The sequence below is a fragment of the Neoarius graeffei genome, chromosome 17 (genome assembly GCF_027579695.1).
Source record: "Neoarius graeffei isolate fNeoGra1 chromosome 17, fNeoGra1.pri, whole genome shotgun sequence".
Lineage (NCBI taxonomy): Eukaryota > Metazoa > Chordata > Actinopteri > Siluriformes > Ariidae > Neoarius > Neoarius graeffei.
This window is the reverse complement of record NC_083585.1, coordinates 65,251,362-65,323,450: the sequence shown is the minus strand read 5'-3', so window position 1 is coordinate 65,323,450 and position 72,089 is coordinate 65,251,362. Positions and strand designations below refer to the sequence as shown.

Here is a 72,089-nt window from a genome sequence, read left to right as displayed (position 1 = left end):
TGGCAGCATTATCTGTGATTACAGCCTGAACCTTGGCAGTTATGCCCCATTCATCACTGATTCTTTTTAATTCGAGGCAAATGTTGTCAGCACTGTGTTTTCCTGAAAAACTACTGGTTTCTAGGACATACGCTTGCATTTGCCAGTTCTCATCAATGATATGGCATGAGACAGTTAAATAAGGCTCTGTGGCTCTTGATGTCCACATATCTGTTGTGAGTACAGGACTGTTTGCAACATCCAGAGATTTTTTCACTTTTGAGCGACACTCTTCATACAGTGCTGGTATCCCCCCCCCCCCCCCCCCCCCATTAAATCTTTCTGACTTGGAATCTTGTAGCAAGGATCAAGTCTCTTTGCAAAACTTCTAAAACCCTCATCTTCTACCACAGATAGAGGTTGTAGGTCCTTTACAACCATTTCAGCAAGGCTCCTTATTACAACTGTAGCTCTTGGGGAATCACCTAGGAGAAAGAACAAAATAATTAAATCTATAACTTATCTGCATGTAGCCTAAATATAGGAACACTAATGTTCCTTTGACAGTTACCACAAAAGGGTTATTATATTCAGCCATATTCATATTTCAGGTTTGAGATATGTATCTTTTTATATGTGTGTGTGTGTGTGTGTGTGTGTGTGTGTGTGTGTGTATAATAATTCATTTAGATTTATTTCAACTGGCTGAATATATTATGACTGTCTAAATAGTATATATTTAATCAGTCTGCTAAAATTACAACTATGATTACCAATTACACTTTGAAAAATAACACTAATGCTGAAGATGACTAAATCTTACTTTCACTTCTATAAATCAGCTACCTAGATATTGTTGGCCATGCTGCAAGGCATCTACCAGTGACTTCTGTCTGGGTCCTGGGGGTCTGCCTGTGGTTGGGGGATTCCCCTCCTCCACTCTCCGTTTGCTTTGGAGCTTGGAGTTCTCATGTGGGTGGGTTTTAAGATGTTTGTACAAATTTGTGGTGTTGCCACAGTAGTCAAGTTTATTTGTATAGCGCTTTTAACAATAAACATTGTCGCAAAGCAGCTTTACAGAATTTGAACAACTTAAAACATGAGCTAATTTTATCCCTAATCTGTCCCCAATGAGCAAGCCTGTGGCGACGGTGGCAAGGAAAAACTCCCTCAGACGACATGAGGAAGAAACCTCGAGAGGAACCAGACTCAAAAGGGAACCCATCCTCATTTGGGCAACAACAGACAGCCTGACTATAATATTAACAGTTTTAACATGAGGAAAGTTTCGTTGATGTTATAACTCTTCATTGATGGAAACTTGAGTGCAAAATTGATTCATGATAACTGCAGTCCTAAAGTTAGCAAGACAACTGTAGTCCTCAGCCATAAAAGCATTACTGTAAGAGTCAAGAGCATCCTCCAGGTATAACCCTCAACTATCCTCATGGGGCCGTCCTTCACAGGAGCGATGCGATAAAACTCCGACCAGACACAGGGCATCATGATGGATCAAGCAGGTCCGAGGCCAGAAGAGGCCAGCATCTCAATCCCAGGACCAACATGTAACTCAGAGGGACAGATTGGGGGGGAAGAGAGAGAGAAAGAAAACACATGTTGTTAGGTATGCCCTAAAAATGACAAGTATTAAATCTGTGTGGTAGGCTCGCAGAGACGAGAGTCTTGACATCAGGCATAACACACAACAATGGCATGTTAATATGGTAAAAAATATATCATGACCTGCTCTGGCTGGATGCTTGATTGGGTGATGGGAGCACACTCCTCAGCAATGATGAGATGCAGATGGGACCCTTAGGGCTGGCCAAGACAATTCAGTTACATTTCACCGGGTCTGGGACATGCAACAGAAGTCTGATGGCCGATTCCCTGCAGGCTATGATAGCCAGTCGAGGTCTCCACCCTCTCCACCAAAAGATTTCCTGTTGACTCCATGTAACTCAGAGGGACAGATTTGGGGTGGGGGAGGGAAAGAAAACCCAGGTTGTTAGATATGCCCAATGTCACCTGAATAAGTAGGAGCAGTATACATATTGCACCGAGTACAAGCAGGGACTCCGGCAACTAACTAAGACAGCATAACTAAAAGGAGAGAGCCAGAAGGTAACACAGGCATGAGGGAGCCCCGGGACATAAAGCAGCCAGCCACTACACTGTCAACAAACTCGAGTGAGCAAGTGAGTGGGGACTGACAGCATCCATACATCCCAGTTTACCAAAACACTCTGTCTGAGGACCCTCTAGATCTACACGTTTACCTCATAAACACCATTAACAAAAGGCTTGACTAAACAGATGTTTTCAGCCTAGACTTAAATGCTGAGACTGTGTCTGATTACCGAACATTACTTGGAAGGCTGTTCTATAACTGTGGGGCTTTGTAAGAAAAGGCTCTGCCCCCTGATGTAGCCTTCACTATACGAGGTACCAGCAGATAGCCTGCACCTTTTGATCTACCTGTAAGTAGGCGTGGCGGGTCATAGAGGAGCAGAAGTTCACTCAGGTACTGTGGTGTGAGACCATTTAGTGCTTTAAAGGTCAATAGTAGTATTTTATAATCAATACGAAATTTGATTGGGAGCCAATGCAGTGTGGATAAGACAGGCGTGATGTGGTCATATTTTCTAGTTCTAGTAAGGACTCTTGCTGCTGCATTTTGAACTAACTGGAGCTTATTTATGCACTTATTGGAACATCCAGACAGTAAGGCATTACAATAATCCAACCTAGAGGTAACGAAAACATGGACTAGTTTTTCTGCGTCATGCAATTACATTAAATTTCTTATCTTTGCAATATTTCTGAGATGAAAGAAAGCTATCCGGGTGATGTTATCAATGTGAGTTTCGAATGAAAGACTGGGGTCAATAATCTCTCCGAGGTCTTTTACTGGTGCACGTGAAGAAACAGAAAGGCCATCCAGTGTCACTGTGTAATCAGAAAACTTACTTCTAGCTGTATGTGGTCCTAGCACATGTACTTCAGTCTTGTCAGAGTTAAGCAGAAGGAAATTAATAAGCATCCAGTGTCTAATGTCCTTAACACATTCCTCAATTCTATTAAGCTGGTGTCTCTCATCAGGTTTTGCAGAGACATACAACTGTGTGTCATCAGTAGAGGTCGACCGATCTATCAGCCGGCCGATTTAATCGGCCGATTTTTGCCATTTTTTAATGAATCGGCATCGGCCGATTTTCTTATTTGGTCGCACCGATTTAAAGTCAGGCACGACAGCTATGTAGAACGCGGCGTGCAAAAGACCCAAGCCAACAAACGTTTCAGGAGTCAGCAGAAATAGCCTACAGGTAAGGCTTCAATTCTTACATTTCAATGTCCTAGTTGCTGAAATTCGTTTGTGTCTGAGAGCCTGAGGCACCTGTTGTTTATTTTGAACGAACCCTAAGGACACGGAAGCGGATTCGGAGCTGTAATTTCCACACAAATCGCATTCTTAACAAGAGTGTTTCTGGCGGCGCGAAGGTCTGGATATTGTACTGTACAAACTGCCATTTTTAATATGCGGGCTGCCTGAGGGGGAGAGAGCGCGAGTGCGGTGTGGTGTTGTCGCGAGGGAATGCACGCGCTGCGAGAATGAGCGAGAGTGCACACACGCATGCGCTCAGCAGACTGTATGTATGTATAGTGATCCAGGGTGGGTTTGTTTTTATTTTACATAAGCAGAGACTGCAGTGCGGGGGTCAGGAGGAATCCTGGCGTGTCTCAGACACAATTCGGGATTTCTTTCTGAAATAATGGAGGTAATGTAGTTTTTGAGACAGCTCGCGAGGACGTCTGGCTCAAGCATGTGCTTGCCATGAACCTTGATTGATGATGAGAAAATGATTCCCCTGGCATTACTATTACCCTGCACGACTTTTCTTCCTCCTCCTCCTGTATGTAGACTATATTTCTTAAAATTGCACCACAGGGATCACAAAGCTATTGCTTTTCTCCTGCATAGTAACATGGACTCTTGCATCCATCCCATAATTCATCTCATTCAGACATGGATCACATCACACCCAGTGTTGTGCGTCCTCTTACTAGTATGATATTTTAGCATGCCAATTAAGGACAATACGATAGCATATCGGCCCTAAAAATCGGCCCAAAAAAAAAATCGGCAGCTCATATCGGCCATTGGCTGACTCTGACCTCTAAATATTGGTATCAGCTTTAGAAAAACCCTTATCGGTCGACCTCTAGTCATCAGCATAACAGTGGAAACTAATACAATGTTTACGAATAATATCGCCCAGAGGTAACATATATAGAGAAAAAAGCAGTGGACCCAAGACAGAACCTTGTGGAACACCAAACTTTACCTTGGTACATCTAGAAATATCACCATTTATATCAACATACTGATAACGATCAGTTAGATAAGACCTGAGCCAGGAGAGGGCCAGTCCCTTAACTCCCACAACATTTTCTAGTCTATCCAGAAGAATGGAATGATCAATGGTATCAAATGCTGCACTAAGGTCAAGCAACACAAGTAGCTAGACACAGCCCTGATCAGACGCCAACAGTAGGTCGTTTACTACTTTAACCAGTGCTGTCTCTGTGCTATGATGAGGTCTAAATCCTGACTGATACATTTCATGGATGTTATTCCTATGTAAATATGAGCATAACTGCTGTGCCACAGCTTTTTCAAGGATCTTGGAGATAAAGGGGAGGTTTGATATTGGCCGATAATTGGACAGCTGACAGGGATCAAGGTCAGGTTTTTTAATCAGGGGTTTGATAACTGCTAGTTTAAAGGATTTGGGTACATAGCCAATCATAAGAGAAGAATTTATTATTTTTAGAAGCGGTTCAATTACTCCAGGCATTATCTGTTTGAATAGATGTGTAGGTAAGGGATCTAGTACGCAAGTTGAGGCTTTGATGTAGAGATTAATGAAAGTAATTCAGTTTCTTTTAGGGGAGTAAAACATTCTAACTGATGATCCGATACAGTTATATAGTTAACTACAAGGTCACTTTCATTGTCTGACCTTAAATTAGTAGTTTGAATTTTTTGTCGGATATTCTCAATTTTGTCATTAAAAAATTTCATGAAGTCGTTGCTACTACATACTGCAGGTGTGCATGTGTCGATAGTGGACTTATTCCTGGTTAATTTTGCTACAGTATTAAATGGGAATCTAGGATTATTTTTGTTATCTTCTATTAGGGAGGAGAGATGTTGATCTCGCAGCACTAAGAGCTTTTCTATACTTCAGTAAGCTCTCCCTCCAAGCTAATTTGAACACTACCAATTTTGTTTGACGCCATTTACATTCCAATTTTCGAGTGGTCGGTTTTAATGTGTGAGTGTCATCATTATACCAGGGTGCTAATTTTTTGTCTCTGACCATTTTCCTTTTTAGAGGAGCTACATTATCTAAAGTATGGTGGAAGGTTGACTCTAAGCATTCAGTTGCCTGATCAAGTTCTGCAGGGGCTGACAGTGACCCAATCAAAGTTGACAGCTCTGGGAGATCATTTATAAAGCTCTGTGCAGTAGTTGACGTGAAAGTACGTTTAAGACAGTAGCGTGGTGAGGTGCATATATTATTACTCAGACATAGTTTGAATGAGATGAGATAATGATCTGAGATAACTTCAGACTGTGGAAGTATGACTATATTGTCTACGTTTAATCTGAATGTTAGTATTAGATCAAGGGTGTGACCACCATTATGGGTCGGTCCTATGACATTCTGCTTAATCCCGACTGAATCTAAGATGGACACAAATGCTGTTTTTAAAGGGTCTTCTGGGTTATCGAAGTGAATATTAAAATCTCCGACAACTAAAGCTTTGTCTAAGGAAATAACCAGATCTGAGATAAAATCTGCAAATTCAGAAAGAAACTCAGAATATGGCCCCGGGGGCCTGTAAATAATAAGCAATGGAATTAACTGGGTAGACTTATTTTTCGAGGCTACATACATTATATGAGTATGAAGAACTTCAAATGTATTAAATTTATAACCAGGTTTTTGTGTTACACCTAGATAATCATTATAAATAACCGCGACGCCTCCTCCTCTGCCAGTTAGACGAGGCTGGTGTATATAACTGTATCCAGGAGGACTCGCTTCATTTAATGCTATATATTCGTTTGGCTTAATCCATGTTTCAGTTAAACAAAGTACATTAAACTCTTGATCAGTAATGAGTTCATTAACCATTAGCGCTTTAGATGTAAGAGATCTAATATTTAGATCAAAGGTGCTGGCAGCAACGGTACAGTCAGTATGATCTAATTTTATATTGATTAGGTTACTGGAACAAACTCTCTGAAAATTTCTACCTTTTTGTTTAGCTCAGGGAACAGACACAGTCTCGATGTAATGGACCCTGAGTGACGACTCTATGCAGCTAGCAGACAGTCGGTTTAGCCTGTTCGTCTGCTCCCTGGCCTTGGCTCTGGATTGTCAGAAATTAACTAGGCCTGTTCTGAGACTATGACCTATGCTGCAGGAAATGAGAGCAGCACCTTCCCAAGTGGGATGGATACTGTCCCGCCCTAACAGGCCAGCAGTGCCCTCAAAATTAGCCCAATTATCTATAAAGCCCACACTGTTTTCAGAGCACCACCTGGACAGCCAGCAGTTCAGCGACCATAACCTGCTGTAAGCTACCGGTACATCGCCACGCCGCATTGGGATGGGGTCAGAGCATACTACAGCATCGGACATCGCCTTCGCTAATTTAAACACCTCTACAAAGTTACTCTTAGTAACCTCAGATTGACGAAGGCGTATATCATTAGCTCCTGCATGGATAACTATCTTTGAGAACCTGTGCTTGCCTAGGACCCTAAGATTACCTGCTATGTCCGGCACCCTGGCTCCCGGTATACACCTGACTAAAGCTGCTGGTGCCCCTAAAGGCTGAGCTAATTTCATGTGCCATATGATAGAGTCCCCTATAACCAGAGCTCTTTCAGGTTTCTCAGTGGGTGCATCACTAAGGAGAGCAAATCTGTTTGGCACGTGACGCAGAGAGGAGTGGTGCTCCCGTGGGCGAGCCTCAGCGGTAGCTTTGGCTCTACGCTTATGCCGCCGAGTTGTCACCCATTCGCGCCGCTGTAAGGGCTCTAATGCCGGAGTTGGGGGATTACTAACTCCACCTAGGGCATCCAGACTTTCCCCTACAGAAACTACACTGTTCTCACGCTCACTAACCTGCTCTAAAGCCTGGACACGCGCTTCTAGCACTGTAATCTTCTCCGTCAGAGAGCTAACTAATCTGCACTTATCACAAATAAAGCTAATAAAGCTATCGCTAGTGACGGAGGAAGAATGACTAAACATCCTGCACTCAGCACACTGAACAAGCTGAAGGTGTGCCATGATGAAAAGATTCACGTACCTTAAACGAAGATCTGTTGATATTAAAGCAGATCAGATGTGGATGGCCTCCGCTTGTGGTCTTTACACAGGAGGAGAGAAAAAGAAAGCTTCCGGTCTCGGCGTTCTTCCAAAAAAAGAAAGAGAAAAACCGGAAAAAGGAAAGTGAAAGTGAAAAGTACAAAAATGAAAGCGACAGTACAATAAAAATGAAGATGATACTGGAAATTTATTTGTAGAAAAAAAAGTTAAAAAAGGATTAGTAATTAATGCCGGCACTCGCGGGAAAAAAGGACTCAAAAACAGTACCTGTTTTCTTTTCTGCAAACATCGCAGGTTGCAGTATTTTGGTCTGAAACTGTAAAGTAAGACCAAACGGCGCGCCTCTTTTTCTCTGCCATGTTATAATGCCAAGCAGCGCGCTGCTGAGTGACGTGCCTGCAGCCGGCAACACTCACAGTATAGCGGGGGGGGACAGAGCAAGCATGAGCGAAGTGAGTGAGAGGAGCGGTGTTTGCACGTGCACAACCACTTTGATGTAACAGGAGTTGTATACTGAACGGAGAGAAGAGAACCTGAAACGTACATATCAATCTCATCACGCAAATATCGATCAATACCGATACCAACGTTGGTATTGATATATTGATATTTTAGATCGATTCGCCCACCACTACCTGTGTGAGAGACAGAGAGAAGACGAGCTTGTGGCGACCAGAGCAGAGAAAGTTAAAGTATTTAAAAGGAAAGTAAAGGTTAAACATAAGAATGTATTTACAAGCAAACTAGTGAAAGCAGAAGATAACTGAGGTGTGTAGAGGTGACCTGGAGTTTGGAAAGTCCCGTTTTCCCTCCATCTCTCTCGGTAAGTTAGCAATATGATGCTAATTGTGTGTGTGGTTCTGTCCGACCCGCATGCAGTGTTGGGCAAGCTACTTGTAAAATGTAGTGAGCTAAGCTATCAGTTACTCAACAATAAATTAAGCTTCACGACACAAAAGCTACCACCCATAGAAATATAGCAAGCTAAGTTACACAAATATGGCAAAAGTAGCTTAACTACATCAGAAGCTACTTCACGTTGTCCCAACCTCATGCCAGATCAGTGCAAAATGACAGTCAGACAGATGCACTGGTTAAAACACTTATTGAAGAAAAGCCCATGATCTAACACAGTGTATTGCTTTATGTGAAGCATTGAGACATAAATAAAAGCTACAGTGCTTACTGCTGGGAATAAAACAAAAAAAGTTATTGGCCTACTATTAGATAAACCAGTACTCTAGGAAACAAACTATTTAGTACCAAATTAAAGCTACTGTGTAGTGTTCTATGGGCAAGACATGGCTATAGGTTTAAATTGACCAATTTAAGATTTCTAGGGAAATCAAAACCATATTAATGGGCACCTTATCTCCTCAGGGCCTCCCTTAACGAGAGAACTTCTTCAGACCCCAATTAAGTCTATTCAAGTTACAAATGAACTTTGTGTTTAAGAACCGTGCTAAACTGTGTTTAAGGAAACCATAATATCTAACACCATGATTATAAAGCATGGCTCAGAGAGTGATCACTGGGACAATAGCAAATGAACTGGTCCAAGCTGAAGTGAGAATCAAAGTCCTCAAATACATGTTTTAGTGCTGGGGGAGGGGAGGGGAGTTATGTCGCATGGCTGGGCCCTTATTGTTCTAACAAGGTGTTTGTTTACACAGCACAAGAGAAGCTTTTCAAAAGTGGCTTCAGAACGGCGGTTTCTCTTTGGTCTGAAAATATCTTTTCCTACGCTAAACAGTCTTTCACATGCTGCACTTGCTGGGACTCCTGTGTTGTATTTAAGAAAGACCTTTTTCATCAGTGGCAGGTTTTGGAATGCATTTACAAGTTTGTTTTCAGATGACTGCAAGTAGGAGTCCACTTCATTCAGCTCTGTGGCTGATCTCAGGGATGGGAAGTACCCTGTTACCTCATCACCATCATCAGTCGCGTTGTCCTCATCTGTTTGCATATGACCTGAAGACTGGGTTTGAAGCAGGTGTACTTCTACTTTCAGGTCTGACAAAACTTGAGCCTTCTTGTCACTGGGGATGTAGGTCAGTCTGAACATTTGGTGAGCTGCAGTGGCATCTTGAAAAATGTAGTCAAACCTTTTCTTAATCCCACTGATGATGGCATCTACCAGGGGGTTACAATGATGAAGTCGGCTCTCCCGCTTCATCTGTTCCATCTTCTCAAATAGAATTGAAATGGTTGGCACCAACACTCCCGAGAAACCCATTCGGTCAGACTGTAACACGTCAACAGCCTTGGCCAAAGGCATCATAACCTTGGAGTACAGACAAATAAAAATATTAATGCCACATCACATATTGTTCAATTATTTAACTCATACAATTAAGTTATTATTAATATTATTATTACATACTTTATTTATCCGGCGGCACGGTGGTGTAGTGGTTAGCGCTGTCGCCTCACAGCAAGAAGATCTGGGTTTGATCCCCGTGGCCGGTGAAGGCCGTTCTGTGTGGAGTTTGCATGTTCTCCCCGTGTCCGCGTGGGTTTCCTCCGGGTGCTCCGGTTTCTCCCACAGTCCAAAGACATGCAGGTTAGGTTAACTGGTGACTAAATTGACCATAGGTATGAGTGTGAATGGTTGTCTGTGTCAGCCCTGTGATGACCTGGCGACTTGTCCAGGGTGTACCCCGCCTTTCGCCCGTAGTCAGCTGGGATAGGCTCCAGCTTGCCTGTGACCCTGTAGAACAGGATCAAGCAGCTAGAGATGAATGAAACTTTATTTATGCCATATGAAATTCAGGCTATTATTATTATTATTATTATTATAGTGGGGGCAGCACGGTGTTGTAGTGGTTAGCGCTGTTGCCTCACAGCAAGAAGGTCCGGGTTCGAGCCCCGTGGCCGGCGAGGGCCTTTCTGTGCGGAGTTTGCATGTTCTCCCCGTGTCCGCGTGGGTTTCCTCCGGGTGCTCCGGTTTCCCCCACAGTCCAAAGACATGCAGGTTAGGTTAACTGGTGACTCTAAATTGACCGTAGGTGTGAGTGTGAATGGTTGTCTGTGTCAGCCCTGTGATGACCTGGCGACTTGTCCAGGGTGTACCCCGCCTCTCGCCCGTAGTCAGCTGGGATAGGCTCCAGCTTGCCTGCGACCCTGTAGAACAGGATCAAGCAGCTAGAGATAATGAGATGAGATTATTATAGTGGTTGTCATGTTGACATAAACTGTACTATTTGCACACATCATATTTACCTTCACATACTCCTGTATGAACATAAATTCTGTTGACTTTGAACCGTGCCACCTGCAGCTTCTCACAGACTTCATAGAATTCTTGTTCTTTTGTTAGGATACACATATTCAAGTGTTCCATGGCATGGTAAGTGGAGTTCCATCTGGTTAAAATGGGCACTATCAGTTGACAGCCTAGCTTTTCTTGAATAGTATCAGAGGCTTGAGTGCTCCTGTGTTGCTTGTTCCAAAAAGCCTGACATTTGGCAAGTGTTGATCTCGATACTCTCTTAAATGGCTCTGACTGGGTCAACACGTGCTCAATATCTCGGGTGGCAACAAGATTGAGGGTGTGGCAGGCACACCACTGATGAGGAGGGAGGCTGTAATCTTCCTGTGTTTCATCTAGGATGTCTGTGAGATTGATGAAGACGGGATGATCCTCCTCCTCTCTGTAGTCCTGGATACTTCTCTGAACTTCTGCGAACATACTAAATGCCTTTATGAAGTTGGAACCATTATCTGTAGTTGTCAGAGTCACCTTGTCCTTTATGTTGAATTCTCTGTGAACATCTTCAAGCATCTCGGCTAAAACATCAAAAGTGTGCCTCCGTACAATTCTGCGACAGGCTGTTGCCTCAGAGCAGATGTTCAAGGAGTCTTCAGCTATCCATCGGATACTAACACCAAGGAAGCTCCTATTATTTGATGACCAGGCATCTGTGGTGGTACATATGTGACTCTGTTTGGACAATACATCAGCCAAAGCACTCTTCATGGAAGAGTATTCCTTGTCAAGCAGCTGCCCCAATGTCCGCCTTGACCTCAAATGCCTTGAGGGCAGAATTTCACTAAATAATTGTTGATATTCAGGTCTGTCCACAGTGTGGAGTGGATGCATTCCTTGAACTATGAAGTTAAGAATGAGTTTATCGAAACGTTCCTGAGATATGATGTGTGCCCCCCCCCCTGAAAAATTGTGACACACTGGTTTGTAAAGTATGATCTTCATCATCCAGAGGTAGACATCTCCTCTTGACCCGTTCGCGCTCCTTGTCCATGCATGCCATTTTATTTGGGTGGACCCTCCTAGAGAAGAAATGAATGATTTGATTTTTTTTTTTTTTTGTGTGTGTGTGTGTGTGATTGTGGTAAGGACTAGGGTTATATTTCCCTTGGTAGGCTAAGTTAATCAGGCCTACCCCAAAAAAAACTAAACTGAGTAGGCCTAGGTCAAGGGTCTCCAACAGGTAGCTGGGTCACCAACTGCTTAAAAGTAGCTCTCCAAAGGGTCAAATGAAATGTAAATAATAACAGATTTGTGTAAACTTTGTCTGGTAGCTATAAAATGATGATAATATCCCAGTTCTACTGCTCTCTGATGAGAGTTGATGTTAGTAGTGCTCATCAGATTTGACTACTATGGAAAAAGGGACCAAAAAAGTTTAGATGACACTTTAGATGAGTACTGCAAGTGAGTATGATAAAGGATGTAACATCTACAGTATCTCTAAGACTATCAATAGGCCAACAGATAAATGCTGTAAAGTAGTTGGAGAGTAGCATTGGCCACATTGATTTTGTCAAAGTAGCTCTCAGAGAGAAAAAGGTTGGAGACTCCTGGCCTAGGACCTTGAACATCACTCTGAATAGCTGGAGCCTATTGATAAAAACACCGATGTATATGCTAATCTCATTTCACAATGAAAAAACTACATGTAGCCTAAGCTTTAAAAAACACTTTGACCAGAGATGGTGGATAAACTATCTTAGACAGGCTAGTAGTGCCACTTTTGTAGGCTAGTTTCCCCCCCTGCTAGTCAGCATGCGTTAACATGACATTATTCCCTCATTTTCGCTCAATTCTGAGTCAAACTGTAGGGTATTATTTTACACACACACATTTCATTATAGCCTACTGCAGTAGGGAAATTAATTCACCTGAATGTGGGTTCTGAGGTTGGTCTTAGACGTTGACAACAGTTTGGTTATGGGATTGCAAAGCACACATTTAAACACGTATTTTTTCACTGACGATTTGACAAGTGTCATATATTTTTGCAGATAAGGCCACAGCGTGATGTCAGTGGACGGCTCTTCTCGCTCTCCTCCTGTCTCTTCTTCCATCCTCTTGTGCTGTGCGTAGAGCTGGGCGATATTCACAAAAAAATCTGATTTTCAATTTTAATCGGTTCCCCCCACTAAAAATCAAACTACAGATGACAAAGAAATGTTTCAAAACAAGTTTTACCTTTATTTTGTTTTCACTTAAATTTCCCCTTTGGGGTTAAAGTGCAACCAGAAACCAAAAAGAAGCCAAAAAACAAGCTTGTAGATGAGATGGCAGACCATGCCATTGTAAACAGTGAGAACATGCAGTAACTTTTAGAAAGCTTTCTCCAACATAGCTTAGTTTCAAACTGGCACTGACGCAATGCACCCTCAAACTTAAAAAAATAAATGCCCCCTCAAAAAATAAAAAATAAAATAAATAAAATTATCCTTTTCGATAAAACTGACAAAATAGGAAAAAAATCCCGACTTTTCCACCATATGTAGGTGTTGGGAGGGTTACTTTTAAAATGTATTTTGTTACAAATTACAGAATACATGCCCCAAAATGTAGTTTGTAACGTATTCCGTTACATTACTCAATTTGAGTAACTTATTCTGAATACTTTGGATTACTTAATATATTGTCATGCTTTTTACAACTACATGAATGTAGCAATCACATCATGCAAATTCTTGTTTGTTTTTCTCTACAAATTGGCTGTTCAGCCCCAGTCTCCAGTACATTTGCTGTAGAGGAGAAAATATTAGGGTTTGTTAACATAAGATGTTTTATCTGCTTAAAGATAATAAAGCCCAGGCTTTACTTAACCATTTCTTTATTCACAAAGGTGAAAAGTGGAAGAGTGTTAAACAAACATAAAATATGTCACTGAAAAGTACTTACTGTTATGATCAGCAACATTTTCCATAACTAAGTTAAAATAAAAAGTAGCCTTGCACGAGGAAAAAAAAAATCAGCATTTCCAATTACTCTTTTCCTGATTAGGACAACAGAAAGACATGAAATAGGTTTTATAAAACAATAAAAAAAAAAACCTTGATTTTGTTTTGTTTGCATTTACTTACAGTATTTTTCCACCAATAATTTCAAATTATTAAAGATCCTTCAATTCAAATAAAAATATTCAGACTTGATTTGACAATGACAAAATGCTATTTAAACCTTGCCATCAGATATCATTTATAATAAACACAAGATGATGTTACAAGTGAAAATGCATTATCTGTGAACAAGACCAAGATATTTTCAGCAACCTTCCTATATCTGTCCCGCTTATTCTACAGTCCAGTAAAGACAGTTGTAACGCAGCAAGAGCACCTGTTCAAAGTGCTTGTCTGTCATACGGTTACGGTGTGGGGTGAAAATAAGTCCTCCCTGGCTAAAGAGACGTTCCACATGACTCTGTTGTGCTTGCTCCGGGTCCACTGTCTAACTGACGACACCGTTAGGAGGACGTTTACATTAGAAGCTCTTATTGCGCATTGTTTGGATTTCTGGCAATGCGTGGAATTACCGAAATTAGAGAGGGGATAGCTAAACACGTTAAACTGGAAAATACCGCCGTGTAATCCATTTATTTTTACAAAGTAACTGTATTTTAATTACCACCCATTTAAATGGTAACTGTAACGGAATACAGTTACTCATAATTTGTATTCTGAATAGGGCTGTGCTCACAGCTCGCGATACTCAATCATGCATGATTTTCGGGGCTACGATACGATATCATTTACTCACTTGAAAATCGAAAATCCCATATATGACATATTTCATATCTCCCGGTTCTGTAGCAAGTTGTCATCAATTTTCACTTGATTTAAAGCATGTTTCATGCCAGAAATCGACGGAAATTCATGCTTGCAACCTGTTCCAACCAAAAATGTTTTTATTTACAAATGGTGCTTCCAGTTACTCAGGGTATGCGCACTAGAAATTAGGCCAGGCCTGGATGCATTCCCAGTCGGTTCGTTTCACAGTATCATGATTTGGTATTTTAGTAGAATGCTTTTAAAGCATCCCAATGTGTCCTTGACCCTTCTCTGGAATTATATTTGGCGTCTTTTAACATTCAAATAGTTAAAATAAATTGATTATAAATAGATTGGCTGGTGTATAAGCCAGCCAATCAGAATCAGTGTCTTAAGGCAGCAGCATGCCGTAATGGCTGTTTGTTGTCTAATTAGTATCCAATATCTGTCATTTGTGCCTTTATTGTCCGACTTTTGTTATTGAAACACAACAAATGACGAAGTAGATAACATCTGGAAGTGGCTCAATCGATATGTTATCAGTAGATTGTTAAGTTTCAATGCGCTCTGCTACAGACGCTGCAAGCCGCTAATTACATCCCCCATGGCCTCGTCTCGAGACTCATTGATTGAATAATTTTGGCGCCAAACGTGTTCGCGCCCTCTGCTTACAATACATTAAAGACATCGTTTAACTCGATATATCGCGATATATATGGTACGACATCGTGAGCAACTGATGGCAAACGAGCACAGCCCTAATTCTGAATACGTAACGCCGGTACATGTATTCCGTTACTCCCCAGCACTGTGTATGGGCACCATGTCTTTTGCAATAAACATCGCGACAGCATCTGTGATTGCTTCCACCGCACCCCATTCTGATCATCAGGCGCACAGCTGGAAAATGTGTCCGGGACGGCTGCTTGCTTTGCTGTGGATGGTGCGCTCGTGCTGCGGCTGTGTTCATTCGGCTGGGAGCAGCACTCCTCCCGCTCCGCTGCGCGCTTCTGGTTAAGGGGTTGCAATAAATTCGTCGTGCTGCTTCCTTTGGAAGCAACCGTTTTCAAACACACCTTACAACGAGGACTTGTTTGGTCTGCTTCCGACGCTGCAAAACCGAACCAATTCCAGATCCTGGAGAAAGTTACTCCTTTCCTGGGCGCAAGTTGCGGCTTTCCCCCAATCGCTGCCATGTTTGTGTCTATGGCACGTGTGCGGGAGGAGGGCTATAGTGTCCGTGCCCGATCCGTTCTGCACATGCGCAGAGGGGAGCGTCGGTGGCGGAAGTTAAAACTGAGAGAGAACCGATTTTCATAAAAACACATCGTCCTTAACTGTAAATTCGAATTAATCGATAAAATCGATTTATCGCCCAGCTCTAGCTGTGCGTGTGCGTGCCGCTCTCGGTCGCTCTGCTTGTTCCGCTGCCATGCGCATGCACTTCCAAAGCCACACAAGCAGAGGAGAAGCTCGCGTATGAACTTGCTTTATTTCTGTCTGATTATTGCATTTCAAAATCATACTGTAGAGCAAATCTCTGCTTTTCTCATACATGTCCTGGAAATTGTAGCTTTTGTGGATGCTACGTTGCTACTTGATAAAAAAATACCGTAACTACTGAAGTGATTTGATTCAGAAATCAGCGCCGCTGCTGCCAAGCTACAGGAAAATGTAGTGAAACTAATAGCTTCGCTCCATGTAACGGCGCTGCCGCCCATCACTGCCCGCATGGGAGTGAGTTTGGTGGAAGCAGGGCCCAGAGCCAAAGGTTCTGATTTCTGAGGTGGTTTGAAGCAGGAATATTAATGATGCTGATATAGTTACAGTTAATAGTACAAAATGTGAGGGCGATATTACATTGCCATGTTGTTTATTGTTGTTATTTTGAGGATGTAAATGTTTGAAAAATGTCAACGAATCTCAGTTTTATACGGAGCCGTAGAGGGGACATGGTGAATAAAAAAATAAAGCGTGGGAACGACTTATAAGGCGTGTGCATGAGATATTAATGCGTGCGCTTTATTTTTTTATTCACCATGTCCCCTCTACGGCTCCGTAGGATGGAACATAAATAAATAATAAATAAATCTTTAAAAAAAAGAGAAATGTTGACAAAACATGCTACTATGTTTGTTGTTGTGAACGAGCGAGTCGCCAGAGGTCCATAACTGGGGTCCGTATCGTAGGATACAGACCCGCTCGCCAGCCAATCAGAGCGCAGGATTTGATGGAAACCACACTGCGAAAAAAAAAACAATATACTGTATATGTGATACTTAGTGTGACATGATTATGCTTTCGTATGAGTGTTATACAACAAGTAGATCCGACAAATTCTTAAAGTCCTGTTTGCAAAATCAAACAGGTCTGGTCTTAAGGATGGAGTGAGTGCTGTTTCTGAAGATCAGTTGATGACGAGCCTCCCAGCTGATTTTTCGTGGACCACAGCTTGACTCATCGAATACTCCTCCAACACTCTACCTGGTGGCTGAGTGGTGCCAGTTTCCAGAACGGCTACACACATCCTTAAAGAGTGCACTCTTATCACAAGAAACTGCCACGTGAGCAGTTACAAACATTAAGAAACTTACAGTGGATCAACAGGACAAATATACAGACTCTACTGACTCCTGGCAAACAGCTCATTATTTTTAAAGGGCCCATTTTTAAAATGTTCATTTATTTGTTATTCTGCAAAGTTCCTAAAAGTTACAGTTACAGTTTCCCTTGTTGTCTGTATACTTTCATTTATGGTCATTACGGTCTGTCCCTCAGCTCCTTACGAACCGAGACTAGCAGTGTATTTACCAGGAGTGAGTTACATCTGCATAACCCAGTCGGATGTTTTCCTATTACATGAAGTGTCTTGTTGAGTGTTGTATGGCCTATTCTTAGACGGGTGATGATGGTTTCCTCTCTTCTGTTTCTCCGAACACCCACATGCTTTTGTATATTGTAGAGATGTCTTCCTGTATCACTGGTGTCCCAGTTCTCCTGCCCTACTTTTTCTGTTTGACTCTTAATGATGGTTCTAGCCTCAGCTTTACATAATGAAACTTGCAGATGAATTGTTTGCGATTTCACTGATTGTTTTGCCAATATGTTTATGTCCTCGTTTCCTTCTACCCCTACATGAGCAGGAACCCAAATGAAACATCCACTTAAACCCACTCTGTGTATTCTGTATATATGATATTTCATTTATGATATATTCCCTGCATGATTTCTCTGACCTGATGCTCATGAGTGCTGATAAACTATCTGTTGCTATTAGTGTATTGTTTTGGTGGTTTTTCTCTACCCATAGTAATCCTAGCATTATGGCCACAAGCTCTACTGTGTATACTGAAAGATGGTATGATGATCTCCTTTTTTATAGCTGTGCCATACTGTGGGATATATACTGCAGCACCAGTATGTCCAGATTCAGGTTTTTTTGAACAATCTGTAAATAACACTGTCTCATCTGCAAAGTGTTGTTGTATGTAGCTTTGGACAATGTAACAAGCAGGCACTCGCTTGGACTTGTCTCTCATTTCTTTTTGTAAATTCAGATCGACAGATGGCATCACAAACAGCCAGGGAGGGATCGCTGAAATTGGAACTGTTTTGCTGTACTGGCGACTGTGTCGACCTGCTTCACCTGCCTTGACATCACCAATCCATCCAAAACTGTAAGTTTGATTGGTTGTGTCCCCAGCACTCCTGCAGGATGGCCTTTGTTGGGTGCAATTCATTGTGTGTCCCTGTAAGTTAACCCAGTATGCCAACATAAGCTTAACTCTCCTAATATGTAATGGCATTTCTCCCATTTCTACCTGCGTGGCAGCTACTGGAGAGGTTTTGAATGCCCTGCAGCATGTTCTTAGGGCCTGTGTTTGCTCTACATCTAATTTTTTAAGGTTGCTATTTGACGCTGACGCACAGGCTACACAACCATAATCTAATGTTGCTCTCATGAGTGCCCAGTAAATGTTTAGTAATGACGACCTTGCTGACCCAGTTCCATCCTGACAAGCAACGCAGAAGATTGTTGATTTTCTTACATTTTCCTTTCGTTTGTTCTATATGCTGTCTCCATGTGAGTTTCTCATCCAAAATAACCTCAAGAAACCGAACCATTCTGACTTGCTCAAGTGTTTGACCATATAGTTTCAGCAAAAGTGATTTTTGCTGCTTAGAAAAACATATTACCTGGGACTTTGATATTGATAGCTTAAACCCCCATTTCTTTGACCATTCCTCTACTGTTTTTATTGCTGTCTGCATTTTCTTCTGAATGTATCCTAAATTTCTTCCCCTAATCCCGAGGGCCCTGTCATCTGCATACAGTGCTTTCCCAATACCATATTCTACCTGCTCGAAAATGTCATTGATCATTATGTTAAATAACACCGGACTACACACACTGCCTTGTGGAGTTCCATTTTCTATTAAATACGTGATCGAATACTCCACGCCTACTCTTACTTCTATTGTTCTGCCAAATAGAAAGTCTCACACCCAGTTATATAACCTACCACCTATACCTAATTTATTCAATTTAATAAGAAGTCTTTCTTTCCACAACATATCATATGCTCTTTCTACATCAAACAGGACAGCTACAACTATTTCTTTATTAGTCTGGGCTTTCCTGATTTCTGATTCCAAGCATAAGACAGAGTCCAATGTGTTTCTTCCTTTACGGAATCTGCTTTGATAAGGTGCGAACAGGTGTTTACTTTCCATGAAATAATTAAGCCTCTCAGTTGTCATCCGCTCCATTGTTTTACCAAACTGTGATGTTCATGCTATTGGTCTGTAGTTTGAAGGGTCTTTTCCAAGTTTTAAAATTGGCACAATGATACAGTAGACTGCTTCCAGGTTGTTGGAATTATTCCTGTTTCCCAAACCATGTTAAATAGTCTCAAAACTACATCACGTGACCGATTATCCAGATGTTCCAGCATGCTATAGCTAATACCATCTTTCCCTGGGGAAGTTTGCTTTACCTTCATGATTGCTCTATTTAACTCAAATAGACTGAAGGGTAAATCTAGACTATCACCTAATGTAGTTTTCCTCACCTCAACACCTGGATTTAATGCCAGTGTATTATCCCTAGATTATCTAGCTGTATTTGACAGATTCTCTAAGCTATGAATTTTAACAAATGTTTGTGCCAATAGCTCTGCTTTGTCTGTTTGTAACTGCTATTTTATTATTTTGGTTTAACATTGGTATTTCATACCTCCTTCTTATACCACTCATTTGTCTGATCGTTCCCCAGACATCTGACAGCTGCGTTTCCCTGCCTATGCTACTGCAGTAGTGTCTCCAATATGTACGTTTTATTATTCTAATAATTCTTCAAACTATTGCTTGTGCTCTTTTATACTGAATTAATGTTTCTAATGAATGATGTTTCTTTAATTGTCTGAAAGCTCTATTTCTTCTTTTGACAGCTTTTCTACAATTTTCATCCCACCAGGGAACCATCCCATTCTCTCTGCCTCCTACTGCCTTTGGAATTGTTTCCTCTGCTGTCTGTATGATTGCTGTCACCAACTTATTGTTAAACTCCTCTACACCAGTAATATCCTCCCTAACCAGTTCTTCACATCTTATTTAATATTTGAAATTTGTCTCAGTTGACTTTTTTGAAATTCCACCTTGGTATCCCCATTGATATTTCCTGACATACTTCTGTACCAACTTTGATCACTATAGGATAATGATCACTACTGACAGGTGTTTTATTAATCACTTCCCATGTTGTGATACCTGCTATTTCCTGCAACATGAGCGTGAGGTCGATTGAACTTTGTGTTTTGTATATAGTTATATTTTGTGCCTTTATCAGAGTTAACACACACTAATAGTTTCTCATCAATAAAACCTATACTTGAACCATTAGCATCTGTATCCCTACTACCCCACAGTGTACTATGAGCATGAAAGTCCCCACACCGTATTACTTTACCCTGCAGCCTTCCACCAATAATATTTAACGTGTCTTTAGTCAACCTTTTACAAGGGTTATAATAATTAATGATTGAAATCTCCTCTTGTCCTTATTGACTACATTTGTACCTCATCCCATTCTGCACAAATATTAGCACCCCTCCACCTTTACCATATTTCCTGTCATTTCTAATAGCAGTGTATCCATGTAGAATAAAATCCCATTTTGGTTTCAGCCAGGTTTCCTGTATGCAGATTATGTTTGGTTTATCTTGTAAATTTATTAAGAAATGTTTAAACTCCTGACCATTAGCAAGGAGACTTCTTGCATTCCACTGCAGAATGATCAGTGCCATGAATCACCAAGCCTCGGGGCCTGTGAACTAGGGGGGCCTTCCCCACTTAGCACTTCCTCAACCACTTCCCAACACAAACCCTTAACCCCAAGATATTTTTCTGCTGACTTCACTATTATTTTGATTTTCTTAGTTTTCTTGTCTGTTTGTGCTGAGCAGTTGATCACCTCCACCATGAATAACACAAAATCATTTCTCCTTACAATCAGCGTCTCCTCCTTTATTTTATCACAGCCTTCACATGGGTTTGTTTTGTAGCTTTCTGTGTTACTTTGTTTTGGCTTCTCTGTCTGACCAGATGCTCTCCTTACTGCTTCTGCATGTGTTATCCCTTGTGAGAGTTTCACTTTTTGCACCTCTGCTGCTCTTTTCCTGGCCTCACATCCACGAGAGGCTGAGCTCTATTCCCCTCCACAGTTACAGCACTTTAACTTGGCTCTACTTTCACACTTTCCATATTCATGTTCTCCTGTACATCTTCCACACCTCTGTTTTCCTTTGCATATGGCTTCTACGTGTCCATATTTCTGGCATTTGAAGCACCTCGGTGGCGGGGGAACATAAGGCTTAACATCATAGCACATAGAACCTAAATAGACTTTAGCTGGCAGCTTTTCCTCATCAATTTTTATCATTACCGCTAAACTATCACACTTCTCACTGTTTCTTGTCGTTCTCAGTCGTTTTGCCTCAATCGCTTTTGTCCCTACTATATTCTCTTTAATCTGGTCCACTGATGCAGCTGTGGGTCCCCCTGAAATGACTCCTCATACAAACTTCTTGTCCTTGACCAATGTTCCTTGCACTCTTTTTTTTTTGTCTTCAATTTTATTGTTTGATGACCCTCCCTTGCTGAGTACTATCTCTGCAAACAAAAGTGCTCCACTTCGTAGTATCTTGGCACTCTTCACATCACCTACCAGTTTGTTTATTGCTTTGGTTAGTTGAATCGGGTTCCACTCACTGAATGCCACTCCTTCTTGATTTAGTTTATCACTTTATACTCTTCAACTTGTTTCCCTGCAGCTCCCATGCTTTCATCACTGTCCATCTTCAACACTCGAATTTTTCCCTCATTGCTTACGCTTCCTTCATTTACGAATATTTTCAAAAGTTGCAGTCCACCAACCTTCGTCTTTCCCGCCACCCTCATCCATTCCTCCTAGCTCACTTCCTGATCCGTCACTTCCTTCTGCCATCCTCTGTCCATTTACAATCCAGTCGCATGCCATGACCCCGCCCCCTTCAGATCTCTTCCTTCTCTTTCCTGAAATGAACTTCCTGGTTCTGTGTGGCAGAGAGAGTGGGCGTGGCTTTAAAGAGAGAGCTCCTTTTTTGTAAGTAGTGGCCTGGCTATGTTAGCAAATTGCTATTCAGCGTGAAGAGATTTGAAACTGTGTATGTGAGTGTGTATTTCCTGCAGGACATATAAACTTGAACAATCTTGCCAGTGGTAGTTGAAAAGAAAAATCCAGTTATGAAGATAGATTATGATATAAAACTAACGATTCATGTGAATAATTGAAAATTAGGAGCTCACACAACAAAGATCTCCACCTCCGAAAGTCAATTTCTATGCAGAATGGATGATTTCATGGATACCGCCATTGAAAATATTTTAACCAATCAGAAAATTCCCCCTGATCGTTTCCGGCAATTCTGACATCATTTGGGTGCAAGACATGGAAGCTCCGCATAGCGAGTAAGACTTGAAGCTTACAAACGAGACAACACAGTCAGTAGTCCGCAAAAGAGAAATTCAAAGGGTAAGAAAACACTTTATGGCTTCCCTAAGTTTTTATTAAGCGTGATGTTATTTTGAGTTCCTTTGGGCATAAATGTAATAATTTCTGATGCAGCTAAGCATGACAAACTATTGAACATCATGGATGATGCCAGTCACCCTCTGCACACTGTCATCAGCAACCAGAGGAGCCTGTTCAGTGACAGAATGCTCTTTCCCAAGTGCAGGACGAACAGACTTAAAAACTCCTTTGTCCCTCACGCCATCAGACTGTACAACTCCTCTCTGGGGGGGGGAGGAGGGGTAACAAGAGGACAGAGGATGGGAAGGAGCAGTAGCCTAGCCTAACAATAAGCAATCCCGGACAATGTGCAATATAGTTTTCCATCCAAGATGGCGCCGCGGATGGCTGCCTCGGGACTTTGCTCTCTCGTACTTTCTATGTTTTGTGTAATCGTTGTGTTAATTCTTCTCCGTGCTTTCACGGAAAGCTGCTGTGCTGAGGTTTTTTAAATGTTTCCACATAGTGCTCCTGATAGGAGCATAATGCGGAGGTGTTTTTTTCCTCTCATCTTGCATTTCTCTGCCTCTCCTCCCCTGAGCTTTCCTGCTTCTGCTCTGCTGACTCATCTTGTCTGAGAGACCCTTTCTGCATTGTTCTTCAAATCAAAATTCATGGATTTGATAAACTGGTCTCTTCACGCAATTGACACAATCTTCTTGATGAGAAGCCTGGGTTCAGGGGAACCAGCCTGTCCTGCTGGAACGTTCACAGCTGGATATACGATGGACGTGTGGGAGAGGTGGCGTGTCGTGTGCCTGTGGTTCTTTCTGTGGAGGACATTGAGGATATTTACCTATTCGGAACCATGATCACAGGACTTTTGCTGATTGAACTAGGCATTGCCCTGGTGTATCGAGGAAATCAGAAAACAGTGACAGCTGTTCAAAGCCCCATAAAGCTGCCCGACATGATTGAAGTGGTGGGCAGAGCTGTCGGCACTTAGACTGTGGCTATTCAGAACTTGAGCCGCTCTGTGGATTCCATCTAGGAGAAGTTGATGGCTTTGCAGAGAGAAATGGTTTTTAGGGACCAGAATGGACGAGCGGGGTAGTCTGCCACGTCTACCCGTTTCAAGCCTAAACAAATTCCAATCTTATCTTCGGCTCTCTCAGCCAGCACTGCCTTGGTCAAGGTCATTGCTGGAGCAACAATCTTCCCCTGAAGATCATTGCAGTTAGACTCTCTCTCTGTATTCCCTATTATTCCCGACTATTACCATTCCTTTGTTTTTTTTGTTTTTGTTTTGTGTATACGCTTTTATCTGTGTTGTACTATGAAAGCTAAGTGGTACTGGAGTCAAATTCCTCGTGTGCAGCATTTTCATAGTTGTGACTTTTATAATTTTGACGAGAGATATATTTCGAGAGCAAAGTATTTAAGTGGAATAAAGTTTAAGTTTATTGTGAAATAATATTCCTCTCTGCTCAGAACATACTTATTTTTAGTGCGTTCAATAAATGTTTATCCTGTTCGGCCCGCGACCGAAAGTGTGCTTTGAATTTTGGCCCCTGGTGCAATTGAGTTTGACACCCCTGCTTTACACTTTTCCCCCATGTGTACTTTTCTTTTGTCATTTATTTTATTTGTTGTGTCACATATGACTGGACAATTAAAAAATATCTTTTATATTGAATTTGTTGTAATGTTTGCACATAGTTTACTTACATTATGTTTACATTTCTGATCCCATTCTGAAACCATAATAATCTAATAAACTACAAAATGGTCAAGCAGTAAAAAATAAAAAGATCAGAAAAATGCCCAAGGATAAAATGAAAAAGCAGAAGGGGAAGAGGGAGAGAGTGTGTGTGTGAACTACCGTACATTCTAAAAATAAAATCTATAAATACCTGAACAGTTACAGAAGACTTATAAGAAGAATTAATGTTCTAGTCATCCAAACAAAGTTCATAATGAAATCACTTCATCCTTTTCCACCTTGTTGTTTAATTCACCTCTTCAGGTTTCGACTAGGCGTGGGCCGATCTTAAGTCTCATCATCGTATCATGATTTACACCTAATTATGGCATTCCTTTAGAACAGGACTGGATCCCAGGCGTCCTTCTCCTGATCATCAGCCCTTTTCCAGCTGTTCCATCTGAAACTGTAGTTTTATTTTGCTTTTTGTTTTATTGCACTGTATATTTGAGTCTGAACAGAGAATCCTGACGATACTGGATCGGTGGTGTTTGTGGTTTTTCCCCGTACGCTAGTGCACGTGTGGAGCTGCACATTAGTGAAGGCCTCACAGGAAACCAGTGTGTGGTGTGTGAGGCCTGAAGTGTGTGCAGTTCCCAGTGTGTAGTGATGGAGAGAGACACGAGCGCTCCCTCTGGGATTTAAACTGATCTCTGATTAATAAAGTTTTGTTTTAACACAGTGTTTGGATCTTGAGTTTATGAAGCGTCTTTTATAAACCTGAGTTTGATTAATAGTCGTCATTTGGCCTTTAAATGGAAATAGAAAAGTAGAAACACAAAGGGAGTTTTAATGCCCTGGTAATTAAAATTAACACTTTGTTTTAATTGATTACATCATCTGTTAGCTTTAAAGTATAATAAACTAGTACAAATGAGTTTAGAACATGGGGGGAGAGACACATCACTGACATTAAATCAGGCATCTGAGAGAAAAAACAGCCCCAAATCAGAAAAAGGTGATATTGTATGTGGAAATTGAAATTAAAACTGAAAATGATTTGTAAATAATCTTTATATGGATAGATTCCAAAACCTGCAAAATGAGTGTGTTTATTCCATATTTTAGATTTTAAATATTTTTAAAGGGGTCTGAATACAGTGAGTGTAATTATTTTCTGAACAGAAAATGGTTCAAGACACAAAATTGTTAAAAATGTTCTTACACACAGTAGGGTGTGTTTCCACCAGCAGCAGGACAGAAAGATGCAGTAGTTTGAGAGTTTTATTTCTGAAGAAACAGATTTTGCCAAAGAAAAAACAGAACGAGATATTCTAAATTTCCATATCAGTGTAATAAATCTCATCATCGTGCATACATTTAAAATTGTCTGAATTTTTATCTACAAACATCCTACATTTCCGTAAGACATTTAGTTATGTAACTTATTTATTATTCATCTATAAAACAGAAGCACTTTGAAAATAATAATTCATTAGTGCCACAGTTTCTGCACACAAAAGTGTCTTTGTATTTCAAGGAGAAATTCAATCGGATACCTCAGTTATAATTTTACTCAACATTTCAACCTTTACCATTTTTTCATCGGGTCACAAAACCTCACAGATGAGACAGAATCCCACATCCTGACCCCAGCGTATAGAGGCTGAGTGAATGTGGTGTGGACTCTGTGGAGGAGCCTCATCGTGTCAGAGACGCTGTAGAAGGACAGAGTTCCTGCACTGTGATCCACATACACTCCTATTCTGGAGGATGATGGACCTCGGAGATCAGTCTCAATGCTGTTGTGTCGGAAACGGACAGAGGAAGAAAAACACCACAGACTCCAGGACTGACTGTTGTATCCAAACACACACTCAATGCCTGCTCCTTTCCTGCTGATCTCTTTATATGAGACTGATATTTTCACATCACCCCTCCACTCCACCTCCCAGTAACAGCGTCCACACACACTCTCCTTACACAACACCTGAGGCCAGTAGTCAAATCTCTCTGGATGATCAGAGTATCTCTGTTCTGTCTCACTGTGTGTCACCGCTCTGTTCTTCTCAGACAGAATGAGTTTAGGATTTACTGTGTTTGGATCCAGAGTCAGATAACAGAAATCTAAAACAATAAAATATCCACAGGTTAGATGTTAATCACAGGATTTATAAGAAGTGTGTCTGAGACACCTGTCTGTCGTGAGGCTCTGAAGCGTGAATGGAGTAGAAGGGGGCGTGGCAGACAAAACCACGTGACCGACGACGAAGGAGGCCTCGGCTCGATATAAAATCTGGAGGGCTCCGAACCCATTACCCTCTGTTTTAACAGTATTTATTGGTCACATTTTAGACAGAAAAGATTCAATTAGCAAAATTGTGACCAATAAATACTGTTAAAACATGTGAGAATGAAGCTTTTTCTTTTTAAGCCCACGCACTGTTCAGCAAATGGGGTAACTTTTAATGTGGTAAACAAATGCAACTTTAATCAGAATTATGAATGATGTATGCATTGGAAAATAAAATAATTCATGCCTATGCAAGATGAGTTTTGTTAACTGCTTGTGGAGTGTGGGTTCAGTCCAGTGGTCATCTCACTGAAGCACTTGGCCAGATGGTGCATCCGGCATCCATACTGTCAGACGCTGTATTTCTTATTACATTTGTTTACCACATTAAAAGTTACCCCATTTCCTAAACACTGTCATCTCATCTCATTATCTCTAGCCACTTTATCCTGTTCTACAGCGTCGCAGGCAAGCTGGAGCCTATCCCAGCTGACTACGGGCGAAAGGCGGGGTACACCCCGGACAAGTCGCCAGGTCATCACAGGGCTGACACAGACAACCATTCACACTCACATTCACACCTACAGTCAATTTAGAGTCACCAGTTAACCTAACCTGCATGTCTTTGGACTGTGGGGGAAACCGGAGCACCCGGAGGAAACCCACGCGGACACGGGGAGAACATGCAAACTCCACACAGAAAGGCCCTCGTCGGCCACGGGGCTCGAACCTGGACCTTCTTGCTGTGAGGCAACAGCACCAACCACTACACCACCGTGCCGCCCCTGCTAAACACCGTGTCGTCTTAAAAAGAAAAAGCATCAAAATTGAATCGTTTGTGTCTAAAATGACAGTGAATTATGTGATGAATAAATACTGTTAAGACATGACTGTGAGAATGAAGTGAAAATGGCAAATAACATGAGAAAATAATCCTGTTTCAACAGCTGTCCTAAATAGAAAGGAAGTATTGTACAGCCTTTTGTGTTGTTATTATTATTATTATTATTATTATTATTATTATTATTATTATTATTTAAATAGATAGAAAGAAGAAATATAAAAAAGAGAAAGGGACACTGTAAAAGGAAAAAACTGAAATAATCTCCATAAAAATAATTATAGCAGTAAAAGAGCCGTTCAAAAAAAAAAAGATCAGAGACTGGACTGGAAAAGAGAAAATAAACCAGTAGCAGTGAAGGGAAGCGCTATAAAGATATGTAAGGAATGAGGGGTAAAGTTGAGAAAATAAGAGGAGGGAATGAAAGGAAAAACTCAGGAGATACTTTTCTTGGGGCAAATTTGATCAGATACGACGGTTTAACACACAAACCAAATCCACACGATGTGAGTGGTAAGATGGCGTCCAGATGGCTTCACTCGTCTCTACAGAGGGGAATGGGTTCAGAGCCCTCCAGGTTTTATATAGAGCTCAGTGGTTGTGATTCACGAAAAGATTCATGACTCGGAGTCTCATTCAACAGAGTTCACTAGCGACACCTACTGTTCAGAGAAATGTACAGCATGTTTTAATTCCTACATCACAACAGTGTTCTGACACTTTACAATATTATTCACACAGTTTTCCATTTTAAAATAACTTATATCATAAGGTTTTTTTTTACATACCTTTTTGTTATTCGGTGCGTACTTTTATTTCTCTCGCTCTCTCACACACACACACACACACACACACACACACACACACACACACACACACACACACACTCTCTTTGTATGAATTTATGCTCAGTATAATTGTGTCTGCACAGCAAAGAGGTTTAGATAAACATGAAGAGGATAACGTGTGTGTTGGACTCTGAGTCCTTCTGTAGCCGTAGTAACAAACCAAAGTACAAAACCCACTTCAGCTCAGATTACACAAAAGAATCTCCCTGTCTAATAAGGGTAGAAAATAATGACAGTTTCGCGTGATGTACTGTGTGGTTTCAGCATTGCCCATGGTGGCTTAAATGATTGTAAAGGACATGTTGAGGTGAGGAGTGTCATTTCATGTGCATTATATTTAGGTCAACAACAGGCTGTCATGAAAAGACCAAACTTATTGAAGATTTCCGTAAAGTAACAATGTATGAATATACATCATATATATCAAATACACATCATATATAAGTGTGTATCTTTTTATAAATGAGGTTAGCTTGTCTAATGTAGCATGTTGGGGAGAATCATAGTATCATATCTATATTTCTGATAAAATTTTAGGTATTATACCGTGTATAACTCTCCTACGTATTGCTCATTTCATGGGGGGGAATTGCTGGCATGTGCCGCGCGGGAGCGTCTGCCCACATTTTTTTAGGCCGAGATGAACTTATAGTTTTCGATTTAAATTTTTTTTTCCAATTTGTAATGCCCGTTGTACATGCCTGTTCTTTAACTCAAAATCACCATCTCGATCTTCAAATTGACCGTATGGTATCTGTATTACATTCCACAACATCCTGTCCAGATAAAACCTAGTTAGTACACACAACAGTTGAAAGGGAAGTGTCGAGGGATGTTGAATGTTGCCTGCTTAATATGCAAGACCTCCTGCTACCATGATAACATCAGAAGAACGCTTCAGAGAATTATATGATAGAACTTTTTTTCTGGTTTGCACTTCATTTTAAAGGATTAGAGTATTCAAAGACATGAATAGCAAAAATGCAGAAATATAATACTGTAGAGCTCGTTTATATTAAAAGGTGCATTGATTTTTTGAAATCATCAAATGTGAATTGATTAAAAACAAGTCTCTTGTACCATATTAATCATTTTCTCCTGGTAGTCCACCAAGAAGGGGAATTTATTTCCAAATACATTGCAACTTTTTGCTGAAAAAATTAATGGTTTGGGGGTAAAAAAAAAATAAAAATAGCCAAAAAACATTAGCACCTGGAACCCCTGGGCCCCACCCCCCGGGCCATGGGCCCCGCCCCCTTGGGCCATGGGCCCCGCCCTGTTTTTTTCAGACTTTTTAAATATTTTACATTCTCATCCCTGTTATTATTAGATTAATTATGATTATTAGAATTATCACCAAACCTAAACTATTTCAATCCTGACATTAATACTCCTTGTCATATTAATTCTAGGTATTCCCCACACAAATTTCATTCTTCTCAAGAACTTCGTAATTATCCCACGCCCAAATGAAAGTTGGAGAAACCGGTCCTGGCGATCTATCCGTCTGTCTGGTCACATTTTCGTTTCCAGGCCATATTTTTAAAACTACTGAAGATATCTTCATGAAAATTTGTATACATATCAAGCAACATGTGAAATGGGGCCTTTTTCCTGTTTTCGATTTTTGGAAAAAAGTATTTTTAAAATTTTTACACAGTAATAGATTTTGACTTTGAGCAATGTTCGTTTCCGGAGCATATATCCAAAACTATTCATGATATGGATCTGAAACTTGGTATACAAGTTAACAAGGTGATGTAGATGTGCCTTTTCATACTAAGAAATTTGAGAAATTTTAATTTTTTATGTTTCCATGGAAACAATTTCAGACTTAGTGTCTAGGGTAGGTTTGGTTTTCAGAGCAGAACTTGAAAACTATGAGTAGTTTGGTCTTGAAAGTTGGTATATGTGTTGATGAAGTAATGTGTATGTGCCTTTTGATACTAAGAAATGTGAAATTTTAATTTTTAGCTCACCTGGACCAAAGGTCCGGTGGGTTTATGCCATGGGCTGCTGAGGTCAGTGTAAAGAGGTCGGGTTGGTTTCCTGCAGCAGAACTTGAAAAACGTGACAAATAATATCTTGAAACTTGGTATATAGTTGGTATATAGGGCGGGGGATATAGATGACTATCTTCTTGTTTATCTCACAAGTTGCTCTCTTTCCTTCACTATATTATCAGGAGCCTCTCAGCTAAATTTGATGAATTTCAACACATACTCAGTATTTTAGATCATCTATTGAAGATCTGTTGCCTTTCAGAAACCTGGCATTCAAATCATAAAGATAGTCAGGGCTCGACATTAACAGTAGCCCGATTGCCCGGGGCAACCATTCAATAGATTCAGACAACCAGACTCTCACAAATGCTTGCCCGATTGGGCAACTACCCAAATATGTCAACTTGCATGAAAAACAATGTTTATTCATTCATATTATGATGAAATTCCATCACGATTTGCGATTGTTTGACTCGGAAAGACCACGTCCATGTTATCATTACGGGATGTTCAACAACTAGCAGGATTCACATTTGCACATCGTGGGCTCGCAATGCAGTTTCCCATTGCTAATAATTATCGCGTAGTGCATCTTCAGTGTTCTATTAAGACCCTCAGGGATGTTGCGATTTGCAACTTCAACGCAAATTCAACCAATCCCCGCGAATTCAGGGCGGTGTTGCAATTATATCCAATCACCGCAACTTTCCCGCAAATTTGACCAATCGTTGGCGTCGTCTTGAGGTGACGTCGACAAACTACCTTCCGCCTTACTTCCGTGCATATGTTCAAGAGAAGCAGCATGTGCGCAGTGTTGCCAGATTGGGCGGTTTTAAATGCATTTTGGCGGGGTTTGAACATATTTTGGGCTGGAAAACGTCAGCAGGATCTGGCAATACTGCTTACTTCCATGTATACGTTCAAGAGAAGCAACATGTGCGAGTCGGTGTTTATATAGGCTTAAATTCTGTTACTGAAAGTGTGTTATGTTTACAGTGAAGGACTGTGTGCACTTTACATTATTTTTTTTACTTAATACAAGAAATTAATGGATGCCAATATTTTTGCCACAATGGTATTTTATTTTCCATTGTTTAGGCAGCTTCAGCATCATACTGTGAGATTCTGTTCAAATTGTTTTTTTCTTCTATGAAGCCTGAGCCATTTATTTTATTAGTTTATAATTATTGTTTAATTTAGTCTTCAGGAGAGACTGCCTGCACACAGTACTAGTATTAATAGTTTTTTTTCTTACATGAAAGCTGAGGCATTTATATTATATTTTAAGGTAACTTCATGTTGTGCTGTGAGGTTCTATGCACTAATTTTTGAACCAACAGGTGCATTTGGATAAGTAAAGCCTATTTTTCTGCATTTTTGTAGTCCTGGTAATCTTTTATATTGGTAAAGTTGTTTATAGGACCATTTCTCAGTGTCTTTGTTTTTTTAATCAATAGTTTTTCAGTAATAACTTAATATTTAACATATCACTCAATTTTAATCACAAAAAGAGAAAATCGCAACAATTTCTCGCAACTTGCACTTCCTCCCACAATGTAATCGCAACAAAAACCTAAAAAACACTGCAACTTTCATTGCAATTTTTTGGAAAACCGCTTGCAACATCAGACATTTTAGTCTGCAACAATCACAAAAAAGGCCCGCGAAATCCTGAGGGGACTGAATATCGGTATGTCCTTCACTACATGACTAATTAACCGCATTACTCGCACGGGGCACGAGTGTCAATGCTTGTTGATACAGACAGCGTCTGAGAAGGTTGAATAATAAATAAAATAATATGTAATATTTGGGCAACCATGTTCTGAGTTCGGGCAACCAGATTTCTACAAATGGTTGCCCGAATGGGCAACCATGTCTCAAAGTTAACGTAGAGCCCTGATAGTTTTGTCAATTTTTACTTATCTGACTTTAATTACATTTCCCAACACTCTAAATTGAACTCTTCATAAATTCCTGAAGTTATAATCTAAGAGATGACCTTAATACTTCTTCTGATCAAAACGAATCAGTTTGTGTTGAGCTCCATAATGAAGGCTGGAAGAACATAGTTTGTGGTGTGAGATACAGACACCGAAACAGTTCTTTTCAGCCATTTCTGGACAAGCTTTCAATAATAATTGATAAAATCCATGAGGAGTCAAAGCTTTGTATTTTTGTGAGCAACCTAAACTTAAATCTGATGAATTCAGACACTCGGATACCTACAGGTGAATTTATCAGCACTTTATCTTCCTATTTGTTTCAACCATGTTTATTGACAATATATATTTTAATTCACTTAAATATCCTGTGCAGGGTCACAGGCAAGCTGGAGCCTATCCCAGCTGACCCTGCACAGGATAAGCGGTTAAGGATAGCGGATGGTTGGATGACTTGAATATGCTACATATAGTGGGAATATTTTATAATGACCTAACTAACCATTTTCCCAACTTTTTGTCTATTGACTCAATTCACCCTCCCCATTGAATAAGCAAGTTTAGAGAAGAGAGTTCCTATAGGAGGTGGCACAGTGGTGTAGTGGTTAGCACTGTCACCTCACAGCAAGAAGGTTCTGGGTTCAAGCCCAGTGGCCAATGGGGGCCTTTCTGTGTGGAGTTTGCATGTTCTCCCTGTGTCTGTGTGGGTTTCCTTCACCGTCCAAAGACACGCAGGTTAAGCTAATTGTTGGTTCTAACACTAGCAGTCCCAGCATTTTTCTGTCTACCTAGAAGACCCACATAGGGGCCATTTGGCCCGACCGCTTTTCCCCAATACACTAATCACTCATTTTGTTATGGTAATGAGGCTGTTAGTGGCGGTGTGTGGGGTGAGGAGGTCACATTTCACACACTTCACACTTCAGTGGTGAAGTCATGTTGGCTACTTCTGTGTGAATGTGAGAATGAGGAATAAAAACACATTCTATTCTAAAATGTGAACATGTGAATGTCCCATGTGACCATAACGACTCATGTGACTGCAACCAGACAATTGTTTGATGGATAAATACCTCAGTGCACATGGACTATCGCTTCAGTTCCCTCAAGAATTTTGTGGTGAAAGAAGCTCCTCTCCAAGGAACGAAGATGCAGAGATTCAACATTCAACAGGCATTGTAAGATTTCATTTCTAAGCTGTAAGGTAACTAACAGCCACATTTCCATAACAAAATGAATGTCTACAGGGAGGACTTGGGGCCAATTGGCCCTCTTGTGGGTTTTGGTGATTTGTCCAGGGTGTACCCTGCCTCTCACCCATAGTCAGCTGGGATAGGCTCCAGCATGCCTGCGACCCTGCACAGGATAAGCGGTTATGGATAATGGATGGATTTCATATGGTTCAATGAAAATGCATTCAATTATGATTTTTAACAAATTGACTGCTCTAGCCAGTCCGATGGTGAGCCTGATATTCATAACATTCTCCAGCTTTCTTGAAAACTCTGATGAAATTATTACCGCTCATGTTCCTCTGAAAAACCATGTCAAGGAAGGAAATCAAACTCAAATCTGAACCTTGGATTTCCCTTCAGTCTTAGAACAATGAATTATAAAATAAAATTGTATAGAAAAATCGATCAAGACGAGAAATCAGTGCCTGTATGCTCAGTACAAAGTGTAGAGAAATAAGCTAAACCATTTGACTCCTATAGGTAAAAGGATCTAGCAAATGAGTTAAATGTTTATTTTGCAAACATTGGTAAAAGTATCAGCCAAGCAATACCAAAAGTCAACAAAATATTTTCAGGTTTTCTTGTTTCTCTGACAAGCCACAGCTTTCTTCTTAGTCCTACATGGACACAAGAAATTGGACTCCAAATAATTATCAACTAGCTGGGAAGGCATTGGAAACAGCCTCTGAAACTTTCGATCTTGGGGTGGTTGTTTCTAATAAGCTCACATGGGCTACCCATATTGAGGAACTTTGTGCTAAGGGAAACAAAGTGTTAGGTCTTGTGAAGTGCGTTTGTGGGCGTGAAATTTACGATCCATCAACTAGGCAGTTACTGTATATGACTTTAGTTAGGCCAATATTAGAATATGCATTGCCTTTGTGGTCCCCTTATACAGTCAAACATCAAAAGCTGTTGGAAAACATCCAGCGTCACGCCACAAAGTTTATTCTAAACTATCCGGCCGCAGAGTTAACATACAATGACAGGCTGTGTAAGCTAAATTTACTCCCTCTAGAATTCCGTAGGGAGATACATGACTTAGCCCTCCTATTCAAATTCAAGGTTGGGATAACAACAGCAAATTTTGACAACTTTTTGTCACCTGCAACCAGCCATTATAGAACTCGTAACTATGATTTTAACAACTTCCGTCCTCTTGCGTCACATAAGCAAGATTATTTCACTAACTCATATTTTCCTCTAACTATAAAATTATGGAACAGTCTCCCCTGTTCCTGAGCTCAAAACTCTACTTTGTAGCCATTATAATTCAAGATTGCGCTCATACCGGGCACCATGATGTACATTTATTTAACTTGGATATTTTTGTTACTTAGTCAATTGACAATTATTTTTTATATTTGTTTTTCTTGTTTTTAATCATCTAAAATATGTTTTGTATCTTGTTAAGGGGTTGAATGTTAATTGGGTCTTTGCCCTGTATTCTTCTCCTGCCACTTTTGTTATTTTTGTTATTTATGTATTTATTGTGGCAAACCTCAATTTAAAAAAAAAATTTCAAGACATTTTTCTCCGGCTCAAGTCTGGAAAGGCTTGTGGCCCCTTTCGTATTTCTGTAGCCCTGTTCAAGATATTAAACTCAATCTCAAAGCCTGTGGAGATCCTACATCACTTCTCCTTTACTTCTGGTACTGTTCCTGATTCTTTTAAACTTGCTCGTGTCAGACCCGTGTTTTAAAGCAGGAGCTCAACTGTTAACTTCTAAATCATAGACCAATTTCTCTTTTGTCAATTTTTATCAAAATATTACAAAACCTCATGTAAAATAGGCTGAATACATATCGAGAGAAGGTTGATTTAATATATTCTGGTCAGTTTGGTTTCCGTGGCAACAGATCTACAGAACATGCACTTTTACTAAATCACTGATAAAATCCAAAGAGCAATTGAAGATTGCAAATTTTCCTGTGGTATCATTCTTTGTCTGAGTAAAGCCGTTGATGCCATAGATCATGATATTTTGTTAGCAAAGTTACATTCTTATGGCATCCGTGCGATTGTACATGATTGGTTTGCCTCATATCTATCAAATAGACATCAGTTTTTTTCAATAGGTAATATTTCATCCAGCTCTTTACCAATTTCATGTGGAGTACCACAGGATTCGCTTCGTGGCCCCCTTCTATTTCTCTTATACATAAATGATTTTATGAACTGCTCCAATATATTTGATTTTCATCTTTTTGCAGGTGACTCAAATTTATTCCTGGCAGGTTCATCTTTAGATTCTCCAGAAGCCAGGGTAAATTCTGAATTAGTCAATATTCGGGAGCTTGGTTGCAAATTTGAATTTCCCTCCGGGGATTAATAAAGTCATCTCATTATCTCTAGCCGCTTTATCCTGTTCTACAGGGTTGCAGGCAAGCTGGAGCCTATCCCAGCTGACTACAGGCGAAAGGCGGGGTACACCCTGGACAAGTCGCCAGGTCATCACAGGGCCGACACAGACACAGACAACCATTCACGCTCACATTCACACCTACGGTCAATTTAGAGTCACCAGTTAACCTAACCTGCATGTCTTTGGACTGTGGGGGAAACCGGAGCACCCGGAGGAAACCCACGCGGACACGGGAAGAACATGCAAACTCCACACAGAAAGGCCCTCGCCGGCCATGGGGCTCGAACCCGGACCTTCTTGCTGTGAGGCGACAGCGCTAACCACTACACCACCGTGCTGCCCGGGATTAATAAAGTAATTTTGATATCATCGAGTGGCTTTGTGCAAATAAATTCTCTCTGAATGTCGACAAAACAAATTTTGTTCTTTTTTAATCCACCCCAAAAGAAATTGTGCAGAACCATTTCCTGAAAATTAAAGCCGATTAAACAAGAACCACATCAGGTATCTTGGAGTAGTTTTCGACTCTCACCTCATCAGGAGGAAACACATCCACCAGTAGAGCAAGAAAATCTCCAGAGGCTTTGGAATTATTGCTGAGCTTCATCACTATGTTTCTCAAAGTATTCTAACTCAGCTGTACTACTCTCTTATTTTTTCTTTTTTAATATATGGTGTTACAGTTTGGGGTAATACTTATGAGGCTACCCTTCGACCGCTAACTGGACTCCAGAAGAAAGCTGTCAGAATTATTAATTTAGCTTCTTTTAATGAACACACACCTCCTATTTTTAAAAAGCTGGAGATGATGAAATTCTCTGATTTTATAGATTACTTAAACAGTATTTTTACGTTTAAATTTCATTCTAGTTTATTTGCTGCCTGCCTTTGATAACTTTTTGACACTTTTAGCATCAAGGCACAAGTATAAAACTTGACTGGCTTCGAGATCTTCATTTTGTGTTCCTTCAGCCAGAACTAACGATGGCAAGTTTAATATTCGCTTCAAAGCTGCTGCTCTCTGGAACAGTATTGATGAATCTTTCCAGAGTCTTAGCTTCAGCAATTTCAAGCGTTCTATCAAAAGTACGATTATCGCTTCAGATCAGCATTCCTTTCTCTTTTCCTCACACTGTCATTTCATTTTTCCCTCTTTTTTATTGTATTTGTTGAAATATTGTATTTTATCATTGTGCCTCTGTGTGACTAGCTTTCTTCTTTATAACAGTAATCCATTATTTTTTTCTGCCTAGTGAGATTAGATTACTAGTTATTTCAATGCAGCATTTTATCCTTCGTATGTATTAGATTTGTGTGTAACTCGATTTCTGTGTGATATAAATAAACTATTATTGATACACATTCTGTGTGTTGTAGGTCGAAAGAAAGAAAGAAAGAAAGAAAGAAAGAAAGTCATGTGGGCAGTCCTCCTCCGAGTTGAAGTGTGTGTGTGTGTGTGTGTGTGTGTGTGTGTGTGTGTGTGTGTGTGTGTGTGTGTGTATTTTACACCTACACTGCAGGAAATCTTCTCTGCTCTTTGGTTTTGAGGGTAAAATCATGTGAACTGCTGCAGCTGTAGAGACACAGAGACAAAATGGAGACTGAAAAATGACACGAAAACAGTTTAAAGCATGAAAATGAAAAATTAGATTCCTCACTGCTCTCAGTCAGACACGATTTAGAGATCGGCCAAAATGTCATCACACTGTGCAGCATTTGAATGTAAGAATCATGAGAAGCAAAAAAATTTTCCCAGCTGAAGCTCTGACAATGTGTGTGTTTTTACTTTCTGATGGATTTTATGGAGGAATTAAGGCCTCGGTTCTGATCTAATGTTCATCATATTTGCTATGTGTAAAGTTCAATAAGATTAGTTTGTGGATTTGTGATTAAGGTCCTGTTTATCTGGGAAATTTATTTGCAATTTGCACATGTAATTTCTGAGGCTAATACTAATGCTTTGTGATTTGATGCAGTTTTGTTCCTGCTTATGTTTTATTTCTGTCATATGAATTTTATGGCTCTCTTTACTGTGATACAGAACAAATGTTTGTTTGTTTACCTTGTGGATGGATTTTGTTGAATTCTTTCTCACAGATTTTCTTAACTCGCTTTTTCAGATCTGAGAGAGATTTCCTCACTCCATCAAATGAGAGATGTTGATTGACAGTGAAGCTGGGTGAGTCGTCACATCCAGGAGAAACACAGAGAGACGGGAAACTCTACAGAGAGGAAACACAGAATAGAGAAGGAGAAAAGTGTAGGAGAGGAACGAATGAATCTCAGACTGAATCAGACCAAAGACACACTTGGGATCTCAGACAGGAACATTTATTGTTGCTGTAATGAGCTTTTAGGAGGAAACTTTGTGAGGAACAGCGCCCTCTGTAGATCAGACAGTGAGTGTTACCTGGAGGAAGTGGATGTGATCGTGTGTGAGTGAAAGCTGCTCCAGCTCAGTGACTCTCCTCTGAAGATCAGCAATCTCCTGCTCCAGCTGCTTCAGGAGTTGCTCAGCTCGACTCAGTTCAGCTTTCTCCTGAGCTCTGATCAGCTCCGTCATCTCCGAGCGCCTTTTCTCCATGGAGCTGATCATCTCAGAAAAGATCCTCTCACTGTCATCTACTGCTGACTGATAATGCATCTGTTAGTACACACACAAACACAAAATGGAGGTCTAATGGGATACTCTAAAAATAAACTCTCTCTTGAGATATGAGAGTTGTTTTTGTTAAACCCCGGGTTTTCATTCCTTGTTTTTTTAGTTCACCATTTTAAGGAGATACACAGAAATGACTCCTTCAAGACAACACCTTACTGGATAGAACGAACCTCACCACGGACCAGATTTGCACCCTGCTTGACCTCTGCCTGACTACCACTTATTTCCAGTTTAATGAAAGTTTCTACAGACAGAAGCATGGATGCACCATGGGCTCACCGGTGTCCCCTATTGTGGCCAATCTTTACATGGAGGAAGTGGAACATAAAGGTTTGACCACTTTTTTCAGGAGTTGCTCTCAGCCCCTGGTTCAGATATGTGGATGACACCTGGGTTATAATGAAAACCCATGAGGTGGAAGCCTTCTCTAAGCACATCAATGCAGCGGATATCAACATCAATTTCACTCGGGAGGACGTCAGTGGGAATAAGCTAGCCTTCTTGGATTGTGATGTACACATTAGACAAGACAGAAGCCTTAGCATCGAGGTCTACCGGAAACCCACACACACAGACCAGTACCTACTCTTCAACTCTCACCACCCTCTGGAACACAAATTGGGGGTCATTAGGACCTTGCAACACAGGGCTCAGAACATCCCTACAACAGTAGAGGAAAAAGAGAAGGAGCAGAATCACATCAAGAAAGCACTTCAGAACTGTGGGTATCCCAACTGGTCTTTCTTCAAGAGCAGAAAAAGGAACATAACAGACAAGGAGGATAACAGGAACAAATGCAAGAACACTGTCATTCCCTACATTTCTGGTCTATCTGAGAAACTCAGGAGGATCTTCTACAAACACAACATTCCGGTACATTTCAGACCCAGTAACACCCTGAAGCAGAAACTGGTCCACCTTAAGGACAGAATAGCCAGACACAAACAGGACAACGTAGCATCCTGTTCAGTGCAGTGAGGAATGCACTGACTCATATTGAGGAAACAAAACAACCGCTTCACAGGCGCATGGCTCAACACAGGAGAGCCAGTTCCTCAGCCCAGGACTCTGCTGTCTACCTTCATCTCAACAACAAAGGACACTCATTTCAGGATTGCAACGTACGCATTTTAGGCTACGTTTACATTAGACCGTATCTGTCTCGTTTTCTTCGCGGATGCACTGTCCATTTACATTAAACCGCCTGGAACCGCCAGGAAATGGGAATCCGCCAGCGTCCACGTATTCAATCTAGATCGTGTCAGCTCCGGTGCTGTGTAAACATTCAGAATACGCGAATACGCTGTGCTGAGCTCTAGCTGGCATCTCATTGGACAACGTCACTGTGACATCCACCTTCCTGATTCGCTGGCGTTGGTCATGTGACGCGACTGCTGAAAAATGGCGTGGACTTCCGCCTTGTATCACCTTACATTAAAGAGTATAAAAGTATGAAAATACTGCAAATACTGATGCAAATACTGCCCATTGTGTAGTTATGATTGTCTTTAGGCTTGCCATCCTTCCACTTGCAAGTAATAAGTGATATGCGCTGAGATCACACACACAGCGGCTCAGTCCCGAATCGTGGCTTGTGCACTTCACTCACGCGCTGTGTGAGCTGCGCAGGGCTGGAGTCCGCACCGTCCAGAGGGCACTCGCTGTTCAGGGCGGAGTGATTTGGAGCGTAGGATGCCTGCGGAGCCGAGCGTATCCGTGTATTAGGCTTGCCATCCTTCTACTTGCAAGTGGTGAGCCTTGCGCATGCCCTAAATGCACTGGGATCATGTTACGCGCCGTCTAAAGTCATGTGATTAGCGTATTGGCGTTGCTGTGTGCACGGCTAACGGTTTTAGTGTAAACGCGAATCGTTTTAAGAACGTTAATCTGATGATCCGCTGATTCGACGTAATGTAAACATAGCCTTAGCCAGAGAGGATCGTTGGTATGAGCGAGGAGTTAAAGAAGCCATTTTTGTCAACCTGGAATGGCCATCACTGAACAGAGGTGGGGGTCTAAGATATCATTTATCAGCCATCTACAATGCAGTCCTTGGCACACTTCCCAGACAACTGAATGCACACCAAAACCCAGCTGTTTTCAGTGACTCACAGGAGGACAGAGAGAACCAACAATCCATTGATCACCCTAACGGGCAATCCATTGATCATCCTAACGACTCTCGAGGCCATCCACACCCAGCCCCCAGTGACCCACACCAACAGGATGACTCAACGACACCTTAGATGAGCTTTTCATCCATGAGAGGATAAATACCTGATACTCCCTATTAGTCAGACAGAACTGAAGAAGCCTTTCGGATGAGAGGTGAAACATCTTCAAGAATCTTCAAGCAAGTCCAGTTGCTCTCTTTTACCACCCACAGTTTACTATGACCTGGATGACTGAGAATCTTCACAGACATGAGATACACAGAACCTTTATTTTAAAATACATTTCTGAGTGGATAGTATCTCCATCCTTGACTCTTGTATGCTGCATAAATGGGAATCAAACAAATTTTTTTGAGAGTTAAACTCAGCCGCAAATTTGGCATTGGAGCTGCCCCGCTGAGCCAGCCAGCCCTGAGCGCGTGACATCACTGCGGGAACCGGTTTTAAGGCTGAGGCCTTTGACAGCTATAGACCAAAGTCATATAAATAAAAATTTATGGTGAAAGTAAGAAATACCGTTACCGACTTGCTCAACTAAGACTGATTTGACTTCATTGATTGTGGGTTGACTCTCATTAAAACAGGATAGGTGTTATAACTTATGCAACATACATGTACATGCATCCATTTTCACTGATAATACGTAAAAGGCTCATTAAATAATCAGATGAACTGACACAATCACATTCTGAAGCAAATTAAATAAGTCTTATACCGGTAACTTAAACACACAATACAAGTTACATGTATTAATCTAAATGCAGGTAAACAACATGTTTTTGTTGTTTTGTATCCAAATGAGAGTCAGAGCTTACCCGTCTGCGTTCTCACTTCTTGAAGGCCGATCTTGTGGCCGATTGTTTCAAAACAATCTGATGTTCAGTTGTTCTTTCAGTTCTCCATTCATTCGCTTCTTCCACGTAAGGGCGAGATGGCAACAATATCAAGTTTGGAAATCAGACAGCTGCTCCATTCATTCTCCATTTTCTCCATACTGAGTACTCCACCATTACTGCTCGGCTCAGGCAATTACTAAAACCCGGGACGGGACATCGCCGGTTTTAGCAACAACCGCAGGGAGGTCACTGCCTGAGCGATAATATGTCACATCCTGTTCCACCCTGGGTTTTACCAACAACCCTCGGCTCAAACTGTGGGAGAGCTGGTGCCACTGAACTTACTTTCCTTTAAAAAAAAAAAAAATAATAATAATAATAAAATAATTTTCCTTTCTTGTAGTTTTATTTAATTGTTGATCCTGCACCCTCTTTCAAAACGGGCTTATAGCCAACGCTCCTCAGCAGATCAGAGGTTTCGTACGAGTCTTCAGTAAAATGTGCAGAGCAGAGGAGAGACCACTTCATAGGTGCCCAATGTGCCCGTGAACTTCTTGCAAAATGCATCCAAATCTTTGCAGTTTGAACATTCTTGGGCCATGAATGCAACATAAATCCACCTTCTGTCATGTTGCTGCACCAGCCAGCAACACATCTACAGGCAACACATCATGGCGATTAATTAGCTCAAAATGGAAGCTGGAAGTTGCAGTTAGCTCTGTGTTTTAGTATAGCGGAAATGGCGATGATACCGATAGCCTTCCTGCTGTGACGTTACGGACGTCAAGGTCATTCATTCAGGTCGCAACCTATATAAATCATTTAGTCATAAATATTACGATATTAGATTTATTGTTAACGCTTAAAACTATTCCTGTGCCATTCTTGGGGTCTCAAACAGTGATGGCTGGTGAAAAAAAATTCTTGGTGGGGCTGGTGTGCCAATAGAAGAAACCTTTATTTATTCGTCACATGCACACGTCAAGCACAGTGAAATTTATCCTCTGCATTTAACCCATCTGAAGCAGTGAACATGCACGCACACACACTCAGAGCAGTGGGCAGCCCAGAGCGCCCGGGGAGCAATCAGGGGTTCAAGGGCACTTCAGCCCAAGGCCGCCCCATGTCAACCTAAATGCATGTCTTTGGATTGTGGGGGAAACCGGAGCACCCGGAGGAAATCCACGCAGACACATGCAAACTCCACACAGAAAGGCACTCGCCTTTCTTCTGGGGGGGGGGGGGGGGGGGTCTAAGGCCACTGAGTTTGAACCTGGAACCTTCCTGCTGTGAGGCGACGGTGCTACCCACTACACCACAGTGCCACCCTATAGATTTATAGATTATAAATAGATTTCCCTGCCTAGTCCAGTATAAGCATTCAAATGAACAGTCAGAATGACAACAATTCCACAATTATAATTTAATTTCCTTCTCACTATCAGCAGTTTCACAGATAAAGTAAATTAACAATTTACAGCTATATTAGGCTCCATTTATGCTTTGGGAAGGAACGGTATCAAATACAATGCAATACTCAAGTTCTTGAGAGAAGTTTACAGCAAGGGTATGATTTCAGCTGAATCTATATAAATCAACAGTGTGTGTGTGTGTGTGTGTGTGTGTGTGTGTGTGTGAGAGAGAAAGTGTGAATGAGTGAGTGAGTGGGGGGGAAGGTTTCCAAGATGAGTGTGAGACAGTGATTGTATGAAAAGAAAGAAAGAGCGAGAGGTAGAGAGTGTGTGTGTGTGTGTGTGTGTGTGTGTGTTCTGAGCTGGGTGTATTTCTGTGAAACGAGAGAGAGAGAGAGGGGGAGTGAAACACAGTGTTGACACTCTTGTTGTGAATACAAACTATGACAAGAAAGATGTGTGATTATTGTCCAGTATGAACCAAAAGTCTAGTTTTGAACATCACCTCTAACCAGAGAGAGAGAGAGGGAGGTGTGTGTGTGTGTGTTTCTGAGATGAGGGTAAGATTTCTGTGAGAGTGAAGGATTTGAAGTTACTGTCCAGTTCAGAACTGAGAGACAACACGATCCAAAACTAACAATAATAACAAAGACAAGTTCTGATTCAACAGTGGCGTTATGTTTACACTCGGCAGATTTAGTCCTTGCATCTCCTCTGTCCAAACTCCAAAGGGAGAGAGTGATGTTCCTACTTTGAGTCAGTGTGTGTGTTTGTGAAGTTGGACTGTGTAGTGAGTGAGTGAGTGAGTGAGGAGAGAGAGTATGATGTGATTTTTAAGTGGGTGAGTGTGAGTATGTCTGGACGCAAGTGAGAGAGAGAGAGTAGATGAAATGAGTGAGTGAATGGGGTGGAGAGTTCTTATTTGTACAAGAACTTTGGTCGTCTGTCTGTCCCCACATTGCTAGTTCAAAAGCACCACAAAATTTAACACAATCGATGATCTTAGATAAAATATGACGGTTTTTATCGACCTCTTCATTGTGCCTTCTTACAGCAATGCGGTGCCCATTGTCTAGCTGCGCCGCTATGCTAATCCTTCCAAGCACAGCTAGCTTTACGCAGTTTCCCATGTGAACTCTTGATCTTTCCTGCTTCTTGATGCATTCGGAGAGCTGCTTTAAGTCAGTTTGTCTAGACTGTGTCCACGTCAAATCACACCTGTCACTTTTGAAAAGGATGCAGGGGAAACTAAAAAGTGCATTGGCTGTTCCACAGCCTGTCAGCCACGACTTACGCTGGAACCAACTCCTGCAAAACGTCCTGTTGTAGGCTTTAACTTTCTCCTTGGTTGGCTGGGTGATGTTTATTTCAGGCTTGTCGGGTCGCAGCTCCTTAACACAGATTTTTTCCACCATCGTCCTTCTCACAAATGGGTAGTTCAACAAAGATCTCACCGAATTTGGTGGAAGCTGCCCCTCAACTTTCGTTGTCACCATCATCTCTCTGAGTGACTGACCTGAGACTGCAAGTTTATCACCATAGCAACCAAAACTTTCCCACATTTTCTGTAGCAGGGGCGAAACTTCCAGCACCCCAAAACCATTAAATTTGGCGATGCTGATTGGCCAAATATTTATTATTTTTCCCTAGCAACCATACACGATAGGCTATTTCGCTGCACCTCTGGGGCGCTTTGACGAGCGCCCAAGAAGAGAAATGATACGAGTCTGTCGGTGGAAATTCACTGTTGAATGAGAGTCAGTTGGTGGAAATGTTGTTTAAATAATTCAGATTGCATGTAGGCACACACTATTAAGTAAAACTGACATTGATAAAAAAAAAAAAATTTAAACAAATGATTATATATTTTTTTTCCCCCTCCACATCTGGGAGGGCGGTGCCCAAGCGCCCCCTATGGGCCAGCCGCCACTGGTCTCAAGGAATTTATAAACAAAAAAATGAGGCCATGGTTCTGCATATCTCCTTTAAGCAGGTTAATTGAAACACAGCTACTCTTCACTCCTCACCTTAATAGTGTCCACAGTCTGTTTCAGCTCCTGCACCTCCTTCTGCTTCTCCTGGATCCTCTGCTGGGATTTCATCTGCTCCTCCTTTAGCTCATTCTGAGACCAAATAAAATACATTTTAAATATATTTCATCATCTTCTACACAATTATAGCCAAAAAGAAAAAAAAAAACTAATAAAGTCAATAAAAACATTTCAATGAAAACTAGAAATATCGCCTCTAGAACTAACTAAAATTAAAAGACACCCAAAATGAAGTAACTTCTATCTTCATATGTTTGCACCACTTATGATATTATAAGTTTAGTTTTCTGTGAAAACGTCAACTGATTGTTATGTCAAATGTTATTTGTGTGACAGAAACATCAAGGTAGTTCAGCAATATTCTCTGGAGTGAAACTGTTCAAAAGGCAGCTGTGACTTTCAACGGGATTCACAGACAGACTGATCTGAGAAAAAACGTGATGAGTGCTTCCAGGAACGTAAAAAAGAGCCGCCAGATTCATTGCAACTGGCGTTTGGTGGACTGGGGTGCGATCATGGATTGAAAGGAGTTCTAGATGAGTGTGAAACTAATGATTTGGAGGAGTTTTCAGAAGAGAATGACAGTGAGAGTACTATAAAAGTGAAGGTGAAGATAAGTCAGGTAAATGGAATTTGGTTCAAAGAGCATCGAAGAAAAAGGTGAAAGCCAAACAAGATGAAGTAAAAAGATCGAGGACTGATGTTAAAGTTGTGATCCGATTTCAAACCCCTTGTATACTAAACCCATTGAAAGTCAGTGAAGCCATTTATAGGCAAGTAGGTGAAGTTCGCGTCGTCACAACGTTAAAAGATGGTAACCTGAATAGAACCTCTCCACAGTCATCTAGTAACAGATGGCGCCTGAACACATCCCTTTTGCAAGACCCTAAATTTAACAGTTTTATTAGGAGAGAGTGGGCATGCTTTCTAGAAATGAACGATTCCCCTGGATCATCTCCTTCCCTTTTGTGGGAGACAGGAAAGGCAGTGCTTAGAGGCAGAATAATCTCATTTTCAGTACACAAAAAAAGGACAGAAAAAGAACAGGAAACTGAACTAAACCATAAAATTAAGCAACTGGAGGAAATTAACGCGACCCACCCATCTCAAGAAACACAATGAATTAAGAAAGTGCAAATCCAAACTAGATGAAATACTTAGTAAACACATCCAATTTATGATCCATCGATTAAGGCAAGAATCCTTTCATCACAGCAATAAATCAGGTAAATATTTAGCAAATCAAATTAGACGCAACAAAGAAAAAGCAACAATTTCAGCCATAAAGAACTCAGCAGGGAAGCTAACCAGCTCACCTGAAGAAATTAACCAAGTTTTCTACAATTTCTACAACAAACTATATTCTTCTGAAATAAACCCCAACCAGGAATCCATTGCACGTAGGTTAGAAGAGGTCACCCCATCCATTATCCATCCGGACCAAACTGGTTTTATCAAGGGTAGAATCTCAACCTCCAATGCTCGCAGATTATTTAATATTATACACTACTCCTCAACCATACAAGAAAATACCATCATAGCAACTCTAGATGCAGAAAAAGCATTTGACAGGGTCAACTGGAATTTCCTGTTCTCCACATTAGGGAGGTTTGGTTTTGGGGAATTCTTCATTAATTGGATCAAAATTCTATACACATCACCTTCAGCCACAGTAATCACCAATGGACTAACATCACGTAGTTTCACTTTGCACCGGGAGACTAGACAAGGATGCCCACTCTCTCCTTCACTATTTACCATCTTCATTGAACCTTTAGCCGCCGCCATCCGACAGAACTCCCTCATCAAGGGAGTTCAAACTCCAAATTTACATCACAAAATTAGTCTCTATGCTGATGATATCTTACTTTTCTTACAAAATCCCCCAACATCTGTACACGAAACTATTGAACTGATCAACACATTCTCCGACATTTCTGAATATTCTATCAACTGGAACAAATCTGCAATCCTCCCATTACATTCCAACAGCTGGGATGTGTCGGCCCACTCATCACCTATTCCCCTATGCACCAATTATATCACATACCTGGGGATAAGGGTTTCCCCCAAGCTGTCAGACTTGTTTGGTCTAAATTTCACCCCCCTACTCAATTCAATAACTGATGACCTCCAGCGCTGGATGAACCTTCCACTATCCATCATGGGCAGAATATCAGTTATCAAAATGACAGTTTTGCCCAAAGTTAACTATTTACTTTCAATGATTCCTATTCAGCCTACCCAATCCTGGTTTAAATCACTAGACTCTACAATCATTAAATTCTACTGGAAAAACAAGACACCAAGAATCAAACTGACCACACTTCAAAAACCTAAAATACTAGGTGGTCTAGAGGCGCCACACATCTACCATTATGCACTGGCCAACCAGCTTCAATACATTTACAAATGGATACATCCCACCTCACTTGAATTCACCTGGTTAGACCTAGAACAAACCATTTGCAAGGATATTCAGATCTCAGACTTACCTTTCTGCAGCCAGTCAGTCAAAAAGCATCCATCTTTCAAAGCTCCAACCATAGCATCAAGTCTGACAGCCTGGTGGAAGTTTTATGACCTCACTAATTCACCTCTGACACTATCAAATCACACCCCTATCTGGAATAATCCTGATTTCACCATCAATAAAAAACCACTCAACTTTCTCACATGGATAGGCAAGGGTATCACTCATCTTCATCATATCATCCAAGACAATAGACTGGTCTCTTTTCCCTATTTGGTCCAGAAGCATGGCATTGAGGGTAAACACTTCTTACAGTATCTTCAAATTAAACCAACTATTCAAGCAAAATGGAATATTCAGATACCTAATTTAGACATCCCCCCACAAATCTTGGAACTGATTAACATACCCTCCCCTCAAAAATCCTTTCCAAAATATACAAAATTATATCACAATCCGAAAAAACTTTAAGCCTTCCATACCACAATTGGGAATCAGACCTGTCCATTACTCCTGATGCCGGCTTCTGGACCCAAATCTGCAAAAACATCTATCTAATGACTAAAAATGCCAATCTTCAACTAATACAGTACAAGGTACTCCACAGATTTCACTACACTGCACAGAAACTGGCAAGAATGGGTTTTGGCTCCGACACGTGTTCCCACTGCATGCTAAACACCCCGGACACATACATCCACGCTGTCTGGCATTGCACCCCGATCCATAGGTTCTGGATAAAAGTCACAGATTCACTCACCTCTATCCTTGGCAATCACATCCCAGCAACTCCTTCCCTCTGCATACTAGGAGATACATCTTCAACCAACCTTAACACCACAGACAAATTTCTTCTAGTAGCACTAACTATCGCCAAGAAAACAATCCTCATGAACTGGAACTCAAAGAACTCAATCCACATTACCCATTGGAAAAACCTGCTAGCAGATTATATATCATTGGACAATCATACCTCTCCCAACTTACTCCACACTCAGAATACACACTCCCCTTGGTCATTTTACCTCACCTTTTTACAGACTTGACCTGGCCCTCTGTACCTGAGATCCAGTCCCAATGCCACACTCAAATATCCTTCCATAATCGTTAATACTTAGCCATACATATTAGGGAAGGGAGGATGGAAGCTGGAATCTCTTATCTCGGTTTATGTACTTCATTTATTAATTTTTCCCACCACTCCCTACTCTTCCCACCACTCCCTCCCTCCCTCTGCTACCGTCTTCCCTCCCCCACTTCATCTACTCTTGTTATACCTGGGCTTCTGGGATGGCGTGGACAGCCCCATCCTGTCTGGCTGTCAGGTGGGACTGGCATTGGTTGGTGCCATTGGGAGGGTTGATCGGTCAGGGTTCCCCTCCGGGTCAGGGTCCCGAGGTTCTCTCGGTGCCCCGCCCACCCCACGCATGCACTCTGATACCTGCCTATTCTTGGTATTGCACAGCGTGCCTTATCCTCTTTTAAATGCTCTACACATTAGGAAGCACACACCATTTGTCCACCTTCAATAAGAACAACATGATAGACTAGGGCAGGGGAGGAGTGCATGTGGGAAACCTCTGCAGGTGCTTTGCTGCACTCCTCGCTTCTTTTAATGCAAATACATCTTAGAGGAGGCTTATATCTTTGATTACATAGGGTGTGGGGGGCGTGTAGGTGGAGATCTGGGCAGGTTTTCACCCTGCATGCCCTCTTCTTTTAATGCAGTACACTTTAGAGAAGGCACACATTCTTGTCATATACAGTCATATATAGGATAGGTAGGGCATGTTGTGCGGAGGTTATGGGGGGCTGGTGTCGGTGTGTGGGGCGTCCGGGCCCGGAGCCCTGCCTCATGCAGTACCTCCCCCTCCCCTCTGTCGTCCCATCATGATTTAGCTTGGGCAGGGGCGGCTGGCACCATAGCCATGAACAGGTGCTCAGGTAGTAATCGTAATTAACTATTAAATAACTATTATTTTTAGAATTACTATCTATAAAAAAAATTTACGAACACAAATGATTAGCAAATAAAATAATACTCCCCCACCACCATTCTCCTTCATTATGATCCAGCTTCCTTCTCCCTGGCCCGACACTAGACCAGCACTGCTTATATACACTCACACACACACACACGTGCTCACTATCACAAACTCCGCTCCCCCCCAACATATACACACTGTCCCTCCACCCATAACTCAAGGCCCCAAACCCCTCCAAATCCCCCCCACCTACCCTCCTCCATCTCACATGCACATTCATTACCCCTAACCAACCCCACCCAGCCTCCCCTATACAGCAATATAGCTCTTGTTTATCTTTGTTGAATTTGACCTCCATGTGTTCTGTTACATCTCTTTATTAACATATTAGTAGTATTGTCCAGCCTTTGAAACTGTTGTTAATGTTACGTCAGTGCTTCTGTTGTATGTCATGTGTATGTATTGTTTCATTCTGTCCATCTTACTTTGTATTTGTTAGCAAAGAAATTAAAAAAAAAAAAAAAAGATGGTAACCTGTTAGTTGTTTGTCAAGCTAGAGATCAGAGAATGGGATTAATGAAGCTTAAAACTTTACTGGGGAAACACGTTAAAGCCCAAGACTGGGAAGAAAGAGGTAAAGTAATGGCGGTGATATCAGGTGTATCGACTGACTTGTTAGAGGATGATATTAAAAGCAATGTTAAAGGAGTTAAAATCAACAAAGTCAAGCATTTGCCAGTAATTAGGAATGGAACTAAAGGACCAAGTTTGTCTGTCTTGTTAGTGTTGGATAAGGTTAAGATGCCTGAGCGGATCATGATTGGATATTTAAGTTATATGGCGAGGCCTTACATCCCCCCACGAATTAGATGCTTTAAAGGCGTCACGCAGTGGCGATAAAAGTCGCATTATTCTGCACCAGAATGCTTTCGAGATTCAAAATAAATTGACCATCGATTTTTCAAAAGCTTCCCGTGGTTGTAATCAGTTCTTATTTGGTCATGCCCATCACTTGAAATTTCCCGCGTTCGCAGCGCCCCCTCTCGGTCAATGGAACAGCTACGTGACGTCATACCAGTAACCACTCGGTGCAGTTGCAATGGCGGACACACCAGAAAATAGGAGCGATGCTGAGGAAATTAGCTTTGATTTTACCGATACAGAAGAAGAAAATGGCCCACAAGTAGAGATTTTGACAGCTGAATGTCCTGGTGGTATCCAGCCTTACAGATTTGAACCTGAGCACTCATCTTCAGAAGAAAATGAGGACAGTTCTGACGACGATAGAAACGAAGACGAGAATGAATAAGACCGGCGACTTGAAGACTTGTTTTGGTTGGTTTCTCTGACTAAATCAGTACTTGTGTGTATTTTTAAAGACCATTTTCACTTGAATTAGAATGCTGTGTGATTAATCTATGATTATGTGTAATACTGATAGCTGTAGGGAGTGAAAGTATAGCTAGAAAGATTGAATTCTAGCAACTTGACAGCTTGCGATCTCGCGAAATGCAGTGGACCTTCTGATACAGTAGACCCCTTGATATTCCAGTTTTCATCATTTTCCTTTTATTGCGGTTGATTTTAACTTGATATTCAGTATGTTATAGGCTGGGAGTATTGAGCTTTGTATTGTTTAGTAAACTGTGGCAGTTCGTGTAAATGGGTGGAGCACAGAAGGACGGCAGGACAGAACTGAGTTCACAAAAACTCTCTTTATTCAGCTTTTCAGCTGCAAACACACACGCAGACACACGCACACACATCAGCTGTCTGGTTGTGGAGAGAGTCCCTCTGCTCTCTCTCACTCTCCTTAAGAAGGGCGCGGTCACTGGGAAGACACACAAACACATCAATTAACAACAGGTGTCGTGATTCTGCCACTTAACTTCCCCGACTCCTCCCTCCTGTCACAGACCGATGCTAGACCACGCCCCCGCTGCCACATACCCCCACAGCCCGACTCAGGCCGGGCAGCCGTCCGGCCCGCAGCCGACCCCCCCCCCCTTGACGGGAGAGGAAGTCCGCCACGACCATCTGCGCCCCCGGCCTGTGGATCACCTTGAAGTTAAAGGGTTGGAGTGCCAGATACCAATGGGTGATCCGCACATTGGCATCCTTCATGCGGTGGAGCCACTGGAGGGGCGCGTGGTCCGAACAGAGGGTGAAAGGGCGTCCCAGCAGGTAGTACCGGAGGGCGAGGACCGCCCACTTGATCGCTAGGCACTCCTTCTCGATGGTACTGTAGCGCCCCTCACGCACCGACAGCTTGTGGCTAATGTACAAGACAGGGCGATCCTCCCCCTCCACCTGCTGGGACAAAACGGCCCCCAGCCCTCTGTCCAACGCATCTGTCTGCAACATAAAGGGGAGAGAAAAGTCAGGGGAGTGTAAAAGTGGCCCCCACACAGTGCAGCCTTAACCTTAGAAAAAGCCCGCTGGCATTGCTCCATCCACTGGACCGGATCTGGTGCCTCCTTTTTAGTCAGATCAGTCAGCGGGCTGGTGACGTCCGAATAATTAGGTATAAACCTACGATAATAGCCAGCCAGCCCCAGGAACTGTCTCACCCCCTTTTTGGTCTTGGGCCTTGGGCAGGTCGCAATCGCTGCAGTCTTGTTAATTTGGGGACACACCTGCCCGTTGCCCAAGTGGAAGCCCAGATACCGTACTTCCACCCGCCCAATCGCAACTTCTTCGGGTTGGCCATGAGACCCGCCCACCTCAGCGACCTAAGGACGGCCCTCAGGTGTTGTAGGTGCCGCGGCCAGTCATTATTTATAGTAATGATATCGTCTAAGTACGCGGCCGCATAGGTGGCGTGGGGGCGGAGGACCCTGTCCATCAGCCACTGAAATGTAGCAGGCGCCCCAAACAGCCCAAAAGGAAGTGTGACGAATTGGTGTAAGCCGAACGGTGTGGAAAAGGCCGTTTTTTCCTGGGATAAATGGAGTCAAGGGGATCTGCCAATAACCCTTTGTTAAATCCAGTGTCGAGTAAAAATGAGCCGTGCCTAGCCAATCGAGCAACTCATCAATACGAGGCATTGGGTACGCATCGAATTTAGACACCGCGTTGACTTTTCTATAGTCCACACAGAACCGGACCGACCCGTTGGCCTTGGGTACCAAGACCACCGGGCTGCTCCAGTCACTGTGGGACTCCTCGACGATGCCCATTTCAAGCATGGCCTCGAGTTCTTCCCGAACCACCTTTTTCTTGTGTTCGGGTAATCTGTAAGGGCGGCTACACACTACCACCCCCGGGGGCGTCTCAATGTGGTGCTCTATGAGGTTAGTGCGGCCGGGCAGGGGTGAGAACACGTCTGAAAACTCGGTCTGCAACTGGGCAACCTCCGCGAGTTGGGTCGGGGAGAGGTGGTCTCCACAGGGGACCGGAGAGGGACGTGATGCTAATGTTCCTTTTTGAACCTCCGGCCCCAGCTCCGCCTTCTCCGGAACCACCGACACCAACGCCACGGGGACCTCCTCGTTCCAGAGTTTGAGTAGGTTGAGGTGGTAAATCTGTAGCGCCCCACCCCTGTCCGTTCACTTCACCTCATAGTTGATGTCCCCGACTCGCCGTGTGACCTCAAAGGGCCCTTGCCACTTGGAGACTAATTTAGAGCTCGATGTGGGCAACAGTACGAGTACTTTCTCTCCCGGTGCAAACTCTCTAAGGAGCGTACCCTTGTCGTACAGGCGGGTTTGCCGTTCTTGAGCCTGCCGCAAATTCTCCTGGGTTAGTTGTGTGAGTGTGTGGAGTTTCGCACGCAGGTCAATAACGTATTGAATTTCATTTTTGCTTGGTGAAGGTCCCTCCTCCCAATTTTCTCGCAGCACGTCTAAAATGCAGCGCGGCTTACGCCCATATAATAATTCAAACGGGGAGAACCCCGTGGAGACTTGGGGGACCTCTCGCACTGCAAAGAACAAGGGTTCGAGCCATTTATCCCAGTTACGCGCATCCTCACTTACAAATTTCTTAATTATGTTTTTAAGGGTGCGATTAAACCGTTCCACTAAGCCGTCCGTTTGTGGGTGATACACGCTGGTGCGGATCGGCTTAATACCTAATAACCCATACAGTTCATTCAGTGTTCGTGACATAAACGAGGTGCCTTGATCAGTCAGAATCTCTTTCGGGATTCCAACTCGGGAGATGACGCGGAAGAGCGCCTCCGCAATACTGCGTGCTGAGATATTGCGAAGAGGCACTGCTTCCGGGTATCGCGTTGCATAGTCCACCAGAACTAATATAAAGCGGTACCCTCGTGTTGACCGATCTAATGGCCCGACGAGATCCATCCCAATTCTTTCGAATGGGGTCTCGATTAACAGCAGAGGGCGCAAAGGCGCTTTTGGAATGGCCGCTGGATTTACTAACTGGCATTCGCGGCATGCCGTACACCACCTACGGACATCGCCGCGAATCCCCGGCCAGTAGAATCGGGCCATTATTCGGGCTAGTGTTTTATCCTGCCCCAAGTGTCCAGCCATGGGATTAAAGTGAGCCGCCTGGAATACCAATTCCCGGCGGCTCTTCGGAATTAAAAGCTGCATGACTCACTCTTTAGTTTGAGTGTCCTGCGTCACTCGGTATAATCTATCCTTCATAATCGCGAAGTAGGGGAAGGACGGGGTGGCGTTCGGCTGGAGCGTTTGACCATCGATTACTCTCACTTGGTCAAAAGAATGCCGCAGAGTCTCGTCTCGCGATTGCTCTAACGGGAAATCCGCGAGGGATTCCCCAAGAGAGAGAGGAGGAGCCGGCGGCTCCTCACTCTGGCGCGGAGATGACGTAGACGGCTCTGTGACAGCTGCTCCCGCCAAAGCGACACCGGGACCTCCCCCTGTCAAATGGCAGGACCCACTCTTGACTAAGTGTGTCATTAAACCCCGAAATCCCGGCCAATCAGTCCCCAAAATTAAAGAGTGGGTAAGGCGAGGATTAACCGCCGCCTTCACTATAAATTTTTCCCCTCTGAAAATAATGTGGACCGACACTAAAGGGTAGTTGTGAACATCCCTGTGCACACACAACACCTTCACCAATTGTGCTCCCCCCAATGCCTCGTCTTGCACCAGGTTTTGGTGGATTGAGGTCTGATTACAGCCCGAATCCACCAACGCCTGATATGTAGCCCCTTGGATACTCACCGGTATGCGATACGCTCCGGCCCGATTGAGGGCGGCTCCTGGCGCATTGGGGATCCGAACCACCGCGCCCACCTCCATTATCGAGCACTGCTGTTGGAGGTGGCCCGGTTCCCTGCAGCGCCAGCAAACCGGCCCGGGCTTCCTCTCTGCACTAGTGCTCTGGGGCTCACTCACCTGGGGGGGGGGGGAGAGACAGACACAGAAGGAAGACACGGAAGGGCACCGCGGGTGCGGGGGGCTGGGTGAGGTGGCACCGGCCCCCATCTCCACGGTGGGGGAATGGGGCGAGGAGAAGACACAGGAGGAGGGGAGAGAGAGAGAGAGAGGAGAGAAGAGAAGAGGTCGTCTGCTGTCCTGCCGTCGGGACAGCCGCCAGATGATCCTCCGCCAGCTCGATTGCCTGATCCAGTGACGCCGGGCGGTGGCACTGGACCCACTCTGCGGTTCCCACTGGTAGACGCGCGACGAACTGTTCCAGTACCACCTGGTCGATGAGTCCCTCGGCATCGCAGCTGTCGGCCCTCAACCACTGCCAGCAGGCGTCCCGGAGTTGCTGGCCAAACGCGAACGGCCGGCCGACTTCCTCCAAGCGCAGAGCGCGGAAACGCTGATGATGTTGCTCCGGTGTGCGTCCCATCCGCTGGAGGATGGCCCGGCGAAGGTCCGTGTAGGCCAGCTGGCCGTCGGCGGGGAGCTGTAGCGCGGCCAGCTGCGCCTTTCCCGTTAGCAGGGGGAGGAGGCGCGCCGCGCGCTGTTCCACCGGCCACCCCGAGGTCTCTGCTACCTGCTCAAAGAGCATGAAGAATGCCTCGGGGTCATCCTGCGGGCCCATCTTCGTGAGGGTGGGGGGGGAAGGGCCCGCGGCGGTGGAGTTGGTGGACCCCGCCGACGCGAGGAGGTGCCAGAACACCCGACGATCTTCCTGTTGCGCCAGCACCAGGGCCTCGAACCGTTGTTCTTGCTCCTTTCGGAGGGCGAGCAGCACCTGGTGCTGGCTCTGTTGGGCCGTGGCGAGGGCGTGGATCAGGTTGGCGAAGGTGAAGGACTCCATGGGGCTGTTGTCTTCTGTGCTCATCCCGGGTTTCAGCACCACTGTGGCAGTTCATGTAAATGGGTGGAGCACAGAAGGACGGCAGGACAGAACCGAGTTCACAAAAACTCTCTTTATTCAGCTTTTCAGCTGCAAACATACACGCAGACACACGCACACACATCAGCTGTCTGGTTGTGGAGAGAGTCCCTCTGCTCTCACTCTCTCTCCTTAAGAAGGGCGCGGTCACTGGGAAGACACACAAACACATCAATTAACAACAGGTGTCGTGATTCTGCCACTTAACTTCCCCGACTCCTCCCTCCTGTCACAGACCGATGCTAGACCACGCCCCCGCTGCCACATAAATGTACAATCGTCAGTAATAAGTGATAATTATTAGTTAAAGGCAGCTCTGTGGCATAAATCACTGTAAAATTTGGACACAAGTCCAAATTTGGCCTTTTGGTTTCTATCCTATAGATCTATTTTGCTCTCCCATGATGATCTTAGACCTACTAAAAGCGACATGGGGTGTTGTACATAATATTGCAAGATCATGGAGGTTTAATTGGAGTTTTGTGAAAATGTTTTTAAAAAGCTAGTAAAGGTGGCTTGGGAAGTAAGGCAATTCCTGGCTGGGGCTCATTGTTACAGCCAAACACAATACACCGATTAGGCATTTTGTATCACAGAATATTAATACATCATTTCATAGTGTTTTGAGTGTTCAAAACTATCCACAAACTGAATAAATCCACAAAATCCGCAATGTAAACAACTCTGGTAAACGCACACTATAGAGAAAACATGGCGACAGGCCAGCATCACCCAAGGGAGGTTACTGGTATGACGTCACACATAAGTTGACCTAGTTAACGGCTGGCTGCCTAAATTTGGCTGTGCGCGTCAACTTTAAATGCTTGTAGCGGGCACATTGTGACACTGAGATCACGGGAAACCGAGGGGCTTGAATAACCCAGCAAACTCGACATTTTGACACATGATATAGCCTGATTGCTGAAATTACCGCACGACGCCTTTAAATGTCAGCAATATGGACACATTTCTTCTGTGTGCAAGTCAAAACCTAGGTGTGCTAGATGTGGAGGCAAAACATGAATAATGTGAGGAAGGAACAAAAATCAAGCACTGTAACTGTGGAGGTGAACACAGTGCGGCCTAGAAAGGGTGCGAGATGTATAAAAGAGCAATTCAAGTGCAAAGTGTTAAGGTGAAAGAGAGCGTTACTTATGCCAAAGCTATTAAAAAGGTTGACAAAGAAGACCAAGCAATATCAAGGGTTAAAGGAAGTATGACTCCTGTAGTTTTACCCCCGAGTCAAACTCAAACGACTCTGAAATGCTGCAAAGTAACTGAAGAGACTTTAATTATGGATAAGAAAAATTTCATTGCTTTTATGGTGGAAGTGGTTAATTGCTCAGCCCAAGTAGCAAGTAGAATTGATAGAATTAAAATAATTTAAAAAGCAGCGGAAAAGTATCTAGAGATTCATGAATTGTCAGTTGATTCCATTCACAATATGGTATTAGGGGTATCTGATAGTCAAGCACCATGTGGCAGTTAATAATGACTTTATCTATTCTACAGTGGAATGCCAGGAGCTTAATTGCTAATGGTCAGGAACTAAAACACTTTATTGAGGAACAAGTTGTTAAACCAAACATTATCTGTATACAGGAAACCTGGTTAAAATCATCACTTGATTTAATAATATATGGATACCTAGCAGTGCGTAAAGACAGGGATACTGCAGGAGGTGGAGTGGCCACATTTATTCAGCAGGGGATTAATTACAGAGCTTTAAATATAGATAAAGAGGTTGAAGCAGTTCTGGTTGAGATTTAGGTCAGTAAAACTAAGATTAAAATTATGAACTTTTATAACCCTGGTAAAAGAATCTTGAGAGAGATGCTAGATGTTATGTGTGAGGGGATAAATGGAAAGTTAGTATTGTGTGGAGATTTTAATGCACATAACACTCTGTGGGGAGGTACTAAGGTGGATGAAAATGGGAGCACTACTGAGGAGTTTATGGATGATTACAAGTTGGTTTGTTTAAATGATGGAAGGAACACTAGCTTTGATGCATCTCATGGAACAGAATCAGCAATAGATCTTACAATAGTATCTGATCAGATAGCAGGGGTAAGTGAGTGGGAGGTTAATGAAAATTCTCTTGGTAGTGATTGCTATATTATTTGGTTAAGTATTAGAAATCAAAATGTGTGACTTGAAGAAAATTGGTTTCCAAGATGGAAAATGACAGAAGCAAATTGGGGGTTATATAGCATGAAGGCAAGCGGTAGGCTGATGGGAATAATGTCAGATATGAGTAATGATGTTGATGAGTTAAACTCAAGCATCTCATCTCATTATCTCTAGCCGCTTTATCCTTCGACAGGGTCGCAGGCAAGCTGGAGCCTATCCCAGCTGACTACGGGCAAAAGGTGGGGTACACCTTGGACAAGTCGCCAGGTTATCGCAGGGCTGACACAGACACAGACAACCATTCACACCTACGGTCAATTTAGAGTCACCAGTTAACCTAACCATATGTCTTTGGACTGTGGGGGAAACCGGAGCACCCGGAGGAAACCCACGCGGACACGGGGAGAACATGCAAACTCCACACAGAAAAGCCCTCGCCGGCCCCGGGGCTCGAACCCGGACCTTCTTACTGTGAGGCGACAGCGCTAACCACTACACCACCGTGCCGCCCTAAACTCAATCATTACAAATATATTATGAGTCAGCAGAAGAGGTTCTTGGCAAATCTTCTGGGATGAGGAAAAAGAGAATGGTACCTTGGTGGTCAAATGATTGTAAGGAAGCAATTAAAGCTAGAAATAAAGCTTTCAAAATTGTTAAATCAAACCATTCCTATACCAATTTACAGTAATGGAACAAAAAAAAAAAAAAAAACACATTCAAAGGTTAAAAGAATTATAAGAGAAGCTAAAAGGAAATATTGGCGTGATTTCTGTCCTAAAATAGGGCGGAAGTCAAAGTGGATGATACTTGGGGCGTGATTAAAAAGATGGGAGGCATTAGAAGGGAGTTTTCCTTACCAGTGATTAAAAACAATGATGTGAAGGCAGTAACTAATCAAGAGAAAGCAGAGATGCTTGCGAAAAGTTTTGTTAAGGTTCATAGTTCACAGAACTTAACTAATGAAGAATTGTCTTGGAGAGTTAAAATAATAGATGAGAATAAAGGATTACTGGAAAAGCAGGTAATAAGTGAGAGTGTACTTGATAAGGATTTTACATTATTTGAGCTTAGGAGAGCATTAAATGGGGTTTGGAACCCTTCACCAGGGAAAGATGGTATATATGTTATAAAATGATTAATGAAGTCAATGACGTGGCTAAATATGTAATTTTAAGTCTTTTTAATAAGATTTGGGAGCAAGGTAGATTGCCTTTGTGTTGGAAACATTCTGTAGTGGTTCCGATTGGAAAACCAGGGAAGGATAAAACTGAAGTTAAAAGTTATAGGCCAATAGCATTAACATCCAATTTATGTAAGATTATGGAAAGAATGATCACTAGAAGGCTAGTGTATGAAATTGAAAAAAGAGGTCTTGTTTCCCCACACCAGAGCAGCTTCCGTAGTGGACGTACTACAATGGACCCTATTGTATGTTTAGAAGATGAAATAAGGAAAGCAGAAGTCAATTAAGAATCAGTTTTAGCAACATTCTTTGATATAGAGAAAGCGTATGCTATGCTATGGAAGGAGGGGTTGTTAATTAAGCTGAATAGGATGGGTATTGGTGGCAAGATGTTTAACTGGATTAGAGACTGCCTAAAAGGCAGAACAATAGAAGTAAGAGTTGGGGTTAACTTCTCTAACATCTGTCTGTAGAAAAGACTCAATGTATTTGTTTTTCAAAGAAAAGAGTAAGTCCCACACTAGAGCTTAAGTTGTATAACCAGTCCTTAGATCAAGTTAATATTGTTAGGTACTTGGGAGTTTGGTTTGATGTCAAGTTAACATTTAAGGAACATATTCAGAAAATAATTGAGAAATGCAAAAAGGGCATTAATGTTTTGAAACATTTCGTTTTTTTATATGAAAGTATGTCCCTTTACCCACTCATCCAAAAGGGTAATTTTGCACAAGGCCATCTGTCTACAGCAGAAAAAAATAACAAAACACGTCTGGGAAAATCCCAAGGGAGTCTGGAGCCAGAATCGTGACGTCATCTGCGGAAGCGCCAGCAGGCTGCGAGAGCTTGCACAGTTTCAGTGCACAGCCTGTGTAGACCAAGGCTACGTTTACATTACGTCGAATCAGCGGATCATCAGATTAATGTTCTTAAAACGATTCGCGTTTACACTAAAACCGTTAGCCGTGCACACAGCAATACCAATACACGGATACGCTCGGCTCCGCAGGCATCCTGCGCTCCAAATCACTCCGCCCTGAACAGCGAGTGCGCTCTGGAGGGTGCGCACTCCGGCCCTGCGCAGCTCACACAGCGCGCGAGTGAAGTGCACAAGCCACGATTCGGGACTGAGCCGCTGTGTGTGTGATCCCAGCGCATATCACTTACTACTTGCAAGTGGAAGGATGGCAAGCCTAAAGACAATCATAACTACACAATGGGCAGTATTTGCATCAGTATTTGCAGTATTTTCATACTTTTATACTCTTTAATGAAAGGTGATACAAGGCGGAAGTCCGCGCCGTTTTTCAACAGTCGCGTCACATGACCAACGCCAGCGAATCAGGAAGGTGGATGTCACAGTGACGTTGTCCAATGAGACGCCAGCTAGAGCTCAGCACAGCGTATTCTCAATGTTTACACAGCACCGGACCAGATACGATCTAGATTGAATACGTGGACGCTGGCGGATTCCCGTTTCCCGGCTTTTCCAGGTGGTTTAATGTAAACGGACAGTGCATCCGCGAAGAAAACGAGACAGATACGGTCTAATGTAAACGTAGCCCAAGTGCTCCCATTTCTCTCTCATTGTCTGGTCTTTTGGAAAACGATGAGTACTAATCCCATCAAGATTGGTGTTGCTACACCCTCCTACGATACATCTGTTAACCATTTTAATACAACCCTGATGCCTAAAAAGTTGGGACAAAGTACAAATTGTAAATAAAAACGGAATGCAATAATTTACAAATCTCAAAAACTGATATTGTGTTCACAATCAAATGTCAAATGTCGAAAGTGAGACATTTTGAAATTTCATGCCAAATATCAGCCCATTTGAAATTTCATGACAGCAACACATCTCAAAAAAGTTGGGACAGGGGCAATAAGAGGCTGGAAAAGTTAAAAGGTACAAAAAAGGAACACCTGGAGGACCAAATTGCAACTCATTAGGTCAATTGGCAATAGGTCATTAACATGACTGGGTATAAAAAGAGCATCTTGGAGTGGCAGCGGCTCTCAGAAGTAAAGATGGGAAGAGGATCACCAATCCCCCTAATTCTGCGCCGACAAATAGTGGAGCAATATCAGAAAGGAGTTCGACAGTGTAAAATTGCAGAGCTTGAACATGTCATCATCTACAGTGCATAATATCATCAAAAGATTCAGAGAAGCTGGAAGAATCTCTGTGCGTAAGGGTCAAGGCCGGAAAACCATACTGGGTGCCCGTGATCTTCAGGCCCTTAGACGGCACTGCATCAAATACAGGCATGCTTCTGTATTGGAAATCACAAAATGGGCTCAGGAATATTTCCAGAGAACATTATCTGTGAACACAATTCACCGTGCCATCTGCCGTTGCCAGCTAAAACTCTATAGTTCAAAGAAGAAGCCGTATCTAAACATGATCCAGAAGCGCAGACGTCTTTTCTGGGCCAAGGCTCATTTAAAATGGACTGTGGCAAAGTGGAAAACTGTTCTGTGGTCAGACGAATCAAAATGTGAAGTTCTTTATGGAAATCAGGGACGCCGTGTCATTCGGACTAAAGAGGAGAAGGACGACCCAAGTTGTTATCAGCACTCAGTTCAGAAGCCTGCATCTCTGATGGTATGGGGTTGCATTAGTGCGTGTGGCATGGGCAACTTACACATCTGGAAAGACACCATCAATGCTGAAAGGTATATCCAGGTTCTAGAGTAACATATGCTCCCATCCAGATGACGTCTCTTTCAGGGAAGACCTTGCATTTTCCAATATGACAATGCCAAACCTCATACTGCATCAATTACAGCATCATGGCTGCATAGAAGAAGGGTCCGGGTACTGAACTGGCCAGCCTGCAGTCCTGATCTTTCACCCATAGAAAACATTTGGTGCATCATAAAATGGAAGATATGACAAAAAAGACAGAAGATGGTTGAGCAACTAGAATCCTACATTAGACAAGAATGGGTTAACATTCCTATCCCTAAACTTGAGCAACTTGTCTCCTCAGTCCCCAGATGTTTACAGACTGTTGTAAAGAGAAAAGGGGATGTCTCACAGTGGTAAACATGGCCTTGTCCCAACTTTTTTGAGATGTGTTGTTGTCATGAAATTTAAAATCACCTAATTTTTCTCTTTAAATGATACATTTTCTCAGTTTAAACATTTGATATGCCATCTATGTTCTATTCTGAGTAAAATATGGAATTTTGAAACTTCCACATCATTGCATTCCATTTTTATTTACAATTTGTACTTTGTCCCAACTTTTTTGGAATCGGGATTGTAATTACGCGATAACATTGAAGAAATTTGCAGAAATCCACCAGGTCGTTTTCTCAGAAACAAACCAGTGCTGATGTAGGATTCAGAGGGAGGTGTCCCACAGATGACATCACGAAAATCAATGTTTGCCGGGAAATTCAAATGCCAAATTTTTTCAGAGGCGGACCAATTCGCCTCAGATGACTTGATTTCAACTGAATTTTTCTGGTATTGCGCAAGGTAAAAAACAAACAAAAAAAAAATGCAGAATGTTAGAGATATTTGACCAAAGTTTAATATAAAATAGAATTACATTGATCTTGCTCCTGAATTTACCCGTGATATGCACTTTAAGGTACTCATTAAACAAAGTTAACATATGGCAAGCTGAATGGGATAAGGAGAAGAAAGGTAGACACTTATATAATATACAGTGGTGCTTGAAAGTTTGTGAACCCTTTAGAATTTTCTATATTTCTGCATAAATATGACCTAAAACATCATCAGATTTTCACACAAGTCCTAAAAGTAGATAAAGAGAAACCAGTTAAACAAATGAGACTAAATTATTATACTTGGTTATTTTTTTATTGAGGAAAATGATCCAATGTTACATATCTGTGAGTGGCAAAAGTATGTGAACCTTTGCTTTCAGTATCTGGTGTGACCTCCTTGTGCAGCAATAACTGCAACTAAATGTTTCCAGTAACTGTTGATCAGTCCTGCACACCGGCTTGGAGGAATTTTAGCCCATTCCTCTGTACAGAACAGCTTCAACTCTGAGATGCTGGTGGGTTTCCTCACATGAACTGCTTGCTTCAGGTCCTTCCACAACATTTCGATTGGATTAAGGTCAGGACTTTGACTTGGCCATTCCAAAACATTAACTTTATTCTTCTTTAACCATTCTTTGGTAGAACGACTTGTGTGCTTAGGGTCGCTGTCTTGCTGCATGACCCACCTTCTCTTGAGATTCAGTTCATGGACAGATATTCTGACATTTTCCTTTAGAATTTGCTGGTATAATTCAGAATTCATTGTTCCATCAATGATGGCAAGCCGTCCTGGCCCAGATGCAACAAAACAGGCCCAAACCATGATATTACCACCACCATGTTTCACAGATGGGATAAGGTTCTTATGCTGCAATGCAGTGTTTTCCTTTCTCCAAACATAACACTTCTCATTTAAACCAAAAAGTTCTATTTTGGTCTCATCCGTCCACAAAACATTTTTCCAATAGCCTTCTAGCTTGCCCACGTGACCTTTAGCAAACTGTAGATGTGCAGCAATGTTCTTTTTGGAGAGCAATTGCTTTCTCCTTGCAACTCTGCCATGCACACCATTATTGTTCAGTGTTCTCCTGATGGTGGACTCATGAACATTAACATTAGCCAATGTGAGAGACGCCTTCAGTTACTTAGAAGTTACCCTGGGGTTCTTTGTTACCTCGCCGACTATTACATGCCTTGCTCTTGGAGTGATCTTTGTTGGTGGACCACTCCTGGGGAGGGTAACAATGGTCTTGAATTTCCTCCATTGGTACACAATCTGTCTGACTGTGGATTGGTGGAGTCCAAACTCTTTAGAGATGGTTTGTAACCTTTTCCAGTCTGATGAGCATCAACAACGCTTTTTCTGAGGTCCTCAGAAATCTCCTTTGTTCGTGCCATGATACACTTCCATAAACATGTGTTGTGAAGATCAGACTTTGATAGATCCCTGTTCTTTAAATAAAACAGGGTGTCCATTCACACCTGATTGTCATCCCATTGATTGAAAACACCTGACTCTAATTTCACCTTAAAATTAACTGCTAATCCTAGAGGTTCACATACTTTTGCCACTCACAGATATGTAATATTGGATCATTTTCCTCAATAAATAAATGATCAAGTATAATATTTTTGTCTCATTTGTTTAACTAGGTTCTCTTTATCTACTTTTAGGACTTGTGTGAAAATCTGATTATGTTTTAGGTCCTATTTATGCAGAAATATAGAAAATTCTAAAGGGTTCACAAACTTTCAAGCACCACTGTACAAAAAGATCTCAAGTAACAAACCGAGTTACCCAAACAGACAGGAGGAGGTTTGGTTTACAAGACTGAGAATAGGCCATACTGGATTAAATAACAGCTTATACGTTGTGAACAAACATCCATCTGGAAAATGTGAACTTTGTGGAGTGAGAGAGGATGTAGATCATGTTCTTTTAAGGTGCTTAAAATTCTACAGACAAAGAGAAAAACTGAAGAGGGAAGTGAACGCAGTCAAGAAAGCCTTTTCTTTAGACACCTTATTAGGTGAGCCTAGATCAGAAAACATCACTTGTGCTATGATAACATTTGGGTGATTCTCATGAAGCTGCAGTGAACATGTCCAGGACGCATTGTCCAAAATCAATACTTAATTCACATAAACTTTGATATTTTGTGTAAAGAAAATAGGGAGCACTGTATGGACAAATGGTTTTCATCATCATATAAACTAATTTTTATATCAATTAAACAAAAAAATCTATGGAAATTCTCATTACCGTTATGTCTCCGCATCCCTTTTTTTAATGTTTACTTTAAATCATATAAAAATTCCTAATTATATAAAAAATACAGTGTAAAGTTATTTTAAAACATCTATATTTATGCATAATATTAATATTTTTTGTGTTGAACAAAAAAGGTACTTGATTTTAAACAAAATAACTGTGTCCGCACCAAATGTTTCTCATTACCGTTTCACGATTTCACCCCCCTATAAAAAGTACACTGTGCCTTTAAATTGATCAGCTGTCCCATGATGCATCACTTCAGATATAAGATTCAAAATGGAGACAAGGTCAGTTGCTCACTCTTCTCTACTTTGTGATATTTATGTTAATGTTGCTAAATCTGTCCTCAGTTACACTGTCTATTATCATTACCGGTATGGTTTAATACTCATTACTTTTAAAAATAAAACATTATTTTATGATTATTATCACAATATAAGGCTTTAACATGTGGCAAAGTTATAGGCTGCTAGCATTTCAGGTTATTTGTGAAATTAGCCAAGAGTATCTCATTACCATTACTCAATATTCTCATTACCATGCACTGTGAGGGCAATAAATAAATGTCAAAAAAAAATAAAGTAATTGTCATGGACTGTGCTGTTTATTTAATGGGATATTTTGTGGAAATTTGAAATAAATTGTCAAATGTTTTTAACTCGTGATCTAGCTTCATCATTTACTGTAACGGTGATGAGACTTATTCTGGATCATGTAAGCCTCAAATAAGAATACAATTCCATTAAAATATTTTTCCATTAAAAAACAAACAAACAAACAAACAGTAAAGTTCACACTTTTAGGCTCTCAACTTGAAAAAATACTGAAAATGAGGTGAAAAACTTTAATGTGAAGGTCTTCATGAGAATCACCCATTTATCAAAGAAACAAAATTAGCAAATAGAATTTAGTTTGTTGTTTTGCGTTGTTTTTCCTTTTTATTCAATTTTTCTTTGAAATGACATCCATTTGATTGCACCTCGGTCCAGTAGATGGCGGTAATACACTCTGCTTGTAAACTGCCATAAAACCTGACAGAAGAAGACTGATCTGAGAGCAGTGCGCGTCATCACTGTTCCCTTTTATTTCTCAGTGAGTTTAGAGGGGGGAGACATGCACAGTGCACATCTGGATTCATGGGAGTTATTTATTTGTTCAGCAGTAAAATCCAGAGTCATAGTCAGGTTTACTTCTTTAAAGGCGTCACGCAGTGGTGATAAAAGTCGCATTATTCTACACCAGACTGCTTTCGAGATTCGAAATAAATTGACCGTCGATTTTTCAAAAGCTTCCCGCGGTTGTAATCGGTTCTTATTTGGTCATGCCCATCACTTGAAATTTCCCGCGTTCGCAGCGCCCCCTCTCGGTCAATGGAACAGCTGCGTGACGTCATACCAGTAACCACTCGGTGCAGTTGCAATGGCAGACACACCAGAAAATAGGAGCGATGTTGAGGAAATTAGCTTTGATTTTACCGATACAGAAGAAGAAAATGGCCCACAAGTAGAGATTTTGACAGCTGAATGTCCTGGTGGTATCCAGCCTTACAGATTTGAACCTGAGCGCTCATCTTCAGAAGAAAATGAGGACAGTTCTGACGACGACAGAAACGAAGACGAGAATGAAGAAGACCTGTTTTGGTTGGTTTCTCTGACTAAATCACTACTTGTGTGTATTTTTAAAGACCATTTTCACTTGAATTAGAATGCTGTGTGATTAATCTATGATTATGTGTAATACTGATAGCTGTAGGGGATGAAAGTATAGCTAGAAAGATTGAATTCTAGCAACTTGACAGCTTGCGATCTCGCGAAATGCAGTGGGCCTTCTGATACAGTAGACCCCTTGATATTCCAGTTTTCATCATTTTCCTTTTATTGCGGTTGATTTTAACTTGATATTCAGTATGTTATAGGCTGGGAGTATTGAGCTTTGTATTGTATTGTTTAGTAAACGTACAATCGTCAGTAATAAGTGATTATTAGTTAAAGGCAGCTCTGTGGCATAAATCTTTCAATTAATCTTCTGTCATCCATTTGCTAAAATTATGTGCCACATATGTTATCAAGACAACACTTCATGTGACAAAGAAAGATATGACAAATACATAAATGTATGAAAATCATTTTGTACAATTAATGGTTGATACATAGAAACACTTAAAACATGTGTGTGGCAGCGGGGGCGTGGTCAAGCGCCGGTCTGTGACAGGAGGGCGGAGCCAGGGAAGGTGAGTGGCAGAATCACTACACCTGACGGTAATTAACCTGTGTTTTGTGTGTTTTCCCAGTAACCGCGCCCTATTTAAGGAGGCAGAGGGAGAGCTCATCCCGGGACAAGAACACAGTGTGTGTTTCGCTATCAGATTAAAACTGGCGGTTATACTGAAAAGTCTGGCAATAAAAAGCCTATTTGCATCTGAAGCGTTGTCCTGCCATCCTCTGTGCTCCACCCACACTTCAGAGAGCTCTACAGTGGTGCCAAAACCCGGGACAAGGTGGAGCACCAACCTCGCAGCCCCATGGAATCCTCCCCGTTCGCGGACCTGGTCCACGCCCTCGCCACGGCTCAGCAAAGCCAGCACCAGGCGCTCGTCACGCTCCGAAAGGAGCAAGAGCGGCGCTTCGAAGCCCTGGTGCTGGCCCAGCAGGAAGATCGTGAGGCGTTCCGGCATCTCCTTGCATCGGCGGGGTCCACCAGCGCCCCGGCCGCGGGCCCGTCTCCCCTCACCGTGACCAAGATGGGCCCGCAGGACGACCCCGAGGCGTTTCTCACATTGTTCGAGCAGGTCGCCGAAGCCTCGGGGTAGCCGATGGAGCAGTGCGCGGCACGCCTCCTCCCCCTCCTGACGGGAGAGGCGCAGCTGGCCGCGCTACAGCTCCCCGCCAGCTGGCCTACGCGGACCTTCGCTGGGCCGTCCTCCAGCGCGTGGGGCGCACGCCAGAACAACAGCGCCAGCGCTTCCGCGCGCTGGAGGACGGCCCGGCGAAGGTCCGCATAGGCCGGTCGGCGGGGAGCTGTAGCGCGGCCAGCTGCGCCTCTCCCGTCAGGAGGGGGAGGAGGCGTGCCTCTCCATCGGCCACCCCGAGGCTTCGGCGACCTGCTCAAACAATGTGAGAAACGCCTCGGGGTCGTCCTGCGGGCCCATCTTGGTCACGGTGAGGGGAGACGGGGCCGGGGCGCTGGTGGACCCCGCCGATGCGAGGAGATGCCGGAACGCCTCGCGATCTTACTGCTGGGCCAGCACCAGGGCTTCGAAGCGCCGCTCTTGCTCCTTTCGGAGCGTGACGAGTGCCTGGTGCTGGCTTTGCTGAGCTGTGGCGAGGGCGTGGACCAGGTCCACGAATGGGGAGGATTCCATGGGGCTGTGAGGTTGGTGCTCCACCTTGTCCCAGGTTTTGGCACCACTGTAGAGCTCTCTGAAGTGTGGGTGGAGCACAGAGGACGGCAGGACAACGCTTCAGATGCAAATAGGCTTTTTATTGCCAGACTTTTCAGTATAACCGCCAGTTTTAATCTGATAGCGAAACACACACTGTGTTCTTGTCCGAGGATGAGCTCTCCCTCTGCCTCCTTAAATAGGGTGCGGTTACTGGGAAAACACACAAAACGCAGGTTAATTACTATCAGGTGTAGTGATTCTGCCACTCACCTTCCCTGGCTCTGCCCTCCTGTCACAGACCGGCGCTTGACCACGCCCCCGCTGCCACAATGTGTTTTTAAAAAATATTTATTTTCTATCAATACCTAGCCATGACCTTGAAATCAGATCCATTGATAACAACAGTCACAAATAGTGTTCAGTGTTCGTTGTTACAGCCAAACACAATACACCGATTAGGCATTTTGTATCACAGAATATTAATACATCATTTCATAGTGTTTTGAGTGTTCAAAACTATCCACAAACTGAATAAATCCGCAATGTAAACAACTCTGGTAAACGCACGCTATAGAGAAAACATGGCGACAGGCCAGCATCACCCAAGGGAGGTTACTGGTATGACGTCACACATAAGTTGACCTAGTTAACGGCTGGCTGCCTAAATTTGGCTGTGCGCGTCAACTTTAAATGCTTGTAGCGGGTGCATCGTGACAGAGATCGCGGGAAACCGAGGGGCTTGAATAACCCAGCAAACCCGACATTTTGACACATGATATAGCCTGATTGCTGAAATTACCGCACGACGCCTTTAAGGTGCTGTGTGTACATTCAAAACCACACCCAATTCCACCGGATTAAAGGAATCATCAGTGAACATCGGGATTAAACTTCATCAATCTAGTGAATGTTGACATTAACGCTGAGTTTTGACCAAAATCTCTGCAGAGATTTGAACTTTCCAGAATCGGGATCATTCATCCCAAAGAAGTTTTCAGAAATGGACCACAAATCCACTCACATTCAGAAAGATACTTTTTTTTTTTTTTACCTGTAGATCATTAAATGTTATGAAATATGATCTCCAGTTACAGAGCTTTAACACAGTCACGTGAGCACTTTAGCTGTAAAATGCTGGAAGAAGGTTGTTGGGTGTTGGCTGTTTAAAGCAGGCTGACTGGTCTGACCTCTAACATTTCTTTACATATTACTGTTTGACTGGAAATAAAAATTTACTTCACAGAGAATGACAGTCAGAGAACCAATTAAATCCACTGAATAGAAATTAGATTAGAAATAGAATTTGTATAAAATGACTTGGAAAAGAAGAATGATGTCCAGTTCTCACCTGTTTTTCATTTCTTTCTGCTTTAGTTGAAACTGTATCATGACCTTTATGTTCATCCATCGTACACAAATAACAGATGAAGCTTTGGTCAGTACGACAGAAGATCTCGATCAGTTTGTCGTGTTCAGAGCAGATCTCCTCTTGGAGCTCTGCACAGGCTTCAACTAACTTGTGCTTCTTAAAAGCAGGAGACTGATAGTGAGGTTGAAGATGATCCTCACAATAGGAGGCCTGACACACCAGACAGGAATTAGTGGCTTTACGTTTTCTCCCAGTGCAGGAATCACACTCCACATCTCCAGGTCCAGCGTAACAGTGAGCAGGAGAAGCAGCTTGGAATTCAGTCTTCTTCAGTTTCTCCACCACTTCAGCCAGCATGTTGTTCCTGCACAGAACAGGCCTTGGGGTGAAAGTCACTCTGCACTGGGGGCAGCTGTAGACGCCCCTCACATCCTCCTGATCCCAGCAGCCATTAATACACACCTTACAGAAACTGTGTCCACAGTGAATAGTCACAGGATCCTTCAGGAGATCCAGACACACTGGACAGCTGAACTGATCCACAGAAAAATGATCTACTGAAATACCAGCCTCTGCCATTTTCCTGTACTGAGAGAGAGAAAGACTCTGAACTTTCTGCTGAGTTTTGTTTTCTTTGAAATGAACTTCCTGGTTCTGTGTGGCAGAGAGAGTGGGCGTGGCTTTAAAGACCGGGCTCCTTTTTTGTAATGTGTAAGTAGGGGCCTGGCTATGTTAGCAAATTGTTATTCAGTGTGAAGAGATTTGAAACAAACAGTGTGTGTGAGTGTATTTCCTACAGGGCGTATAGACTTGAACAATCTTACCAATGATAGTTTAAATGAACACATCTCTCTCTCTCTCTCTCTCTCTCTCTCTCTCTCTCTCTCTCTCATATATGAACAGGATTCTGAAGTGATTAATTGATCTGATCATCCATCCATCCATCCATCCATTCTCTGTAACTGTAATTAAAACATCTTTTATATTGAATTTGTTGTAATATTTGCACATAGTTTACTTACATTATGTTTACATTTCTGATCCCATTCTGAAACCATAATAATCTAATAAACTACAAAATGGTCAAGCAGTAAAAATAAAATGATCAAAAAATGCCCAAGGATAAAATGAAAAAGCAGAAGGGAAATGTGTGTGTGTGTGTGTGTGTGTGTGTGTAAGTACATTCTAAAAATAAATCTATAAATACCTCAACAGTGGAAGTGTTTTTGATCAAAGTTAAAAAATAAAAATTTCTCATCTCATTTCCTGAAGATAACATCACATCTCCATTATAACATCAGCTGTAGTATTTCTCCTTGCAGCATCTCCTGTAGCTCTTACATCAAAGAGCCTCCACGCAGCAGAAGTTTGTGGCTCCTCCTCCACTTGGCCCTCTAATGGTGGAGCTGGCTGGCTGCTGGAGGTGCATTTTGCTGCTGCGGCAGTTATTCTCTGAAGTGCCTCGTCAACAGCTCTGTTGTCACTGAATGCAAGCTTTTTAAACCTAGGATCCAGTAATGTGGTTTCTGAGGCCAAGTTTACATTAGACCGTATCTGTCTCGTTTTCTTCGCGGATGCACTGTCCGTTTACATTAAAACGCCGGGAAACAGGAATCCGCCAGGGTCCACGTATTCAATCCAGATCGTGTCTGATCCGGTGCTGTGTAAACATTGAGAATACGCAGATACGCTGTGCTGAGCTCTAGCTGGCATCGTCATTGGACAATGTCACTGTGACATCCACCTTCCTGATTCGCTGGCGTTGGTCATGTGACGCGACTGCTGAAAAACGGCGCGGACTTCCGCCTTGTATCACCTTTCATTAAAGAGTATAAAAGTATGAAAATACTGCAAATACTGATGCAAATACTGCCCATTGTGTAGTTATGATGGTCTTTAGGCTTGCCATCCTTCCACTTGCAAGTGGTAAGTGACTTGCGCACAGCGGCTCAGTCCCGAATCACTGCTCGTGCACTACACTCGAGCACTCCAGAGGGCACTCGCTGTTCAGGGCGGAGTGATTTGGAGCACAGCCGCTGAGGAGGAAGCGATGAGCCGCACTGACACATTTCAACTTACATGCCGAATTAGTCATGTGATTAGCGTATCCGTGTATTGGCGTTGCTGTGTGCACGTGAATCGTGTATTGGCGTTGCTGTGTGCACGCTAATCGTTTTTAAAAACGTTAATCTGATGATCCGCTGATACGGTCTAATGTAAACCCCACCTGAGAGGACAGTGTTGAACTCCACACGCAGAAATTTTCAGTCCATGGCTGAACAAAGAGCCGCAACCAATTACTTTACTTTCTGCACAGTTACTGTCAGTTGGTGTTGGGCTGTCACCCACTGAAGACCTTTGCAAAGCAGGAGCATTTTGGAGGCTGTGACATAGCTGAAGGAGAGAAAACAGCAACTTTTAAAATTAGGATTTTTAAAAATTATGCAGCATATTGCTTTTTTCAATTTAGTTTTGTCAATCATATGTGTTGTTTCTGCAATGTATAATAGTGACTGAATAGTAGTAGAGAAAAAAACAATTGTCCAAGGTACCTGTCTGCACTTATCTCCACAGTCACCTCCTCAAATGGTTGCAGGATGGTGCAGACCTCTTTCACGAGCTCCCATTCCTCTTGATTGAATGT

General features: G+C 42.4%; 1 protein-coding gene across 1 annotated transcript; it reads right to left on the bottom strand.

Annotated features, from left to right (window-relative positions):
* Positions 1-25,488: 25,488 nt before the first annotated feature.
* Positions 25,489-70,073, bottom strand: LOC132864433 (tripartite motif-containing protein 16-like). The gene is made up of 6 exons (XM_060897848.1): positions 69,425-70,073; positions 44,809-44,904; positions 38,108-38,341; positions 37,760-37,919; positions 37,211-37,270; positions 25,489-26,296 (listed from the first exon to the last, which is right to left on the bottom strand). The coding sequence occupies exons 1-6, from the start codon at positions 70,022-70,024 to the stop codon at positions 25,761-25,763; spliced, it is 1,686 nt and encodes a 561-aa protein (XP_060753831.1). The 5' UTR covers positions 70,025-70,073; the 3' UTR covers positions 25,489-25,760.
* Between the last annotated feature and the right edge of the window lie 2,016 nt (positions 70,074-72,089).

Bases quoted from the DNA above. Each gene is read 5' to 3' on its own strand.
- LOC132864433 (XM_060897848.1), bottom strand. From the start codon at position 70,024: ATGGCAGAGGCTGGTATTTCAGTAGATCATTTTTCTGTGGATCAGTTC. The intron at 44,905-69,424 runs GTGAGAACTGGA...ATTTGGTCTCAG, and splicing joins CAGAAAGAAATGAAAAACAG to AATGAGCTAAAGGAGGAGCA. The intron at 26,297-37,210 runs GTAGGTGTAAAA...TTATTGTTTTAG, and splicing joins CAGAGAAGATTTCCTGCAGT to ATTTCTGTTATCTGACTCTG.